The following is a 72089-nucleotide window of genomic DNA, read 5'->3' on the forward strand; positions in this document are numbered from 1 at the left end:
AATTGTAAGTCTGTCACAACTTTGGGAGGCTTCCGCTAGGCATCCAACATTCCCCAACATGCTAGGAAATCCCAAGATCATATCAGAAAGTATCACCCCTTTCGACGTGATCATATCATCAACCCTGGGGGTTAGTTGGCATCCTCCACAAGTTGGTTGTTCCCAACGAGGGCGTGTACGGCAGAGTCTTCACCACTTATAACAGCCAATCAAAATCTTCATGGAAATACTAGTACTATAACCCATATTGGCTGAGTTTAGATCATAACAATGGAATAACGAAAACTATATTTTCTGATAATTATGCTTTTACATAAATACTTCATAATAGTAGCATATCCACTTCATTCTTAAATATTATATTTGTGATATATGTAATAGCATCAATATGCTAAAATTATCATATATATATATATATATAAGATTAAACAACTCATGAACATATATCTTTTCTTAAATCATGCTTATATGTAATATCTCTAATTAAAAAGTTTTAATGCATAATAAATTTTCTAAACAGTCCTTAAACTTATCAAACGCATAAGTAACACATCCCTTACCTGAAAACAGAAGACGCTAGAGATTTGTATAAGAGGAACTCAAGTTTCCACGTTCTCGTTTTAGTCACCTAAATGAAAGACCAAAACTTATTACTAACAAGTAATAACTCTTCCTAAATATATAAACTTATACATCAATCACAACCTAACTCTCAAACTCAATAAAATCTTAATTCCCATCTTAAAAGGTTCCCCAAATACAAAATACATTCATCAAACACATTATGTACGAAAATATAGAGAAATCAAGGCATAAAAAATTTATCTATGATCTAGACATACCAAAAGATGAGCATACTAATTTATAGCTCAAAACATTCACCCTAACTTTAGAATTAAATCCTCAAAGTCAGGTATATCATATACTGTTCACTGCTCATTTTAGCAGCATATGCCTCATTTATAAAATACAAATGGGCTATACAAACACAACCAATTTTCATGAAACTTTACAGAGCCACTCCTCTGGGTGTCTAGTAAATTTCAGATCAATTTCAGAGTCAAAGCCTAAAACCATGATTTATTAAAAATAATACAAGACAACATGCTCAAAGCTGTCCTAACAGAATTTCAATTAAATTACAAACTGCACTATTATTTTTGTAATGATCCAATTACAGTGAGACCAATTCAATAACAACGACAAGTGTCTTAGCCTTCATAGGAACTATCCCTAGTATCCAAATTCTCAGAATATAATTTATTGCGTAATTTATTATGTTTGAACACAGAATTTGTCACAGTGACAGTTTTGCAACATTTTCATGTAAATTCAAAAACAAATATCAAATGATGGTATTTCCATATGAAATTTAATACACACATGCTAGACATATTATATAATAATCTCCAACAAACCTTTTACCCATAGCTATCCTAGAAAAATACAGGATTTATAATGACGAAACAAGTTAACCAATGAGTGCAACTCTTAACAAGTTCATGGAGTGCCTATTAACTGACTCTCAACAACTTCAATTATTGAATCAACTACACATTTAGCACCTCAATTAGCAATTCATAAATTTATCTAGCTATTTTACTCATTTTAGCACTTACCCATAATAGATTTTATCTTAGTCTATCATCTAGGAGCACATGCAAGCATAAACAATGACTCAATTCATATTCGGGCAATCAACAGTCTCTAGAATCCAACACACCTATATACAAATTCATAAAATCATCACTTAATTTTAAATGGACAATAGGCTTAAAAGAGTTAGATTTTCCCTTTACCCTAGACACAGGTTCATGGAGTGATAGAGCTAGAATCACTCTAGCTATAAGTTGAGCTTGAGAAGAATTGAGAGAAACTTCCTTGTTGCTGCTGGACTCAAAGATGTGAGAGGGAGAGGAGAGATGAGAGTTTTTCTTTCTTTTGATGTTGGACCCATGGGTATGAGAGGGAGAGAGTTTCTTGATTGTTCTAGTTTCTTTGAGAGAGTGGAAAGAATAATGAGGTGAACTTGTTTGTTGCATGGCCGGCTAGGTGTTGGTCTTTGGAGTTTAAGAGGATAACATGTGTCAACATGCATGACACTTTGGCTTTACATGTGTTGAATTTCACTTGGTTGCATGTGTAAGTGGAATTACAACTATATCCTTCCTTTGACTACCTACTTATAACCTTAACCATGCTATAACATGTTATGCATCATACCTAATTAAAACACCAACTATGTATCTAATAACTTAAACCACTTAATATAGTTTTGTAAATACTTAGTATATATTCATAATACAATTAGCCGTTCAATTATTCATAATCTTTACAATTCTTATTCAATGGCATTATATAATAATATGCTTATTAAATACTCTTATATTAATTTTAGAAAGTAAGTGACTCAAAATAATAATTAACCACTCGAACACATAGGTTAACTATAATGTTGGGTCGGGATGTTACAATTCTAAAATTGATTTCACATCAAAACATCTTTTGAAAACAATCAAATACTAAAATCAAATGTCAAACAAGCATATTCTTTACAAGCAAGATTACATAAAATAAATAAAAATAAAAAATAAAAAAACAATTAAGAACATGTTCATCATCAAGCATACAAAATAGCAACTAATTTACATATTTCATGCTTGAATTTTAAATAAAACAAATAAAGACATGTTATATATCAATCTATAAATTGAATAAAAAACCCAAAATGTATCCATATCATACAACATGATCAAAATTATAATTATGCTAAAAATTTACTATGGAAAATTTAAACTTCAAGAAAAAAACTTTTCTATAGATCTATAACTCAAACATTTTATTTAAGTATGATATAGAAGTAGGCTTTGTGCCAATTGTTGGAAAACGGGTTTGTATTACATACAAAACCAAAAAATAGAAGACAATATGATCTACTTCTAATATGCAGGATAATCATTTGAACTTTGAATCTCAGATAACAGTTTGAACAACATACCTTGCTGCATTGAAATTCAAAACAAAATTGAGATTCATGAGAATACCTTAGATCTTCATTTCATTCCCACAGGAACCCTAGAGTGTGGGCTCTTTGTCAAAAAACTTGAAGGAGAACAATACTTCTTCTTGGTTTAGTAAAACAATTGTTTTTCTTTTCTGTTAGTTGTTTGAGAAAAAAATTTCACTTTTTTAGAAAAACATACATAAGTTCAAAAAATGATGATAAGGATAATTCTGAAAGATTTAAACTTGTTCACATGAGGCGAAGCTAATAGCCTAAGGAACCTAACGACCTTGCTTGTGCATTCATAAATGACAGCACCATAAAGCTGACGGTTCCAACTCAAAACCGATGGGTGCGCTTCGATATCAACGACGCTTGAATGAGGCAACCAGATTGCATAGACGGGAGGAGAAGCTGACAGAAGGAAGCTGAAGGGGTTAAGTCAACCTTTGATGGGTCTGATGTGGCCTTGCTTGGCCTCCACGCATGAATGTATAAGGAAACATCTTGCACCCCATGCATAACCCAAATTAAGGGGACCCCTACAAGGAAAGAATCCTGCAAGATACGCGCATTAATGAAGATCTTCTCTACAAGGAAAAGCCCTCAATGCCAATGAACGTATGTCAACCCTATCTACTATAAAAACCCCAAAAACTCTCACAAACTAATGTACGCATAATTTATCTCAACTTTGGCACTCTAGAGTTGTGAAAGTTCTCTAACTTGACATTCGAAGGGTATTTGGCTACTACCACATCGGTACTCTCCACAAGTTATTTTTTGTTTTTGTTTTGCAAGTGTTATCTCGAGCGCGTGAGGATTGTGTGACTTACTAACGATTTTTGACATCATCAATGACTTAGTGGCTTTTTCCTTTAAAAAATTTTTTTTTTTTTTTTCCAAAAAATGACTTAGCAGTTATTTCTTTTTTGGCTTGAGATGGGACCAATGATATAATAAACTCTAGTTCCAATGGGCTTTGAGCCTCTTGTCAACTCTTGATAGGCCCAAAAGTACCATCAATTATATTTAGCGCCACTATGGAAATTTAATTACATTTTAGGTTTTATTAATTAAATCAAATCTCAAGACTCTATTATAAAAACAGTCAACCCCTCCATAAAAATATCCACAATGATTGTAAATTGCTATTTTATTTATAGAAGTCTCCACTTTTATGATCAAGATAAAACATCTTAGTCGATACGTACGTTATAGGCTTCACATATAAAAATGTCAATTTTATCATTGACTACGGACTAGGATTTTGAGTTTACAAAGAATTTGTAATTTAGATATTCGATAAGTAAATCGCATACAATGCATTTTATGGACTATAATATATTAATGTACAATTAATTAATTCATGCACAAATAGTCACATAAAATCCGATCCAAAGAAAAAAGACACATAAAATTAAACAATTTAATTAATCATATTATTATGTCAAAGAAATTAGATATTAGGGTACAAATTAGATGAAGTTTATGATCCACCACATTACATACGCATAAACTATATAGAAGATCCAGTCAAGATTCAGGGATTTTATTCTGACGCCACAGAATTGTCTGCCAAAGAATGCAAAGAGGACCAAAACAAAACAAAGCCCGGTACTAATAATACAGTAACGCAAAACCAACCCAGATTCGCATATGACTGCCAATGAATAATAATAGGAGACCCACAATTGGACTAGAGCCATCTTGAACAGCGCACTAATGTACCCGCTTGGAAGGAGGAGAAAAGTGATTATGGCTGAGAGCGTAAATGTGATATAATTTATCGTTGCAACGTTCTCAAAATTGCCATAAGTTTGTTGGGCAATGGCTGTCCCTGCGTAGTGTTCAATACGTCCTCTAATATTTTCATTACTAATTTTGTCGACTGGTGCTTTGGCATTACTGCTAGTGCTAGTTTCTCCAAAATACTTGGTATCTTGCCAAAGTCCCCCAGGAGGGCTGAGTACTACTTGATAGGTGATTGTTATAAGCAGTGCAGCAACCACTAAAAGCGCATTGCGGTCGTCGTTTGATATTCTCGCCCGTTCAACAATAGTTTTTCTGAATATTCGTAATCTCTCAAAAACAAAGTCAATTACTCTGAATATTTGTGATCTCTTAAAACTTGAGACAGGTTTTCTGAATATTCCTGATCTCTCATAAAAAAAGACTATGAGTCTCCTTATGTAGCAATATTCATAACAAGTAATAACTTTAGGAAGACATAAACAAGATAAAGCTTCAGCATAGCTTAGCATATTCCTGATCTCGATGTTTACTTGTTCTTGTTCTTGCAACATGCCATTTGCTATATGACCCTCTAAAACCCCACAATTTAGTAACTCCCTCACGCACTGCATATTGTAGTGATACAAACGCATTAGAATTTTTTTTTCTTCGTTAAAGTAAAAAAAAAAAAAAAAAAAAATGAAAGAAAAGAAAAGAATGATCATGATGTATTATTACTTGCACGATAGACATTCACAACACAAATGTGTTTCTCTAAGTGTAAAATAGAAAAATTATTTAGTTTTACAGATTCACAACATCATGATGTATTTAGTTTTACACCTCAGTCCTATAGCAACTGTGTAATTATACACCATTACTGTAGCTTTCTATTTGATTGTTTTAAACTTTTTTCTCTCTCCGCTCTTACCTGGTCAGACTCTCTCTCTCACGTCTCACCTTCTCTCTCTCATGTCTTAGCTACTCTTGATCTCTTCAATGTTCAGATTTTCAGATTAAGAAGAAGGAAACATCCACCCACCACCACACCCAACCACCATACCACAACCCATTACAACATCAACATAATCCAAACACAATCAACCCAAAATCAATGAAAATCAAACCAAAATCAACTCAAACTTATCACAAACCCAACTCAAAATCAAACAAAAACAATCAACTCAAAATAATACACAACATACCAACATGGGTTGGCTCAAGTGGTAAGCAGCTTGTGTCGCTTAAGCAAGGTCTCGGGTTCGAGACTTGTGTATGCAGAATGCCCTGTTGGGAGACTCACCCACCACAGCCAGGTGTGCGACCCGGGTCGACCAACGGATTAGTCAGGGCGAAGCCCCGGATACCGTGGCAGGCAACCAAAAAAAAAAAATAATACACAACATAAACCCATTCGAAAATACTCAAATCAGAGGAGCGAAACAAGAACTTGACAGCTACGGTAAAAAAAAAAAAATGAAGAGAAAAGACCATGACGAGAGGAAAGAGAGAGAAGAAGATGTGATTTTGTTAAAAAGGAAAAAAAATAAAAAAAAATAAAAATAGATAGATGGAGCCGTCAGGTGTGTGGTGAGGGTTTTTTTTTTTTTTTTTTGAGAAACGTGTGGTGAGGGTTAAAAGTGAGTGGAAAAAAAGCATCCTAATAATATCTCTACAATATAGTTTATTTACAAAAGAACCAAATTGATTTTTTTTTTTTTTTTTTCAAACAGAGCTGATAATTTTATTTAGAATTCTATTAAAAATCTATATTAAATTCATTAATTTAGATTAGTATTTTTTTAATTAAAATTTTATATCATTCACCATCGATTCGACGATGGTTCCTGGAGCCATTATTCTGACAGTTCGATCACCGATGATGGTAGTACGATGATCGGAGACACTAATCTGCTAGTAGTCACCAAAGTCACTATTCCAGCGGCCTGGCTACCGGTGCTAGTGGCACGATGGGTGGAGACATCGATCCAGCGGCGATCATCAGAGCCACTATTCTGACTGCTCAGCCATCGGACCTCTAGTATAAGCGGCTCTACTAACTAAGCTATCGGTTTTGGTAGTTTACTTGAATTATAAGTTAAAATTAAAAAAAATATGTCCATTAGAGAAAATGATAAAAAATTAATAAAAATAAAATTTTATTGAAATATTTTTTAAAATAAATTAACTGATGCAAATGTTTTAAAAAAGTGACGGTGTAAATAGAAAAAATAAGTTATGCTAAAATAGACAAAAAATTTATATTAATTAATGTGAATGTTCTTAGTACGTAAATAATTGAGGAAAGGAGAGAGCTTGCCTCAGTTTGGTTTTTGGATACTGCCATATGCAACACAGTGTTGTCTTCCTCATCTTGCCGATTCAGTATCTCCCTGGCATTTTCAGACTTATTTTCTCGGAGCCATCCTACCAAGAGTTTAAAAGCACCCAAGTTGTTGTTTTCCAGGGCAATATGCAGAGCAGTTTGGTTTTGAATCGTTACATCTTCAATAGAATTGGGACAGTCTGATAGAAATTTGAACAATAGATCAAGTTGCTGCTCTGTTGCTGCTTCAGCAGCAACATCATGCAAAGGAGTTCTACCCTCCTTTCCTTTTACACGGACAAGGTCTCCATCTACCTGTAGAAGCCGACGCACCATCTGGGTATGCCTTCCTTGTACAGCAAGGTGAATGGGGCTATACCCATTTAGATCTGGCTTCCTGGCAAATGAGGGCTTTAATCTCATCATCTCCATAGCAAATTGGATGTGTTTTGGGCCCCAGCAGATGCAGCTACGTGTAAAGGAGTATCAACAAATGGTAGCTCATCGATGTCCTCCAAAAGTTTTACATCCTCCTGAATTAAACCGTAAAAGGCTTCAATATTTCCCTGTTGGGCAACCTCCTTCAACTTAACAATTCTCTCGCCCATTATGGAGAAGGCTGACATAGTAAGGCAGGTTTTTCCGTGCAATATATGATCTAAAATAGTGGAAATTAATGGTTATAGGCTGATAGCAGCTTGCTGGAGTGAAGAAAATGGAGTAGAGAGACCACCAGCATTGGTTTCTTATTTCCCATCGATGGTCCCGCATAAATATGAGGGTCATCACCGATAGGGAGATATGAGGGTCCGACTTATCTTGAAATATAGAAACAGCCAATTAGCAATCAAGACCCGTGCGTATTCACTAATTTTAACCATGTTATTTTTTTATAGGTAAAAAATTTTGTTGATAAAAGACTGCTCATGCTGTCTTGCATGAAATATCCTAAAGAATTACATAAAATAAAATAAAAATTATATAAAGTTATAAACCGAAAATTTTAACAATGATAATATAGACTTAAACAAAAACAAAAACAATATGGAAATAAATATCTCATATTTCTTGAATAATTCGAACTTCCAAAAGCAATGAATGTGAATAATGGTGCGCAACAATATACTCAGTGTCTATTGCTGCTGCTGCTGCTGATCAGGATGCCGCTGTTCCTGTGACCCAAGTGTGCACTGTGCAGATACCTCTACATTGGTGACGTGGCAATGAGGGATCATACATTGTTGCTTTTCAGGCTCTGCTTCAACACTACTGTCACGGAACTTTTTGGGGTACTTACAGCTCAGCCATTGATGAAGCTTCAACCTCAGACATTGAGATCGCACCACTATTTGTTCTTATTCTTCTTTTCAGTCTCGCTCGCCCTCTCTCTCTTTGCGTTTTTGCCGACTGCTATTTCTGTATTTTTTTTTTTTCTTTCTCTGCGTTTTTTTCGTTTGTTGTTTCTGCAGTTTTTCCCTTTTGCGTTTTTCCTTTGAACGAACTCTAAGACTCTTTTGGACTCTTTGAAGGTGATTGACAACTTGCATTCTGTCACCTACTAAATGCAAGCTGTCAACCACTCTTCTTTTAAGTTTTATTGGGTTTAATCAATTTTTTAATGGTTTGGCTGGCCACTCTTCAAGCTTTGTTTATTTTTTATTTTTAAAATTTAACTACATACATGCTGTCAAGTGTCAACGACTCTTTTCAAAATTTTATAGGACTTTATTCTTTATTTAATCAATTTTTTAATGCCTTATTCGGCCACTCATTTAGCTTTTGTTTATTTTTTATTTTAAAAATTTTCATAAATAGTTAAATATTCAAATGTGCTTTTGCATCAAACAATTTATTGAATAGTCAAATGTGCTTGAGCATAACTTGAGATAATTTAGATATAAGTTCTCATAAAAATATTAAAAGAGTACAATATTGAGTTTTATAAAAAAAATATTTTTATTTTTGCTTAATATTTAATATTTTTTTTTATTTTCCTTATAAAAGTTATGATATAAAAAAATTTGAAAATTAGATTTTTATATTTATTTGGACTATTTTAGTTCATTTTTTTACTTATATTAATTTAAAATATTAATTTATATTTTAATAAATTATTAAAATAATTATGACATCACCACGGTTCGACCTTAAAAACTTTAAATCTCTCTCTTTTATGGTTCATTGAACGGTCCGGGTTTGAAAAACTTGAGTGCTCGGACAAGACCACTTCAAATTCAACTTTTAGGCATTATAATGATGTTTGTNTTATGTACCTTTATGGCTATGTTCTCTCAATCTAATCATCCAATTGTTCTCAAATTTCACCAACACCAATATGTCACCATACTCTTCAATCCCAATGATCAAGATCTAAATATGAATTTCACAAAGTTTAGTGGTCTCGAGACCATGTATTAAGTTTGACCAAGTTTGACCAACTTTAACTAAATTTTGACCGAACATTTCTCTAAATCCAGCCGTTTGATTGTGACCATAATTTACTAGAATTACCATTTCATTACATTCTTCGAATCCAACGGTTAGATTTCAAATCTAAGGTTATAAGATGGACATATATTATGTACCTTTATGGCTATGTTCTCTCAATCTAATCATCCAATTGTTCTCAAATTTCACCAACACCAATATGTTATCATACCCTTCAATCCCAATGATTAAGATTCGAATATAAATTTCACAAAGTCTAGTGGTCTCAGGACCATCTATTAAGTTTGACCAGATTTGACCAACTTTGACTAAACTTTGACCGCACCTTTCTCTAAATCCAACAATTTGATTGTGACCATAATTTACTGGAATTATCCTTTCATTACACTTTTCGAATCCAACGGTTAGATTTGAAATCTAAGGATGGCGTGTGATGAACATATGTTATGTACCTTTATGACTATGTTCTCTCAATCTAATTATCAAATTGTTCTCAAATTTCACCAACACCAATATGTCACTATACTCTTCAATCCCAATGATCAAGATTCGAATATGAATTGCACAAAATCTAGTGGTCTCGGGACCATCTATTAAGTTTGACCGGGTTTGACTAACTTTAACTAAACTTTGACCGTGCATTTTTCTAAATCCAGCCGTTTGATTGTGGCCATAATTTACTATAATTATCTTTTCATTACACTCTTTAAATCCAACGGTTAGATTTCAAATCTAAGGATGGCGCATGATGGATGTTTGTTGTGTACCTTTTTGGCAATGTTCTCTCAATCTGATCATCCAATTGTTCTCAAATTTCACCAACATTTTTACAGTAAATTCTAAGTGTTAGGTTATTACTGGTTGTTATTGTTATGGTAAAAAAATAATGTTAGTGTTAGGTTCAAATTTGAACCAATAACAACTAACCACTTATAATTTGTTGTGAAAATGTCGTGAATGTAACACTTCTCATAAAAAAATGTGTGTTTTTTTTTTATTGTCTTTGAAAACTTGAAATACACACTAGGTTTAGAATAAATTAATTTAGTTTCTATACATGGCACTTCTTATAAAAAAAAATGGTGTGTTTTTATTGTCTTTGAAAACTTGAAATACATTATAGATTTAGAATAAATTAATTCAGTTTCCATATAAATCAAATATGATGGGCAACAGTATAGTGGTTAGTTCTTTGTTGTACCGTATTTGAATTTTTTTTTTTTTTAAAGAAATAAAAAGAAAAGATGTGAAGTTTGTATTTATCTAGAAACGATGTGAAATTTGTATTTTTCTTAGATGTATACACACAAAACAATAAAGCAACTTATCAAAAAAAAAAAAAAAACAATAAAGCAAAATATAAAATTATTTTATTCAAAATAAATTAATAAGAGAATGAAGTTGGAACTTGCAAAAGTAAAGTAAGGTGAAGCACGTAAAAAGCACAAAAACAATGTCACGTTGGATAAGAAAGTCTATAAGTAAACAGTACTAAGACAATACAACATTAAAAAGAAATGATAAATGAACCCACAAATTATGTAAAAAATTATTACTAATTTTAATTTAAATTACTATAAAAAAATAATTTTTTACCCATCAACATTTATTAATAATAATTTATTACTTAAAATTTATTATAAAAATATTATAATAATAATTTTCACTATAAATTTTTATTTTTTATATTATTTGCCTTGATAAAACCCAAAAAAAATGAGGGCCTACTTTTACTGTTTTTTCACAGCTCCCAACCCAGCTTTTTAAGTTCTCCACTCAGAGCATTCCCATCAGTGTTTGTATAATTGTGTATAAATGTGCAAAATAGAAAAAGTCATCACTTTTACACAATCTGAGCAAAAAAACCACCCACATCAGTGGGTGTATACTTGTTTATATTTATCAGTTGCTACAGTATCCGTGTAAATATACACGGGTACTGTAGCATGTTTATATCATTTTTAATTATTTTTTTCTCTCTCATCCTCTTAGCTCCCTCTCTCTCTCTCTCTCTCTCTCGGCGTCCTGTTGAAAATGGTCTTGAGCCTATTCCCGGAGAGTTTCTGCAAGGCTTTCTTGGCTCCGGCGACCTCCATCTCCGCCAGCCTCTGCAAGTGGTTTTGAGCCCCAGCGGCCACCAGTCTTTTCCTACACCCCTGGCTTCCTCCACCGAGCACTGCCGCCACCACCATCACCGGAAACTTTTTACAAACCAGCTCATTCTTAGGGTCCAACATCTGCATAAGCCTCATGACACTCTTCTCGTCCCTCGCCAACTCTTTCCTATTCGATCTGACAGTCAAAAGCGACACCAACGCCTCCGCCGCTGATCTCTAACGTGGACGCACACTGAAAACGCAGAAGCCAAACGCCCCCCTTGTGTTAAATCAAAAAATCTGAGGTCCCTTGCTATCAAAAGTCCACCTTGGTTAGTGGCTTAGTGCATTCAATGGGTTTGAGACGTCCTATCATAGTTTATAGTTGCTATAGGCTATATAGGCTATATTATATAGAGTCCACCTTGGTCATTGCAACCAATCTGACATTTTATATAAAAGATAAAAATAATGGCTATATAAGCTACAATAGTAGCTATAGGCTTTAACAAAAAATAAATAAATAAGTAAATAAATGGGAGCTATAGGCTAGTATAATACTATTGGGAAGCATTAATAGTTTATATTCTTAAGGAATTTTTTAAGTTCTCACGTCTCATCTTTGCTCTCAAAGTCTGTAAATCTCAAGATTCAAGCATTATAGTTTATATTCTCTACCTATCTTCTTCTTCATTTTGCTGCTCAAGTCTGTAAAACTCTTCTCTTTTTATCTTCTTTTTATTTTTACCAATTAGAGCCATGCAAATAGCAAGAGCAAGAGGCGGATTTGCACAAAATTGGGGCGGATTTGCACATAATCTATCTTATCTTCCTCCTCAATGCATCCCAGATGGGTGCTGTCTTTTTTATTTTTATTTATTTATTTGTTTTTTGCTTTTGACTGCAGTTTAGAAATACTTGAGAGACAGGATTGTTTGTATTTGGAGGGAAAATGGGTTAGGGATGGGCCAAAAATTATATTTGGAGGGAAAATGGGTATCAAAATTATTTTTTTGTATGTGCTTCTGTCGTTTTTTTTTTTTTTTTTTTCCCGGTTTTCACTGCAGTGTAGAGATGTTTGAGAGAAAGGATTATTTGTATTTGGAGGGAAAATCGGTCAGGATTGTTCGTATTTGGAGGGAAAATGGGTCAGGGAAAATGGGAATAAAAAAAAAACACCTAACATAACCGATTTTGAAGTCCCATGATGAGCATGATCCCCGTGTCTTTCTCAGTCATTACTTCAGGTATTTTCTTTTTTCTTTACTTCTGGATTTTTTTCTTAGTGTTTGTCATTAAATTAATAAATGTCTTTAATAAATAATCTATTAATTAAAACCCAAACTTTTATTATTAAAGAATGAAAAAAAATTGTTGGATGTACTGAACAGTTTGTTTTTTCTTGTAAAAGTCATTCAATTTCTTTGTTATAAGAGAAAAAATGGTAATCTATTTCTTGTAAAAGTCATTCAATTTTTTTGTTATAAGAGAAAAAATGGTAATCTAAGGTCTTCCTTGCAGTCGGCTTTGGAACTTTGTACCCCTTCTTTGCAGTCGGCATTTTAACCTCCAGGTTTGGCAATTTAACTTCAAAATCTCTATTTCTTATCTTTCTTGCTTTAGTTTGCGTTCTTTTATTTTTGGTTGTTAGTGCTAGATTCTTATATTATTCTTGGTTGTTAATATATTTCATAAGTTCTGGCTTCATTGACTGATGATATTGCTTACTTATCAAAAAAAAATTGACTGATGATACTGCTTCAAAAATTTTAGCAAGCCGCTTGAAATTCAACTTCAATTTTCCCTACCAATTAATTTAATTTAAAAGTTAGGGATTCATCCTTGACTGTAAAAGTAATAATAAGATACTCAAAAAGAAAAAAAGAAAAAAATATTGTCTTTTTGACCTAGTGACTGTTGCAAGTTTTAAATTATTGAGGAACCATTTTCTTTCTAAAAGATTTTATTTTTATTCTTATTTTTAAATTTACGTTCATAAAGTTCCCAGCACATTCATTAACACCCTGTTATATTCATGTCTCTTAATTGACATTAATTGACTGTAGTTTTGTTTTGCTAATCACCCTATAATACTAATATACATGTCTCTTATCATTGTTATTTGGCCATGTTACATGTTGGAGATGTATATAGCAATCGTACTCAAAGAAAGAACCAGAGACTGTGTTGTTTGGATGTCCATGTTGTGAACACCATTACACACACACACAAACACACATATATTTATTTAAAGCCTATATTTTATTTACATAGAATTTGCACTCTATATTCAGCAGTGTCTTTGCTTTGGAACCTTAACAAGCATATTATTTCTGAAACATTCATTTTATTCTTAGTATTGTTTAGATGTGCAAGCGAAGGGTATCAAAATATTAAAAGTATTATTCTATTTAAAGCCTATTTTTTATTTACATAGAATTCGCACTCTGGATTTAGCAGTGTCTTTGCTTTGGAACCTTAACAAGCATGTAATTTCTGAAATATTCGTTTTATTCTTAATATTGTTTAGATGTGCAAGCGAAGTCCAAAAAATATTAAAAGTATTATTCTTAATATTGTTAATATTGTTTCTTAACGGTATTAATTAAGAGTATTCTTAATATTGTTTGGATGTGGCTGAATAGCTATTTCTCTTGTCCAACAAATTGCAAAATGCAGCTTGCAGACTTTTCATTGTGGAATTTTTCCTCTTAACTATACTAACAATATGAAGCAAATAATTGAACCCCATGCAGGAGACTCTTGTTTCCCTCATCCCATTTGTCAACTGTTTGATTGGCATACAGTGTACTATGTTCCTAGATTTGGATGCTTGTCAATCATGTAGCTAAAAACAGTTCTAAACTTGTTTTCAAATTTCAAGATTTAGGGCCAAAGTCTTTTAGTGTATTGTTCCAAACTTTCATAGAAATAATGAATTGATTAGAATGTCTCTGGTTTTTTTTCCCCATTTTTTCTATATCTTTATTTATTTATTTAATTAACAATCTGTTTGTGTATCCATTTAAATTCTTTTGCTTTAAGTTCACTATGAATGATTTGTTTTTTAGATAAGCGATATTTCGTTTGTGTTAATGGTTTTTCATTTGCTTTAAATTGTTTTACTTTATTTTCTTTACAATGATTATTTTTCTGTGTCAATTATATTATTTATTATCTTCCTCTCTCTCTGGTAATATAAATTAGTTTTTGGCCCCCCTAAGAAGAATGTCTCCACCTGATGGACCACCACATGAGATGGTTGTCCCTACTGCATCTGGTGAGTGAAAGTTTAATCTTTCATGTGGTTGTCTTTGTTATTATAGAATTTGAATAAGTTACGTTGCCAAAATGTTACTAACTATGCTATCTTATTTTTCCTAATAGTTAATATTCCCAACAAACGGAAAAGAGGTAGAAATCTATGCACCAAGTTTAAAAAACTGAGGGAAAATGGACTCGTTCCGATAACCATCCCTCCAGGGGCCCAAGGACCTGTGGGCAAAAATGCTAGTGTGTTTACAAGAAGGGTGGGCTTCATCGTTCGAGAACATGCGAATCTTAGCTATCAATCTTGGTCTAAGGCTCCACAAGAACACCGACAAATGTTGAAGAATCGTTTGGTGGTAAGTTGTTACTACAAAGGCTATGGTATTTAAAATTTGTGTAAAAAAATGAATGATAATTTTTTTTTAATTATTATGTTTAAGGGTGATTTCACGTTGGACCCAAATCGCGTTGAGGATAAGAAGTGTATGGAGATTTCATTGTCAAGTAGCTATAATAATGTTCGGAGTAACTATTACAAGGAGTACTTGACATTTAGTAAGGAGGAAGTGAGGGCCAATGTTCCACCAGATTTGACACAGGACAAATGGGATGCTTTATGTGATCTATATGAAACAACCACATGGAAGGTAAATCTTGTTCATACTAAAATGTTAATAATTTTCAACACAAGTATATTTTTAGAGGAGATTGAGAATGAGAAACTTAAGTTAGAACATGTTTAGCTTTCAGAGGAGAATAGTGGGTTATGTGTGTAGAATCAAAAATTGGCTAAAGAGGCTTTTTAAGCAAAAGAACTAGCTTCTACTGCTATTGTGGAGCTGAACAATTTGGTTGGTGAAATGTCAAAGCCCTCCAACATTTCGGTTTCGGGTCTCTTGGTCTTTAAAGGCTGTGAGTAGTCTCCTTTTTTTTTTTTTTCCTCATTTTATGTTTACTTTTATAATTCAATGTTATTGTAAATTATTCCGTATAAATCTAAAATTTTAAAGGTGTCATCAGATGCCATTTCCTTGTAAAACCATGAAGAAGCTTGACATATTCTTGTTTATTAGGATGCTTGTCTTTTAGTTCTATCTTGCCCCTAATTTTCTTACACTTACAAATTAAACATTGCATCCAAATTTCTATTTCTCATTTTTTATTTGCAAAAGTGAACAAAATTTGCAATCATGCAAACTTATATAGGTATACTCGAACGTTAACTAATGTCATAATTGAAATCCAAGAAAGAAAAAATCATGCTATCAAGCATTGTTGTTTGCAGTTGGGATTGTTATCTAGGGTTTAACAAGGCCCTCAAGAGGGGCTTACATGTTCCTTGGTCTAAAGTGTGTGTGTACAAGTTGTGCCAGCAGAAATATTGTTAAGTCTTCTTGGATTTCAACAAAATGAATGTCAGAAAGTCCTACAATCAAGGTGGTGATAAACCCTCATAGAAAAAAATCCCCAAAACCATTGTTACATAATTCAAGTCTAAATAAAAAATAAAATAAAAAACCATAACCCAATTACTTATGGTATGATATTTTGAGTAAAATAAACTTCATGCTTTAGGTAGCATTGATCACCATTTCTTTGATTTGCTCTCTTAAATTTTCAATTACAACCTCTTGAGAGTGATGAAACTAGTATAGAGGTCAAAGATCAAACAAGGATATTCTAGAATTGGAGTCTAGTTTCGATGTGGGACCTAATTGGCACCATTTAGAAGCTTTTTTTTTCGTCATTGTTGAGTCTTAGCAAGATGCATAATTTGGCAAATTCAAGATTTACTAAAATGAGAATTAATTGGCTGTACCAAGCTCATGAGTCTTCTTTTTAATTTTCAAGTCATTTTTCCTTTAATAGTTCTTCCATTTCTTAAGGCCTTAGATAACCAACCAAATTCATATAGAGATTCAGAGTTTAAGAAAACTCTAGCAGCTTTTCTTATAGCTTTGTGGGTGTGATTGCAGATTGAGAGTTTAAGAAAACAGATGAACGTTTTTGACATCTTTTAATGAAAAATTAAATGCAAAAGGAATGATGGAAAAGATTCTTTGTGATAATTGAACTATCATAACATTTTAAATTGTTACTTTTCTTTCATCTTCAATTTAATTTAATGACTTTATTGCCTCCAAACCATTTGCTGAAGTGTTAACTTCTGTTGGGTCTTGTTTTGAAGGTTATGTTGAAAGTACCAATGGTGGTTCGTCTTGAAGGCACAAACGTGATCAGAAAAGAGCACAATCTCGCTCTTTTGTTCAACTTGTAAGTCCAAGGCGTTTACCGGACATTATGTGAAAGAAAGAAAGTTTTTATTTTTATTTTTTATAGAAGAAGAAACTAAACTCAAAGTCTGACACTTTAACTTTAGGGAGTGTCAAAGTTCACATCTTTCCTGGTTGTGTTAAATTGAGGTACTTTTGATGATCTCTCTTCATTTTACCTTCTGGGCATTCCTTAATTTTGGCAAACAAGTTGTGGGTATCTTTGAAAATCAGCAATTGTTTCATGGTTCAGTTGTGGGTTTCTGTGTCTTAGAGTTTCATGGGTTTTGAATGGTTTTTGGAGTTTTTGTGTGTTTTGGGTGTAATTGATTGGTGAATTGTAGAAAGGGTCTTTATTTAATTTGAGTTATGGAGTACTTTTTAAAAGGAAACTAGTTTGGAAATATTGAGAAAATTGGATATGGAATTTTAGCGGCTACTTTTCTTTTCTTTTTCTTCTTTGTCTTGTTCCTTGTTGGCTCTTGTTTTGTGTTTTGTTCATTGCAACAAGTTTCAGCTTGGTTGCATATCTTCATGAGGAATTCGTTATCATTTGATTAGTATTTGAGTGAATAGATTGGAGCTTTTATTATGTATATGATATTGAACTTGGGTATTATTTTCCTTATTAGTAGTTATTGATTGAGCAATTGTTATGCTTATATGAGTATTTGTGATTGAAACTTTTTTATGTGCATAGGATTGTGTTTTGTTGTTTCCCAACAGGTACCCATGTAAAATCTAGAATGTAAATTTTAGAGAAAAATTAAAAAAAGATGTAAAATATTATTAGCGACGACAATGTCATCGCTAATATTTTATCATATCATTAGTGACGACAAATAATATCATCGCTAATATGCAATTTTTAGTAATGACTGTTTGTGGTCACTTATATATCATTATCTGTGACGACAGCAAGCATCATCGCTAGTAATGACATATTAGTGACAACAAAAATGTCGTCGTTAATAATAATCTACTAGCGATAACAAAAAAATTCATCACTACTAATGAGCTAGTAGCGATGACATTTCGTCTTGGGGTCTCGAGTTATTTATGACGAGAATTGTCACTATTAGCGACGATTTTGTCATTGTTAATAGTATTGTATTTGCGACGACATTAAATCGTCACTAAAAAACTTTTTTGTTACCAAGTTCGTTTAACGAAAGTTAGCGACGACATTTTTCGTCGCAAATATAATTAGCGACGATATTTAAAGCATTAGTGACGACTATATGCCATCGCTAAAGACCAAATTTCTTGTAGTGTCATCGCTAGTAATGACATATTAGTGACAACAAAAATGTCGTCGTTAATAATAATCTACTAGCGATAACAAAAAAATTCATCACTACTAATGAGCTAGTAGCGATGACATTTCGTCTTGGGGTCTCGAGTTATTTATGACGAGAATTGTCACTATTAGCGACGATTTTGTCATTGTTAATAGTATTGTATTTGCGACGACATTAAATCGTCACTAAAAAACTTTTTTGTTACCAAGTTCGTTTAACGAAAGTTAGCGACGACATTTTTCGTCGCAAATATAATTAGCGACGATATTTAAAGCATTAGTGACGACTATATGCCATCGCTAAAGACCAAATTTCTTGTAGTGTTCACTTGATCCAAATTTAATAACTTGATTTAACATATAAACATAAACACAATTGTGCAATTTCAAATTAAACTCCATTCTCATATAAAAACTAAAGCACCAGCCTAATATTTAAGTATTCAAATAGTTCCAAGTTTTCAAAATGGCTAATTAAAAGAAAAAGAAAAATTAAAAACCACTGTGCTCCATCAATTATCCTCAAGTAACAGATTTATGGAGAGGTGCCACTTCCCAACAAGAAGGCCATCCCCATGACAAAAGCTAGTATCATAGAAAAAAAGATGATGCATCCTTTCTTCATGTACTTCCTCGTAGAGAACACCCCATCCCTCCAATATTTTCCTTTCTCATAAAGCACATACATCCACTTTAACAAGTGCATATCCACCCAATTTGCTCCAAGTTTCATTGTAGATATTATACCATTGGGTGCATCAAGGACAACCTATAAACCACATAAAATTGGGTAAGACTTAAGTGAGGAGCTACCTAAATTTTATTAATTATGTGGATCAAAAAGTCAAGGCCCAAAGGTAAAAAAAATTGAAATTAAGAGTAGTATAGATAGACTAAACACCAATAATACATGCTTTTTGATAGAGATATCCAACACAATTTAAGGATGATTTTTTCATGGACCAATCTATTTACAATTTTAGTATCATCATCAAATTCAACAGCAAATGAATAAATTTATGAATGATGAATGATTAACAAACTAACCTAGTTGGTAAAGTTAGGAAGAACAATCAGATTGAGCTAGCTTAAATGGGGCCACGTTTTTTAGTACTTGTGCTAGCCAACTTTCAACTTGATTAACTTGTGCCTTCAAGAGTTGTACATTAGTTTCACTCTCCTTGCGGTGTTCCTCAAATTCTTTCAATTTCCTTAGGAGGTTAGCATTATTCTCCTTGCCTCTTTCCTCATATTCTTTCAATTGCCTCAAAAGGTTTGCATCATTCTCCTTACGTTTTTCCTCAGATTCTTTCAATTGCATTTGGAGGTCACAAATAGTAGATGAAGAGGAACCCTATAACTCTGTAAGACTAATACCATCACCATAACCACGAACACGACCATGATGTTCAAGTCCAAATACCTCTACAAACATTTCATCACCAGACATTTGCAAAGACCCTTCAGCCACTTCAGTAGTAAGTCTCTTAAATTTCATCTGCATTAAAAGAGCATTATAATTTTATACTACATTTGCTAAAAGCACATAAAAAAAAAAAAATACATTTTCTAGCAGCATATAAAAATAAATCTTAATAACAAGTTATACAAGCATTTTTAGGAATTTCCATACCAATGCTTCCTATGTAGTTTCATTTGCAACTTGCCCATTAGATCTCATATGTGTGATCTCAAATAATTGAAGTTAGCTAGGATCTTCTCCAGTTTTCTCCCTCTATCATTAAACAATACAAAGCATAGACATTCCATAAAATGTCTATCATTTATACAACACAAAGTATAGACATTCCATAAAATGTCAAGCACCATAAATAATTATGCAACAATATTTTATCTTAAAAAAATTAAGTTTCAAAGATTGAGAAAATGATATATACAAACCTCTTCTTCACTTCATTGTTGGAAGCTTTTTGATCCAGTAATGTGAATGATTAAGTTTTTGGAACGACCATACTTGTTTTTATCACACATTGTCTACATTCAAAAACATACATTGGATTAAAAAATATTTTTAATTCTCTATAAAATTTCACAAGATAATAATTTCCATATGTAGTAATACCTTCCAGTCCTTATTGCTCCATAAATTCACAAGATAGTTCCAATCATCATCCGCCATGTTAGGTGGCAAAATTTCTAGTGCCTCCTCAGGATCCTTCTCATATGGCTTAAACCATTTTTCTTCAAGGAGCTTCGGTAATTTTTGTATGACCTATTCATTTGCTGCCAAACAAGATTCTCTTGACCCTCAACAATGAAGTGTTCCTAAAAAATGAAAACTAATAAGGATTACATTTGTGCATTATAAAGAAAACTTTTATTTCAAAACACTTTTATATAATGCACCAATATATAATCAAATAGCCTTCTTTTGTTTTGATAAGGCACCTCTCTCCAATCTTTGACATGTAAAGGTACTATACTAATCCATCTAACAAGGGCAATACACTCCGATTTGAATACTATAGAGTATTTCCCTATTGGTCTTCCCTTTTTCCATATGATTGGGAACCTATCCATTGTAAAACGTTTTGCAAGTTTTAGATTCCGTGTAGCCCCTCGCTCTTTCTTATTTCCTATGTAGTCAAAAAAATTGATAGACACATGTCAACCATAGATGGTTGCAAATATTAGAATGGTAATTTGATAGACATGTCAAAAAATGTAGTGTTTTAGTTACCAACTCATGAGCCACCACTTTCACTTGTTCTGGACTCTTCTCTTGCAATAGCTCCATTATTTCTAGCACTTCCAGCTAACTCTTCTCTTGCAATAGCTCTATAGTCTCTAACACTTCTAGTCGACTCTTCTCTTGCTATAGCTCCATTGTTTCTAGCACTTCTAGTAGACTCTTCTCTTGCCATAACTCCATAGTTTCTAGCACTTCTAGCCAACTCTTTTCTTGCAATAGTTCCATAGTTTCTAGCACTTCTAGCTGATTCTTCTCTTGCAAAAGCATCATTGTTTCCAACACTTCTAACCATAGGTAGAATACCTTCAAATTGTCTTAAACAAGGTTATAAAGAGTAGGGGAAAAAAAAATCTCTTTCTCATAATATGTGGCTTGCAATACATGAAAAACAAGAATTCTTAATTAAAATATTAAAGGCAAGCAAGAATGACAATTCTATTCAACTTAAAAATTACTTGGGAAGGAATAATGAAGACCTGTAAGTCACTTTTCCCAAAAAGAGCAGAGGAGGATAAATAGATGCCTGAGGGAGAGATGAAGCATAATGAATATACTATAAACTCATACATATACAAAATATAGAGATGAAGCATAGCATTGCAACAACACTCATTAGGGTTCCAAAGTTAAACATTGGTTACTCACATCAAGTGCAACAATGGCAAGAAAAGCATCAGGATAATTACTAGAACCTTGCAGAGATAAAGATATCGTATTTCCACATATCTGTCAAAAATCTGAACCATGAAACCTTTAGAGCTTCTTTAAACAAAATTGGACTGACATCATTTAAAAAGTCATCTGTTGCATACCTTGGTAGAGCTAATATCAGGTAGAAATCAAGATCTGCAAGAAGGTAGGGTGATGCCTCCACAACAAATAGCAATTATTATGTACAACAACACAACAATCAAGCCTGTCAACAGTGCCCTGTCATTCATTAAAAAAAAAAGTTTAGATGCATGAGAATTAAAATGCCTAAAGGCTATTAGCAGATAGAAACTTTTAACATGTTCGTATACTTCCAATTATTACTAATTGTGTTGTCTAAATACTGCATAACACTAATAATTAATAGTATATAATCAAATTCTTCATTCTGTAAAGTAACCCTTATGTGATAAATAATTATACAGTTAATGAAGGTTGGCCAAGGAGATCTAGCTCAAATGGCATTTCATCCCCCCATGAGGAAAGAAGTGGCAAGTGAGGTTTTAGATTCAAGATCTACGATGTACATGTTTAACTCACCAATCGAAAAAGATGAAACTCATGATTAAACAGAATTAGAAAACCTTTTCTAGATGACAGTAGACTAAACAATTAATCAGGTGGTTCTTACACAAAATATATCATTTTGTGTCATGTAGAACTCTTAGGCATAAGTTAATTAGAAAGAGCCAGTATATAATTTATTAAGTTTATGACATACAATCCAATATTCTTGGCAATATAATGATGCAGGGAGCAAAACCAAAAATGTTTCAAATTTTCTTTGAGATACCAAATTTTATTTTTGAATTTTGAATTTGGCTTTTATGTGATTAAAGAATTTATGAAATGTAATTGCAGTTAAATTTCATCCATGAAGCCAAAGAAGGCTCCAGGAATAGTTTGAGAGTACAATTTGAATAAGAATTTTATGATTAGAGAATGTTTCCTCTTGTTTGGTGGTGATGCGAAGCAACCTTAAGTCGCGATGCCTAAGGTTTTTAGACAGATTCTAGATGGTGAACCTTAGGATTTGTCCTATTCTATCCCCTTTCTTTTCCCCCTTTATCTTAGTGTTCCTACCCTTGTCCTGCATGGCTGCATCATATAAAACTAGGAGCGTTCATCAATCAGTGTATTTGGTTTGCAAGAAATCATGCTGTATACGTAGGAAATTTGACCTTCAGTCATTTTGTTAATGTGGCAGGTCAATGTCGCTAGTGGGTAAAGGGGGGAAAAAAAAGCTGCTTTTGTAAATGCCAAAGTGAACAAATGAGATTTGACCACCAATGGTTTTCTAAAAGATTGGCTGCAAGCTTAGGCAATGGGCATCTTTTGGTAGCCAATCTAAATAGGTAGAAGGGTGGACAACGAGGGGCTAGCCGGATGAGGAAAGAGGATGGGAAGTAGTAAACGGATAGAGGGGGAAGGGAAGGCAGTCAGTGTGCTTCAGTATTCAAATCTCATGAAGCTCAACTGCTCAAAGTCATAGGCCATCACATTTTCTTCCAAAACCTCTTCTTATAAATTTTCAAATTTCTTTTGTCTTTAGCAAAAATATACATTTGGTCCATCAAATTTGGGCAAAGTTCTATTTTAGTCAAGAAATTTATTATTATTATATTTTTAGTTCTAAAAAAATTAAAGTATCCAATTTACTCCTATTGTCTATGTGCTATAATAATTCCTGCTTACATGGCTAATGGAGGGCATGGGTGGCTTTTTTATTTATTTATGTGAGGTTGATTGATGAGGGCCTGACTACATGTGGTGCAAAGATCATTACATTAGAAATCCCAACCCTAATAGCTCAAAATCAAAACCTCAAAGTAAAAAAATCCCTAAAACGACCAACAGCTCAAAATTCCCCCAAATTCTCACATTCCTCTCCCTCAAGCATCTATTTTCCCTCCTCCTGCAACAGTGCTTTATGAGCGATGTGTCATAAATATCTCACAGTCAAAGCATTAAGCCAATACCCATTGGTGAATTTCATTTGAAAATGTGTCGAATTCAAAAGTTCACCTATTTTCTAGGAAGCACATAGCCCTGTTTCAGCTCTAGTGACCATACAGAATTACTACAAATGCAAAATTTACATAAAACACTCATGAAAAACACATTAAACTCTGAATTCCAAAAGACCATTGAACATATCCATTGTCCACAAGTTAGTTCCTGAAAATACCATCTACTTACAACTTAAATCTAAACTATTAAAGCTATAAACTAGTTATCCTCCACAAATCTCTTATTCTTTGTTTTCCTTTAAATTTATTTTTTACTCTTTCGATAATTTCCACAAGCACTTGGCACACATACTCTATGTCTAGACTTGCACAGACCAAGTTATTTTTTACTCTAAATCAAAGTTGCCTAATGCCTAACAATAGTCCTCTTATGAGTAGTCTGCAATTAAAGGAGATATTTGAAGCCAAAATAGACAAATTGAAAAACAAACCTAAATTATATAGTAAGAGTAATTATATTAATAAACAATAATTCTAGATTTGCAATTTAATTATACAAGTTATATACAAAAAATCCAAAATAAAAAACAAAACGTTGCTATCTATGGAAAAACAAAGAAATACAAAATTGAAAGTTATGTTTTCAAGGAGAATGTGAAATTGGATTCATCAATGTATAGAAGATACCTAATCAGAGGTTTGGATAGGTAAAAGTGTGAATATATACAAGATTTGGATGCGATTGTACCAACTCGGTGAATCTGAAGCAAAGAAAAATCAACCAAAGTCAAAAACTCTATTTGGTTGCCGAGAAAATAACAAAAAAAACACAAGGAAGGAAGAGAAAGAGAGAGAGAGAGAGAGAGAAAGAACATGTGAGGAGTTGAGAACCTGTGTTTAGGCCAAGAGAGATGTGAGCTATGAAAGAGAGCGGCGGGAGCGAGAGCGAGAGAGAGCCTACCTTAACGTTTTAAACTCTGAGTTTAAAATGAGCTTTTATACAATATAATAAAGTGTTATTGATCTCCAACATTTTACAACCATTGATACAAAATTTAATTTATTTTATCCACAGTTGATGAAACTGTTGATAAAACTATTATCTTTTTAATATTTTTTGACTCCCTTTTACTACAGTGCCTAAAGAAAAAAAACTAAAACCAAATACTTTTTAATACTTTTTTCAATAGTTATAATAACTGCAGAAATAAGTTTACGAATTTCCTTGTTTTTACTCTATAGTTGTACTTAACTGTAGAAAATTAAGCTTTTATCTACATTTTTTAGTGACCGTGGATATAAATATGTTGAAAAAACTCAAATGTCCCTCTAGTAACACCGATGTGGTGCCAACCAATAAACCAGCAATGGTAAAGTCAGAAACTTGAGAGAGAATGATAGCATGATAATAATATTATCAGTCATGCTAAAGGGTGTCCTTAGAGTATTCGTTAACAATCCATTTAAAGAAATTTTTGACACCACTTTTATGGAAAATGAAAAAAGCTGTCAAAATATTAAATTACACTTTTTTTTCTTTTCCCATAAAAAATTTCTTTAAATGGATTGTTAACCGATTCCCTAAAGGCATTCGTTAGCATTTCCCTAATATTATAGCTAAATATGTATATACCTCTCTTATTTTGGAGTGGTTTATATAACTTATCCCTTTGTAGCAATTGAGAGTCTTTAATGGCTCCATTCCTACCCCTAGAAACATGTTGTTCATCTTAATGAAGTTCATGATAGGGCCGGTAATGGTCTTGTCTTTGTTTTGTGCATCAAATGTTTATTTAATGTATTTATATCGTCCAATCCTGATTGAACAACCTCTATTTATGTACTCATCATTTGCCCCATATTCCTTGGTCGTCACTATTTATTTTGACGACTATAGGAATATGAGAGGTCATCTTGCTTTACGAGTTAGTTGAGACCCTTGAGATTTCATTCTATTCGCATTTAATGGGACATGACATTGCAGATCAAGTCGTGGCCACATGTCGCGCATTCATTGGTTGGACATGGGTACACTTTTTGCGTGCCCTTTCATTTCCCACGTTTTGGTTTTTAGGAGTGCCCTAAAACTTTTTCCCCCCTCTCTTCCTTCTTCTCCCCAACTTCTTTTGCAATATCTCTTCCTTCAAGGTTAAGCTTTAGAACCTTTTCTTTAGGTATGGTTTTTCTCTTACCACTCTCATTTTTTATGCATTGATGGTTGATTACGCTGAGACTAGGCATCTTTACCTTACATTTCTTCCTTTTTAGCTCATCTTGGAGCTTCTCATGAGTCTTCAAGTGGCCATCGTCCAAGGGATAGGCTTTTTGTGTCTCGAGATAGTGCTCTTAGGCCGGTTTTAACTAGGTTATTTCCTTTGTTGCACCAGTCTTTGAATTGTTATCATTTGTTGCGTGAGATGTCTGTTGAAGGGAGAGTGGGTTCTGAGGTTAGGTTGATTGAATTGGATACTAGGTTATAGTCTAGTGATCAACCTGTCGCAATGGAGGTAGATACTGTTGCCTCTAAACCTTTTCCTTCTTCAAAACCTATGATTCTTCAAGCTCTTAAGGAGTCTTGTACCATGAAAGAGGAGCATGTCGGATTAGGAACAAGTTTCAATTTCCTAAGCATACTAGAATTTGTCTTCTGTGTTCAAATGAGAAAGCTTGTGGAGAAGTTTGGTTCTATGAAGCTAACTTCTTGAGTGGCCTCAGGTTTCCTGTCCATTCATTTATCATGGAGGTTCTTCATCATCTAAACATAGCTCCTACACAGCTCATGCCTAACTCGTGGAGAACCGTCATTAATACAAGGAGATTTGGTTGTCCGTCCATAAGGGAGATATGATTAGTATAGACGAATTCCTATATATGTATTTTCTAAAGGAGTCAAAGCAGTTTAGGTATTATGAGTTCGTGCCTTGGAATAGAAAGTCTAGAGTTGTGGTCGACTTTCCTTCTTCCTTTCGTAATTGTAAATTCAAATATTTCTTCATTTCCAGTAGTGGTTAGGAAAATCCTTCCAATGAATTTTAGGGTGAATTTCCCATGTTGCTGCATAGGTGGGAGACTCCCATACTTGGTGTGTTGTACCTTTCTCTTATTTTGGAGTGATTTATATAACCTCTCCCTTTATAGCTATTCGGTGTCTTTAATGGCTCTATTCTTGCCTCTAGAGACGTATTGGTTGACATTATCTACAATTAGACTTTTGTTATTTATTAATTTTGATATTTAATTTGTAATTTTTGGAATTTTAGGTTTAGGGTGTTTATTTCTTTGTTTTTATGTGCATTTAATGCTTTTTAGGTGAAATTTGGTTCCTAATATGGTTAGGTATTAATTAGGATTTATTTTAGAATATATATATATATATATATTGTTAGTTGAGTTTAATGGAGTCCTTAAATAGGCCTCCAAGTTTGTAAACATTTTTCAGCATTATTGATATTAATAAAAATTTAGATTTTTATTTATTGTTTCTCTAGTGGATTCCAAAACTTTTTCTCCCTATAGATTCAAGGAACTCTCGTAGATTCGAGGTTATTTTTAGAAGCAAACATGTTATGTTACTTGTATTCTAGAAGTAGTCGTGTTCTGTTTCTTGTCGCTTCCGCATCCCTCATTAGTTGGTATCAGAGCCTTGTCTTTACCCTGGTCTGATGGCTACTAAATGTGATGGTAGCATTTTTAGTAACTGAAAGGTTAAAGCAGAAGTTCTTAGGAAGGAATTCCTTCAACTTCAACATGATATCCTACAAGTATTATGTGAATTACAGCCAATAGTTCCTCTTGTCAGGAAATCCTCCTAGAGGAACACCAATAGACACACTCCTAAATATAAGAAAACTCAATTCTTTGATGGAGGAGATGCGTAAGTTAGATTTTATTGATTGGCTTCTTGATTTGGAAGAGTAAGGCTTGCATTGAATAAATTGAATGGTGAAGCAGAGGATCGGTGGGAAGACATACAAATTGATAGAAAGTGTCAAGGTAAGTATCCAATTCGCTCTTGGCAAAGAATGAAAAAGGTGTTTGTTGATTTATGTTTTTGTCATGATTATTATGATATGAGAGATGCTGCGTCTATAACAATTTTACAACATTTTTACAACAAATCACAGGTGGTTAGTTGTTACTGGTTTAAATTTGAAACTAACACTAAGATTATTTTTTTGCCCCAACAATAACAACCAATAACAACCTGCCACTTATGATTTGTTGTAGAAATATTGTAGAAATGTTGTAAACATATCATTTCTCTTATGATATACTAGATTATACAAGTGTTAAATATATATATATATATTCATATGATTCAAAAAAAAAAAAGCTTAAGGGTCAACAATATGAAGTTAATTTCTAATGAAAATATTGAAGAAAATCAAGTCTTATTATCACAAGTTGAAAATGTTTGTGAAGGTAAATTGCATGAAAATAATTTTGAAGCCAATGAGGAAAAGATAGATGTTCTTAATACAGTTAGTGAAAATTGTAGTGAAGTAGATGATTGTGAGGTAGAAATTGTAGAGAACATTGTCCAAGATATATTGATGAACCCAAATCACGTTATCATTGCAAGTTCGATGCTTGTGTTATTTCTGTGGTAGGCGATACACCAAAGTTTATTGATTTTGTTGGGGTTGAAAGATTTGCATCAATTATGAATTCTCATTTGGTGAATATTGTCAATTGCATGAAGGCTAAAGAAAGAGAATCTCCAGTTAATTTGCTTCCCCAGTTAATTGATGAGTTACAAGTTTGGAAAGAAGACTAAGGGACTCAAGTATTCCAAGTATTTGTTTGCTTGGTATGGAAGATTTCAAATCTTAATTATCAACTCGAGAACGAGTTTCTCTTCAAGTGAAGGGGTCTAGATGTAGGACAAAATTTACAATTAGACATTATTATTTATTAATTTTGGTATTTAATTTGTAATTTTTGGAATTTTAGGTTTAGGGTTATTATTGCTTTGTTTTCAGATGCTTTTAATACTTTTTAGGTCAAATTTGGTTCCTATTATAGTTAGGTATTAATTATGATTTGTTTTAAAGTATATTTCTTTGTTAGTCAAGTTTAATAGAGCCCTTAAATAGGCCTTTAATCTGCAAACGTTTTTCAATATTATTGATATTAATAAAAATTCAGACTTTTGTCTATTGTTTCTCTGGTAGATTCCAGAACCATCTCTCCTTGTGAATTTGAGGTTATTTTTACAAGTAAGTGTGTTTTGTTTCTTGTTTTCTAGAAGTAAACATGTTCTACTTCTTGTGGCTTTTGCATCCCGTATTAGATCAGAAATGGTCTTGTCTCCGTTTGTTTCCGTTATGGCTGTGCATTATATGCTTGTTTAATGTATTTATATCGTCCATTCCTGATTGGACGACCTTTATTTATGTACTTATCAATAATTATACAATATCAATCTTATGTACCAATATAACCATCCGTCAATGCATGTATGAATTTGCTTACAAACGGAAATATAATGCTCCATCTGATATGACATCAAAGTTTAAATACAATAATTGTGGCACTAATTTTTACGAACTTGTAGACAATCTATTTTGCATTATTAAATCTGACAACCAGAGCAAAAGACCAAGTTGGACCATCGACCATAAAATAATTAAATCACCAATGTAATCAAGATGCCCTTTATTGTACCGCATTACATACTTAGACTTTAGCACTGATAACAAACGTAGACACACTCACAAACAAAATTATTTAGTAGAAATAGTGCAGCAAAAATTATCGTATGCATCAGCATTTATTTTGGCAATGAGACTCACATGCTGCTGTGACAGTCATGCCGCATACGAGCGATACAGGAGATACTTTCTCCTTCAGCTTTACTTTGGTAGTATGAGTATTATTGTGGCAGCAATTTGAGTTGAAACTACTTTGATTGTTGTGGCAGCATCTAAACCTGATAGACATCTCCATGATCTCGGAACAGTCAGGGCATTTTCTACAATCTGGGATCAATAATCCATCGATTTTTGGGATGTCAAAGTCACGGCAAGGCAAACCATCCTTACGAAGTTGTTCGTTATAGTATTTCTCGAGACATACTTCAAAAGAAAATGCACTTTCGTTCAAACACTGCTTCCATTCATCAAAGTTCTTCAAGACTGTCAGAACTGTTGTACCATAACCACTGAACACCAATCTAGCCCCTTTGCACAGCACAACCCATCCTTTCTCATTCTTGTAAGAAAGCAACTTTTGGATTTCCTTTGTCACTGTGTCCACTTCGGTAACCATGTGAGACTTGTATAGGAAAAAGTTGTCAATGAGCTTCCAGAAACGCCGTTGGATGCCACTGTCCTTTCCCACATTGAACAATGAAATTCTTGCACCCTTTACATCATCATTAGCCAAGCCTGTTGCTTCCTTGCAAAATTCTTTGATCCATGTGGAATCCTTGCCTCCATAAAAGAAAATGTGCTTCTCCTCTTTGATCTGATTGAACGACTTTTATTTAAACCGGGAACAATAAAATTTGCTTCAAACTACTTGCATGAATACATATATGTGTAATTGATCAAGAGACTTGTAGTTCAACTTATATTAATATTTTTGTATTTCTAATGGAAATATTCTAGGTTTAAATTCCTAGTTCATTCCCAATAATGACTATTGAATTATTAAAAAATATTTATGATTATAGATTCTCTTACTCTCGTTAATGTACATTGAACATACATATAAATGTGGACATTAATAAAATTATGGACATTATGTATATAAATTATATACAAAAGTGAAATTGAATAAATAAATAAATATATATGTGTGTGTGTGAGAGAGGGAGAGAGCGCACGAGAGAGAGAGAGAGAGAAAGAACTTTACCCAAGTTGATATGTCAGTACTGAATTCAATCATTAAGGATCCAAACCAATCTTCCCTTTTGCGCAGTTCTTCATCTCTCCGATGAGTGAAAGGGAAGGCGCTTGGTCCCCATATCTTAATCATGTGGACTGCATTATAGTGTTCCACGGTCCCTTGTGAGTTCAATGCCACGATGATAGGCTCATTCTTGTAGTGCCACTGCTCCTTAACGTACTTGATAGCTGACATTGACGAAAAGTTTTGCACTACGAACCACGACATCTTAGACCGCAGCAACTCAAACTTCTTTTGCATCTCAATGGTCCACTGCTCCACAATTGGGATCCAAACAATCTTATACTCGTTGTTGCTTGTAACTTTTTCATAAATGGGGTTGAGAATCGAGACATATTCTGTGATGTTGTCCATGTCCAAGCCCGAAAAGAACAACAACACCTTCTTCGTTTTCACCGCTTCGAGGATCTGTTTGAGAAATACAATTATAAAAATTAAGCTATGTTAGCACAAACTTGTAGCCTCTTAATTTTGTATATTATTATTTCTTTGTCTGTTTACTCTTTTATTGCATATAAATTAGATCAAATGCATGAATAGAGATAATTAGTTGAACCAGCACAGACAGTCATGATGAAAACATTACGGACATGCTTGGAAAATAGAAGTATATATAGAACCATAACATGTTTCTTACCAAATAAAATATATATATATATATATATATAACCGTAACATAACTGAAAAGTTTTGCACTACGAACCACGACATCTTAGACCGCAGCAACTCAAACTTCTTTTGCATCTCAATGGTCCACTGCTCCACAATTGGGATCCAAACAATCTTATACTCGTTGTTGCTTGTAACTTTTTCATAAATGGGGTTGAGAATCGAGACATATTCTGTGATGTTGTCCATGTCCAAGCCCGAAAAGAACAACAACACCTTCTTCGTTTTCACCGCTTCGAGGATCTGTTTGAGAAATACAATTATAAAAATTAAGCTATGTTAGCACAAACTTGTAGCCTCTTAATTTTGTATATTATTATTTCTTTGTCTGTTTACTCTTTTATTGCATATAAATTAGATCAAATGCATGAATAGAGATAATTAGTTGAACCAGCACAGACAGTCATGATGAAAACATTACGGACATGCTTGGAAAATAGAAGTATATATAGAACCATAACATGTTTCTTACCAAATAAAATATATATATATATATATATATAACCGTAACATAACAAATTGTCACGGGCTTGATTAACAACAACCTTGAATGCACATTTATATATATGGGCTAGACAATAAATGTTTGCTCCTAACGTTTAGATAGGCTATTTTTTGTGTAGGCACAATACAATTTTGGCTTTGGCACGGCCTTGATTAACAACAACCATGAATGCACTTTTTTAGGTCAAATAACAAATCTCATCCGATTGGCACAATTAACTTGATATACGTATTAAGAATATAGAGAATACGTAATCCAACAATAATTTTTTGAAATTTTAATCTAATAAAAACTTAATAGGTTATATAACATTGCTTATAGAGTTACATTCAATATAATCAACTAAATGTAACTTTAAACAATTCTATACTACTCAATATTTTTTTAATTGAATATTAATTTTGATAAACCTATTGTTGGATTCTTCTTATACCTTACATGCATACAAAATTTCAAATGTTTAGCATTGAAAAATTTTCAAATTTCTTGCATTGTAAAATTATTCATAAAATATGAGTTTTTGAATCGAATAATAAATAACATTTGATTAATATAAAATTTGGTGTACGTGTCATTAACATAAATATCATGTAATCCAACAATAGTAATTTCAAAATTGGAGTTCAATAAAAAGTATAAGATGGTTTGATATTGCTTAAAGTTTGTATCTAAAAGGAAAATTTTGCTTAAAACTACACAAAGTATAACTAAATTTTTGACCCTATATATACATTGTGTGTGTTGTTTAAAAAATGTGATTAAAATTAGGCCTCCTGCACGCTACTCTTTTTAGATGTATTTGGAGTTCTGTAATCAAGCCTGAGTAGGGTAGGGGCTAGACTTAAATTAGTATCCATTGTTATGGCCCTAGACTAGATTCGCCCCCTTAAGGATATTCAATTATAGGAATTTACATATTAATTTCAAGCCAACTTGATAGTATCTATTAATTCGATGATCAAGATTTCTTTTCTATATTATAGTATAAATGGTACCACATCATTTAAAATTTTTAAATAATATAACATCATTTCTCTTTCCCTCCCTCCCCCCGCCCCCCTNATTAAATTCGCTATTTTCAAACAGTTTTAAGTCTTTTCAGACAAGTGATAAATTATTATTAGAGCAGCAAGTGGTGAACCCTCCTATTGTATCAAACCTTAATTATAAGGACTTACTCATCTTTAATGAGACAACACATCCGAGTCGTGCAAACTACAACAGTTATGATAGCCCAAAAAACGTATACTGAGATATTGTCCGTGGCTATTGAGAGTGCTGGTACATCCTTTGGATTATACTTAACAGATCGTTCCTCCAACGTAACAATGCAATCAATGACATTCAATGTGTCCTTGATCAGTTTGTTAACTTCAACAATCGCACTCTCATGGTTATGATCAATGCTTGGCCGCGTTAGGAGAGCAGGTATCCCCTTCAAGATCCCCATTGACTTGGTGAGTTGGTCTGATGAGTGAAACTGATCTAGGTGTCTACAGAAGTCTCCATAGTCCAAAGTAAAAGCCGCAAGTGTCAACACTGCCTTCACATGCCATGAGTAATCTTTGAGTTTTTCTAGTATTGACTTTGTTGTTTTGTAAGCAGTTTCCTCACTCGGATCCTTGCATACCATCTGACATTACATATATTCCATTATGAAAAACGCTTATGGAAATTGTGTACGTAGCTACATGATCACATTCATATCGGCACTTTACTATTGTGCGTAATTAAAGTAGAATAGAATTGCTATTCTTTGTAATTGGAAAAATAATAAGAGTACTACTAATTTTGTTATAAAAGGCTTAAAAAGTGACCTCGACGTATGTGATATTTTTGTCAAATCTATTGCATGAAAAATAAAATCTTAATTTCTTTTTTAATACCCTAACATTGCTCTTATAATGATATTATTTATATTATAAAATAATTTCAGTGGTTAAAGCGAAGAGTTTAAACTATAAACTTTTAGCATAGATTCGCTTGTAACGGTAAAACAAGCAAATGATTGCCATTCATACCTTTAATAGTGTTTGGCTGGCAATTATCTTTTCTAAAAGTGTAGTCTTCGATTGAAAATGATTGCCATTCATACCTTTCAAAAGAGGTTTTGGCGCCATAAGGAAGAACATACAACCAAGCGCATCTTAGAGAGCAAAGAGAATTTAAAGAAAACATTCCCTCCAGCTTAGAAGTATGAAATTTCTTCTAGTAGGATTAGTTTAAGAGCAATCTTCTGACAGCAAATTTAATGATCTTCAACCGTTGTATTTAAGTAATTTTCAATTAGTTCCAAGTATTTTTTTTATTAAATTTGTGCTTTTTAATTTAGTTGTAACAGTTTTCAATCCAAATTACTTTATGCATGTTATTACTTTCATGTTTATTGGAATCTTTTGATCACTAAAAATTCCTTTTAATTGAGGCATGCATTTTACCAAACTCACACAAAGTTAGATGCTTTCAAAAATAAATGCATCATATAATTTATTTATTTCTAACAGATACCTCGTAAGAAAGTTCCTTGAGTGTACATAATGGTGGAATGAAGCTTGTTGCGATGACTCTTTCACCCTTGATCTCCATGTGTGGTTGTTTAGTACCCTAGAGTATGACCAAAATAATCATTAGTGAGATAATTTAAACAATATATGAGGAGAGAGAAGTTTTTATTTAAAAAATCATTGTATATTTCTTGAGTTTAACAATATGATTGGATGAAAGGGAAATAGAGAGAACAGGTTGAGGGGATGGGGTAGAAGGGGTTTAATTAACCTTATTTTGTTATTTTTGTTTTTTCAGTGAATGAATGCAAGGTTTGAGGCATTTGGAAGGGTAAGATACCCATCAAAACCAATCATTTCTAATTCCCTCAACTTGGGGATATTCTATTGGAGGCCAGGGGTTCCACTCATTCTAAAAAGTAAAAAGTAATAAATAAATATAATTCAAATTTATTCTTATGATATCAACTTATATATATTTTCTTTAAGTTGAACAAAAAAGCTGTATATCGTCAGTTATATAATGCCTTAACATTTCCTCCCATTTATATTATAATTTTTAAACTGTTCAAACAACAGGGAGGGATATTATGCTTGTTATTTAATTTTTCTTTTTCTTTTTTTTTTTTACCATTTTTAAAGCCAAAATGAGTGCTTGAAAAACACATATGGTTGAAGATATTGAAAAACACTAAGTGTTAAATTTTTATGCTCATCTCTTCGATTTCAAAAGGACAAGGTCAAGAAGGTTATTTATTAAAGGAAGAGTTACCTCAATAGTGTACCCCAACCTTCGGACAAGAAGTAGAAGATAACATTTATACCAATAATAATAACAATAATAATAATAAATTAAAGAAGAAGAATAAGTAGTAGTAAAGAAAATTCTTATTAAAGAGCGTGTGCAGGGTAGTAACATAAATATATACCCGAAAAACATTGTCAGCAGCAATGGTAGCAGGTTTGAGAATGTTTGTGACGATAGCAAAAAGCGAGGCAACATCGAACTTTTCGGCAGTATGAATTCCGGGAACGCTAATTTCTTTCTTGATCTCATCGTCGGTCATTTGAAACGGCTTCTTGTTGCAGGCCATGGCTACACTGGGTATTACAAAACAAAGTTAGAAATTCAGGCCAGAAGAGAAGGGATAAGTTGGGTTGTTTGTGGTAATGGTGTGGTAGAATTAGATTGGCTTATTGCCCTATTTATAGGATTCTAGCTTTGGGGGGGCTAAAGCATGAACTGATAAACCCTAAATTGTTTTATGTTAAAAGCTGATTATTGTATTTCTTTTATTATTTAATATACTAACTTTAACTTTTGCTTTCTTGGCACCAAGATACGTGTGGGAGTATTATATGTGAATGATGTTGGATGACCCTGGTGGATAAAGCATTGGAGTGACAGCCATTACTTCGAAGGGTGGTCTTAGGAGTAGAGAAAAAGCATTGGAGTGTTTGCAGAAGTAATGTCTCCAAGGCTTTGATCTCTCTGGCGGTCATATTTAACTAGTTTTTCAAAATTAAGCTAATTTTAGAATGAATTTTCACAACTTTCTAGTCGTAAAATACATTTAAAATAAAATAAAAATTCTAGTTTTTGTTTGGACAGAAATCCTTTTGACTAGAATGTGTTTTCCTAATCTACATTTCTGGAGCAACAAAAATGTGACTCCTCAATTTTCACTAGAGTAATTGGGATGCAATGATTTGTTACTCATGTGAGAATGTGTCTTATGAAGAGATATTTCTTTTACAATATATAAAATCCATATATATGGTACTCGCACATATATAATTCTACACTTCTTTTTTTATCAACAACTCTACACTTCTTCAAACTAAAAGCAATTCTTTTTTTCTTTCTTTTTTTTTTTTTTTTGAGAAATAACTAAAAGCAATTCCATTTAACATAATTACTTTTTAATAAATGTTTCAGCTTAATACTAATTAAACTCAAGTTTTCAAGAAAATGCCTTCTGCCATAATAGAATGCATTCCACTAGTAATCGCTCCAAACTAGAAAATAAATTACAGGATACAAAACGGACACATTCTAAAGAAGGAATCTTTAAGTTTCATTCTTGCTGCTTCTATATATTAACTTACTACAACATTGAGACAACTGTAAATACCATAATATGTTTTAAATTTATTTAGTTTGATAACACTGTAAAATGTACGACACTATGACTACTTTTTCATATATTATTTTGGTAAATTGAAATTAGAACTTTTTATTAAAGTGAAAACTGTCTTCTGTTTTAAGCAAATTGACTATTAACAAAATCTCTTTGAAGTTCAATCTTCTTCTTTACTTTTTTTCTCTCTTTCTTCTTCTTGTTTTATTGAGTTTTTCTCTTTTGCTTTTGTACAATATTCGATTTAACAGATTTTATTTTTTATGTTCAAGGGTTCATTATGTCTGTCATTTTCCTTCAACAATCCTATTCTAGGGGTCCATTGTACTGACAGACCTATTAAAAAACTCATTATTATATCTTTGATAGAAACATGGTAATAATTCGATAAAAAGGGAAGGAAAAGAGATACACTAAAAGTATTTATCCTGCCTCTATTCTTTTCCCGTTAATCTCCTTAGTTGTAATGAGAAAACTTTAAAATAACTTATTATTCTATCTTTGATAGACTCAAAAATATTAATTCATCAAAAAGAAAAGAAAAAGAAAAAATAGACTCAGTTTTTGTTTGGAAAAGATTATTTTTACTAACTTATTTTACTATTCAACTTATTTTTGCTATTATTTATAAGTTTCACTGTACTTTATAATACTATTCATAAGTCTTACTGTACTATTTCAATTAACTTTTATCTTTATCTATAATACTTTCAATAAAAAGTTTCAGTTTCACTAAAATAAACGGATCTAAACGAAGCCTCAATGTATTTATGTTGCCTCTATCATTTTTCTTAGAAGTATTTACAGGTCGGTCGACTTGGGTTTGGAGTGAACTCGTGACTAGACCGCCATTTGCATTTGGATTTATGAGCAGGTTCGGTCGGATTGGCAGTTGGCCAACACACTCAAATTCAAACCTGCAACCAAACATAAAGTGTCCCACACCAGTAAACGGCAAAGACCAAATTGTGACATCAGCATCGCCACACCCACAACACAATGATCCAAACCCACTTCCACCAACATACTCAAAAAATACCCATGGCCAACTATTATACCAAAACCACCAATAAATTACAGAAAAAGTGAAAACAAAATGAGAGGGGAGAGCAAGAGATAATGGGGAAGGATGAACAGATAAGGTTGGAAGTAATAGGGTAGTACATGTCTAATAATGGCAAAGTGAGAATTTTTTAGTCCAATCATGTAAAGAAGCGTGAAAGATATATATATATATATATATATAACAAAAATCAAAGGAAATTAGTTATAGTCGGTCGGTTTGGTTGCAATGGATTTCCTTAATATACAACCGACATCTGAACCAATTGTTATCGGGTTTAAACAATTACACTCGCAATCGACCAAAATTACATTTGAAGCCGACCAAATCTTATCGGTTCAGTTTGAGCGGGTCGGTTTTATTTGGGATCGGGTTAGCTTGGACACCCCTACATTTTCTTATTCTTTTTCCTTTTATTCTCTCAAGCTGTTGGCAACAAGACTTAGCCTATGTTTAGTAGTTTTTTTTTTTTTTTTTTCCCTCAATTTTTTATTTTCAATGACAATTTTCTGTTTTTATTAACCGAAAACTTGTTTGGTAAGCTGAAACCTTTGGAAAATTGAAAATATTTTTCCTTTCCAATTTATAAAGAAAAATGAAAACGACCCTTTGTCTCTTTTCATTTAGCACGTTTTTTAGGCTTATAAAAACACAGACAAAATGGTGTACTTTTGCCACTTTAACGAACCAGAATTCTGGTTCGAACCAATGCAACAACATATTTTGATTTTTAACCGTTCTCTCTTCCTAATTTCAGATTAATATTTATCTGTTAGCAGATCGGCACTATGTTTCAGTCTTTGGCAAGCCCCCTTCTTCTTCTTCTTCGTTTCATCTCCTACACCTCCATTTCGCCTTCTACTACTCTAGTTCAATTTGTTTTCTTTGCATTGTTTCATGTTCCTCTTTGGTTTTATGAGCCCACTTAACTAAGCATACTGGAAATGACAAAAACAATAGTTGGAAAGCTCTAGGCCGTTTTTGGTATGACAACTTAAACACATATTTTTAGTTTTTAAACAACATTATATATATTTTTACGCACTTTTTTACTTACACGTAATTCTACACATATTTTCAAACAACAAAACACATGTTTTTAAGTGCATATATCAAACACCCCTAGACTATGTTGCTTTCAACTGAGCCCCCTCTAACAACATGATGTATCATATCTTTATTTATTTATTTATCTTTAATTTTGCTTTTTCCCCCCATTGTCTGAATTACATATTATTGTTTTATATTCTAAAAGAAAACGTGAATGTACTTATTATTATAATTATTGGGTAAATATTTGGATTTAAGATTTATATATTAGTTGAAATATGAAATTATAATATTAAGGTTTCTAATAAATTATATGGCCTTTGACCAATAATATATAAAAATAAATAAAAATAAATAATAATTATATGTAAATAAATAGTGGTAACTTGAAATAGAATAGTATTGAAATATTTCATTCCAAAAGACAAACCAAAATAGACACTAAAACAATATGTATAACTTTGGTAATGAGAGCATGTTGCACAATTCATAACTTCATTTGGATGGCAACAAGAAATGATCATTTGTTTACTCAATTCAATGTTGATGACCTTATTATTGATGGTGAAGGTAGGAATAATTCAGGTGAGCCATCACACACTATTGACTTAATTGATTAAGCTGCTAAAGCTATGGAAACTTAAAGGGATTAGATTCCATAATTAATGTTGAATAATAATAATAAGCAACATTGATACGTTTGAAGTTCGTGAACCATTGGCATCCGGCAAAGGTGGTGGTGGGGCAGTGGGAATGTGATAGTTTTATTATTTTTAGATAATTAAAATAATAAAAAGCATAAATTTAGCATTTAATTAAATAAATAAACATGTGACATGTTTTTATTTAATGGATAGGTGACATGTTCGTGAACCATTGGCATCCTGCAAATGTGGTGATGGGGTAGTGGGAATATGATGGTTTTTTTCTTTAGGTAATTTAAATAATAAAAGACATGAATTTAACATTTAATTAAATAAATGAATATATGACATATTTTTATTTGTGTAATATAGAGTGGAATAGGGGAAATAGGACGAAAAGATTTAGACTCGGATTCAATGTAAATTAGGATTATTCCAAATACGAGGAAAAAAAAAAGCATCATTATATAGCTAATAGTTGTCATTTACTCAAAAACAAAAACTGAAGAAAAAAATAAAACTCCTTACAGCATCATCGTTGCTTAGGTCACCACCCCGATTCATTGTGTGAGCCTCACGTTGTCCACTCAGCTCTAGTCGTCGATAGAAAACCCACAACAAAGGTGTCTGGCAACTCTAGCCTCCGCTCAGCTCTAGTGGTATCTCTTTTTCTTCCTCCTCTATCCCCATTCATTTTTGTTTTAGCCTGGGAAGTTCTATCAAGGCAGGAAAACTTCTCTCAACAAAATCAAAGGTTTCAAACTGTACAAAGACCACGGTTTATGTCTATGCCTCCCCCAAAAGCTGCTTCATGGTCATCACAAAGTAATTTTGCTAATAGAGATATAATTAAAAAGAAGCTATATGCCACAGAATTGGGAATGGTTGGAATACTAGGATCCTTGAAGATCCGTGGATTCCCACTGAACCAAATTTTATTCCAAAGTTGAAGCATGAGGCAACTTGTGAAGTTCATCTAGTGGCCAACCTGATTAACCAAGACACCAGACAGTAGGATAGGGGTAAGCTAACTGAATTATTTGAACCTGAGACAATCGATAGAATCATAAATATTCATTTGGACTCAATAATCTTCCCAAGATCAGGTCATTTGGTGTTTATCCCCATCAAGTGAATTTGCTGTTAAATCAGCATACAATGCAATCAGATGCTCCAATCTCCCTAGCCATCCTATCTTCAGCACTAATAATTGGAAATCTCTGTGGAAGATGAAAATCCAAGCTCACCTCAAGAACCTCGTCCGAAAGTTAGCGTAGGAAATTATCTCCTCCAGAACGATTCTTAATAATAGATTTCCTCTCCTATCTCTTTTTGCTTCCCTCGTAACAATTCTCCTGAAACTTTAGAGCACCTATGTCTTTAATGGGATTGGGTGAAGCAACTATGGCCGTTAGCCACATGGCCTTTAAATTTCAGCAACATGGTGAACCTCTCTATCCATGAATGGTCAAGCTCAATCTTAAACCTAAAGCGGTTTGTGTGATCATATTTGGATGGAAAAAAAACAAAGCTAGAGTTGATGGCATTAAAAGTTCCCCAACTGATTTATCTAGGCATATTTTCAAACTATATATGGAGCACAAGGAGAAAGGTTGGAAACCCCCTCCAAAGAATTGGGTCAAGCTCAACTTCGATGCAGCAATTAGAGTGGATAAAACCATAATTGCACTAATAGCTAGAAATGAGAAAAGGAAATCATTATTAGTCCGAGCTGACCAATTCAAGCCTAGTAATCCTCTGATGGAAGAAGCAAAGGCGGCCTCTTTTTTTTTTTTTTTTTTTTTTTGTGGTGATGCCTTATTTGTAGTTAAGAAATATGTTAAGGAAGGATTCAACAATATTGTTATTGAAGGCGATGCTTGGAATTTTATTGATTGGTGAGAAGCCCTTATGCGATCCTCCACTGAATTATTAAAGCCATTTCCAAAGACATTTATATCTTTGTAAATCTTTTGTAAATTGTTCTATCTCTTTTGCGTATAAAGATGATAATGCTCTGCTCCTCTTTGTATGATTAGACTGGGCCAGTGCTCATCTCTAGCTATCATAGGCAATAGATCTAGATTTTTTATTATTATTAAAATCGGCAAGTGGGTTACAACTAGTTTGCACTGACTATTTTTTTTCTCCCCTGGGAGAAGCAGTGACATCTTTTTTGGTTAGGTTTAATACATATTGAAAATTTCTTTCTTTGAAATTCTAAAGTAAGTTCATTACCTTCACCAAAAAAAAAAAAAAATGTTATATTTTATTTATATTCCAAATTTGATCATATTGATTGGCTTATATTATTATATTATATGATACAAGCATATGGAATTATTATAGAGAGCTATTCAATTCTACAATTTTTTGAAAATTCTAGAATTTTTTAGAAAATTGTAGAATTTTCAAAAAATTCTACAAGTTTCTTAAGACTACATAACTAGATTATAAAATTTAATTTAGAATTTATAGTTGGTGTAATTTACAGAAAAATCATCCACAGATTCATATTCATATATGAAGAGAAAACGTTTTCAAGATTTAGAGGTCATCGCTCATTCTAGATTTCAAATGCTGAAATTTTAGATGTTGAAACCCTAGAAAGACCTGAAGTTGTGAACATAAAGAAATAATATATCTTGTTTTCTTAGAATGTGATCTTGGATTACAACTAATATCCACATTAATTGACTTGATGAACATTTCAAACTTGAGCCATATCAAAATAGAAGTAAGGATTAAAAACAATCCGATTCTAAAAATCAATTATTAATCATTTCAGTAGCATAAAAGAAGGTAAGGTAGAACTTTGTTGAGTTAAAGTTAATTTATGAAATGAAAGATTGTTCACCTTTTTTTAGTCATGATTTTTTTTTTTTCAACTTAATAATTTTATTATATATAGTTTGTCTCCTTTAGGAAAAAAATTCCTAACTCTGTCATTGCACATATAAGAACTAAAATACAAATAAAAGAGTGGTCTCACTTGAAGACTTGGAAAAATGGTTAACAATCTATTTTAGTAAAATTTTGACATTATTTTTATGAGAAATGAAAAAAGTTGTCAAAATATTTTTTTTTTCTTTTCTCATAATTTTTTTAAATGGATTATTAGTAATTACCTTAAAAGCATCCGTTAGTGTGTATATATATATATATATATTTTTTTTTTAAGAACTTGTTTATGTTAAAAGGTGATTGTGTGTAATTTTTTTACTATTTAATAGAATATACTTCGCTAACTTTAAATTTTGCATTCATTACTCCAAGATACACGTGAGAGTATTAGATTATATGTGAGTGAATATATATGAGAATGATGGTAGATGTCCCTAGAGGATAAAGCATTGGAGTGACAGCTATGCCTTTGAAAGGTGATCTTCGGAGTAGAGAAAAAGTGTTGGAATGTTTGGAGAAGCCTGTCTCAAAATGCCCATACACAATCGTAGTGGGATAGTTTTCATCTCTCTGACCGGCAAACACCCAAAAGAGTTAGTTTTTCACAACTAAACTAACTTCTCAATACACTCAAAGGGTCTGTTGAAACCGAAGCTTAGGGTATGTTTGGTAGTAGCTTTTAACAACAGTTTTTAATATTTAAACTTTAAATAATAATAATACTTTTGACATATATTTTTATAACACTTAAACATATATTTTTACAACATTAAAAACTGAATAACAATACTTAAATACTACTACCAAATAAGCCCTTACTTGTTAGAAATAAAGCAACCCACGAACGAGTTTAGCAAAAAATAAAGCAACCCACATGGTAGTAAATGACCCAACTGGTAGTCTGCCCTACTTAGGCTTTAAAAAAATGCGAGATGTTTCGGAGGAGGGGGGCAATTGATCAAATTCAGCTGAATTTGAACAATTTAGCTTACTTTGTAATATATTCGAAGGGGGAGACATTTGGGGCAGGGGAGCCCTGAACCCGGGCCCCAACGTGATTGAGCGTATATTTTAATATGGATTTTTTGTTTTTTAGCAAACTTTAATATGGATTTATGTATTAGGTCTCTCTATTTCACAAGCAGGACAGATTATGGCATATAGTATAAGTTTGGTATCCTATAGTTTTTTCGTAGCTTATTTGCTACATACGAGATAAAAGATATAATTAACTTAGTTCAAAACATCTAGGGTCCTCATCAAAAAAAAAAAAAAAAAATTTAAAAAAAACATTTAGGATCTACTTGGTAATGTTATTTTAGTAACATTGTTTAAATATTGTGAAAATATGTGTAGATGAAAAACTATTGTGAAAATACATGTTGTATTATTTAAATAACGAAAACTGTTGTTTAAACAATACTAACAAACATGCCCCTAGTTTTCTTAAATTTTAAAAAAGAAAAGTTGAGACAAAATACAAAATTTTTTTTGCCAATTGGACATGTAATATATGAAACTTTTTGTTATATCTGAAGGAAAGCAAAGAAATGAAACAGAGGAAATGACAGCATTTTATAAGAACAAGACAAAAAATGCAAATGACCTCGTTTGCTTAAGTGAGAAGAGATAAATTGCGAGAAATGACACCGTCTCATTTAAGTGATAGACACGTTCAACACGTGCGAGAATTGGAGTCTGTTAACAAGAAATCTGGTTTCACAAATTGGCAGTTCTTGTGTACTGTTACACATTATTAGTATTTAGTTTTCCCACCCTTTTCTCCGTTCTTTGTAATTGCTCTGTTTTGTAGTACAGATAGTAGAGCTTGTAATTATTTCATTCACCCTCTCTCATTCTTTCTTTGGGTAATAAGAAATTTTAGTTTATTTTTAGAGAGCTCAACAAAAACTTTATACTTTTTGTTCAATACCCTTTTTTTTTTTTGGTATATCATTGTTGCTTTTGAAATATTGAGAATCTTTTGTTTTGACTATTGCAGTATTGCTATTTTTTTCTCTGACGGTTGTCCAGATATTTTTCTTTTGTGAAATAATCTAAACAGATTTTCATCGTTCAATGGTTTAGTTAATTTTTTTTTTTTTCTTTCTAGCAATTCAATTGTTGTAACAATGGAGAGGAGGATTCAAATCCGGATTCTCTAATAAAGGAAACCAAGTTATATTACTTACAAGACTTTTATTGTTTTAATTTATTTTTAAAAGCACTCAATTAAAGTACTAAAATTATATGGATAAATATCATTAAAGGTCTTTCTATCTCCAATGTTTTTAAGGTAAGATTCCCACACTGGATGTAAGAGCCCAATTCTCCGTAATACAAAACCTGGCCTTAAAGACCCACAAAAAAATATATATGGCTGCATGTATTGGGCCCAATAAGCTCCAAGTTTACTCATCTCACAAATCAGGCGTAGAGCCCATGGCACTCCGCATAAAATCTTAAGAGCCCCATTCCCATAAAATGGGCCACCCAAAGAATTAAATGGGCTATCAAAATATAAGGCCCAAGTTCTGTCTCAAGCACAAAAAGGTGAACCCAAGGAAACTATAGAGCCGACTGAGTAAAATAAAAGGGGAAGAAAAATGGAGCAAAAAGAGGAATGGAGTGACCAACTCTGGACCTGTTGGATGCAAACTAAGAAAATCAATCCAGAAAATTCAAAAACCCATTCTTATAATTTCTAATCCGACTATCTTATGACTGGTCGTGGGAAAAGATCCAACACCTATATTTTCTCCACTCGACAACATATTGGGAAATCAGAAAGGAACATCATTTGCATAGGTTTTGACCAAAGCTCGGAAAAGCTATGGTCAAACTCCAAAAGGACTTGAAACTTGCCATTTCTCTCATCTTCTCTAGTAGCTACGTTAGTAGCATACGATTTGTTTGTTTTGGCAGACAATATTTTCTGCATTTTCTAGTGTATGATACTATGATATATTAGAAAAATCTAGTTAACAAGAAACTTCTGGTCTAGTTAACAAAACATACTGGAATTTGGCAAAACATAACTTTTCTCCCCAAAAACTGAAGCTGCCGGAGTAAAAACATTTTTCGTGTATATATATATATATATATATATGTAAACCTTATATAATTCGCTTCCATAACATCATAACACACATAAACCAAATATCTTTAACAGGCACTGTATGCAGATCATTACTAATATATATATTAACATAAAATGGATATTCTTCGAAAATTTTGTTGTGGGTTGAGTTTGCACTTTCAGTGACCATGAAACCATATTTCCCAATTGTTGGGCTTTGTGGAGCATAATTTATTTTTGGCCCATTTTGTAGCCCATTGTAATCCTGTGTTCAGGATATAAAAGCTATTTTTTGTGATTAGGGTTTTGGCTTTTGTGTTGTGTTTTTAGAGAGAGAGAAAAATACTGTAGCCACACTTTGTATTTTTTCCTGATAATAGTGAAATCCCTACAACTCTGTGGACGTAGGCAAATTGCCGAACCACGTAAATATTGTCTTGTGCGTGTGATTGTTTTCTTTGATGTGTGTTTTTTTTTTTTTTTTTGTTTCTCACAGGTTAGAATTTCGGTTTAAATTCCTAACAACTGGTATCAGAGCCTAGGGTTAGGTTTGAGTGGGAGCAATGGCAGAGGAAGCAGGAAAGGCATCTAGAATAGAAAAGTTTGATGGCACAGACTTCGCGTATTGGAGGATGCAGATTGAAGATTATCTCTATGGGAGGAAATTGCACCTGCCTCTTTTGGGGACAAAACCTGAGGCGATGAAAGCTGATGAATGGGCTCTTCTTGACAGACAGGTACTGGGAGTTATCAGGTTAACTCTGTCTAGGTCTGTTGCACACAATGTTGTAAAAGAGAAGACCACAGCAGATCTGATGAAGGCTTTGTCTGGTATGTATGAAAAGCCATCAGCAAACAACAAGGTGCATTTGATGAAGAAACTATTCAATTTGAAGATGGCAGAGAATGCATCAGTAGCACAACATCTGAATGAATTTAACACTATCACAAATCAATTGTCATCTGTAGAAATTGATTTTGATGATGAGATTCGTGCCCTGATCGTCTTGGCTTCTTTACCAAACAGTTGGGAGGCAATGAGGATGGCAGTAAGTAATTCTACAGGAAAAGAAAAGCTCAAGTACAATGATATTCGAGATTTGATTCTGGCTGAGGAGATTCGCAGAAGAGATGTAGGTGAAACCTCAGAATTTGGTTCTGCCCTAAACCTTGAGACAAGAGGCAGAGGTAATAACAGAAATTCAAATCGGGGCAGATCAAAATCTAGAAATACTAATCGGAACAAAAGTAAATCCAGGTCAGGCCAACAAGTACAATGCTAGAATTGTGGGAAAACAGGTCACTTTAGGAGCCAATGTAAAAATCCTAAGAAGAAGAATGAAGATGATTCTGCTAATACTGTAACAGAAGAGGTACATGATGCATTACTTCTTGCAGTAGATAGTCCACTTGATGATTGAGTTTTGGACTCAGGAGCTTCGTTTCATACCACTCCACACCGAGAAATCATACAGAATTATGTTGTAGGTGATTTTGGTAAGGTGTATTTGGCTGATGGTTCAGCCTTGGATGTTGTAGGTATGTGAGACGTCCGGATATTGTTGCCCAATGGATCTGTTTGGTTATTGGAGAAGGTTCGACATATTCCTGACCTGAGGAGGAATCTGATTTCTGTTGGACAACTTGATGATGAAGGGCATGCAATACTATTTGTTGGTGGTACTTGGAAGGTTACAAAGGGAGCTAGAGTATTGGCTCGTGGAAAGAAGACTGGCACTCTCTATATGACCTCAAGTCCAAGAGACACAATTGCAGTTGCTGAAGCAAGTACTGATACAAGCCTATGGCACCGCAGACTTGGTCACATGAGTGAGAAAGGGATAAAGATGCTGCTGTCAAAAGGAAAACTACTAGAATTGAAGTCCATTGATTTTGACATGTGTGAAAGTTGTATCTTAGGAAAGCAGAAAAAGGTGAGTTTCTTGAAAACTGGCAGAACACCAAAGGCTGAAAAATTGGAGTTAGTACACACTGATTTGTGGGGGCCTTCTCCGGTTGCATCCCTTGGAGGTTCAAGGTACTACATCACTTTCATTGATGACTCAAGCAGAAAGGTATAGGTTTATTTTCTGAAAAATAAATCTGATGTATTTGAAACTTTTAAGAAGTGGAAGGCCATGGTTGAGACAGAAACAGGTTTAAAACTAAAATGTTTGAGGTCTGATAATGGAGGAGAGTTCATAGATGGAGGGTTCAGTGAGTATTGTGCTGCACAGGGAATTAGGATAGAAAAGACCATTCTTGGGACACCACAACAGAATGGCGTGGCTGAGCGCATGAACAGAACTCTCAATGAGTGTGCTAGGAGTATAAGGTTGCATGTTGGACTACCAAAAACTTTTTGGGCAGATGCTGTTAGCACTACAGCTTACCTGATAAACCGAGGGCCATCAGTTCCCATAGAGTTCAGACTTCTTGAGGAGGTTTGGAGCGGTAAAGAGGTAAAGTTTTCAAATTTAAAAGTTTTTAGTTGTGTTTCTTATGTTCATATTGATTTTGATGCTCGTAGTAAACTTGATGCAAAGTCTAAAATATGTTTTTTCATTGGCTATGGTGATGAGAAATTTTGCTATAGGTTTTGGGATGAACAAAACAGAAAAATCATCAGAAGTAGAAATGTGATATTTAATGAACAGGTTATGTACAAGGACAGGTCAACTGTAGTGTCAGATGTTACAGAGATAGATCAAAAGAAATCTGAGTTTGTCAACTTAGATGGATTGACTGAAAGTATTGTCCAGAAAAGGGGTGAAGAAGATAAGGAGAATGTAGATTCACAGGTAGATCAGAGTACACTTGTAGCTGAAGTCCGTAGATCTTTCAGAAACATTAGACCTCCACAGCGTTATTCACCCGCTTTAAATTATCTTCTATTGACTGATGGTGGTGAGCCAGAGTGTTATGATGAAGCCTTGCAAGATGAGAATTCAAGCAAGTGGGAGTTAGCCATAAAGGATGAGATGGATTCCTTGTTGGGGAATCAGACATGGGAACCGACTAAATTGCCAGTAGGAAAGAAGGCTTTGCACAACAAGTGGGTATATAGACTAAAAAATGAGCATGATGGTAGTAAACATTACAAGGCCAAATTAGTTGTTAAAAGGTTCCAGCAGAAGGAAGGCATTGACTACACAGAGATATTTTCTCCAGTTGTGAAGATGTCAACAATTAGACTGGTGCTGGAATGGTGGCTGCAGAAAACTTACATCTTGAGCAGTTAGATGTGAAGACGGCATTCCTTCATGGTGACTTGGAGGAAGACCTTTACATGATTCAGCAAGAAAGGTTCATTGTTCAAGGACAAAAGAATCTAGTTTGCAAACTGAGAAAGAGCTTGTATGGTCTAAAACAAGCTCCTAGACAATGGTACAAGAAATTTGACAGTTTTATGCATAGAATTGGGTTCAAGAGATGTGAAGCTGATCACTGTTGCTATGTTAAGTTTTTTGACAGTTCTTACATCATATTACTATTGTATGTGGATGATATGCTTATTGCAGGGTCTTGCATTGAAGAGATTAATAATCTGAAGAAGAAATTGTCAAAATAGTTTGCAATGAAGGATTTGGGAGCTGCAAAGCAAATCCTTGGTATGAGAATCATTAGAGACAAAGCTAATTGTACATTGAAGCTTTCACAGTCAGAGTATGTGAAGAAAGTTCTCAGCAGGTTCAACATGAATGAAGCTAAACCAGTGAGCACACCCTTGGGTAGTCATTTCAAATTAAGCAAAGAACAGTCACCGAAGACAGAAGAAGAAAGGGACCATATGAGCAAGGTGCCCTATGCCTCAGCTATTGACAGCTTGATGTATGCTATGGTGTGTACAAGGCCAGACATTGCACATGCAATGGGAGTTGTGAGTAGATTCATGAGTATGCTTGGAAAGCAGCATTGGGAGGCAGTCAAGTGGATTCTGAGATATCTGAAGGGTTCATCAGATACATATCTTTGCTTCACAGGTGCAAGTTTGAAACTGCAGGGTTATGTAAATGCTGATTTTGCTGGCGATATTAATAGTAGAAAGAGTATTACTAGATTTGTATTTACTCTGGGTGGTACAACTATATCTTGGGCTTCAAATCTACAAAAGATTGTTACTTTGTCTACTACTGAAGCTGAGTATGTTGCAGCAACTGAAGCTGGAAAGGAGATGATTTGGCTACATGGTTTCTTAGATGAATTGGGTAAGAAGCAGGAGATGGACATTCTACACATTGACAGTCAGAGTGTAATTTTTCTTGCCAAAAATTTGGCTTTTCATTCAAAGTCGAAACATATACAGACAAAATACCACTTTATCCGGTACCTTGTTGAAGATAAGTTGGTAATACTTGAGAAGATATGTGGATCTAAGAACCCAGCAGACATGTTGACTAAGGGTGTGACTATTGAGAAGTTGAAGCTGTGTGTAGCTTCAATTGGTCTTCTAGCTTGAGGACAAGAGGATGAGTTGCAGGAATGAGGGATTGCTTTTGGAGGATAGCAGTTGATGTTGGTGATTGAACTAGTCTCCAAGTGGGAGATTTGTTGGGCTTTGTGGAGCGTAGTTTATTTTTGGCCCGTTTTGTAGCCCATTGTAATCCTGTGCGCAGGATATAAAAGCTGTTTTTTGTGATTAGGGTTTTGGCTTTTGTGTTGTTATGTTTTTAGAGAGAGAGAAAAACACTGTAGCCGCACTTTGTATTTTTCCCTCATAATAGTGAAATCCCTGCAACTTTGTGGACGTAGGTAAATTGCCGAATCACGTAAATACTGTCTTGTGCATGTGATTGTTTTCTTTGACGTGTGTTTTTTGTATTTTTTTGTTTCTCACAGGTTGGACTTTCGGTTTAAATTCCTAACACCAATTTCATTGTTTTGTAATTTGTAGGCCGATTGGCGACAAAATACGTAAAGTAAGACCAAACGGACCTATAAAAGAAAATTTCAATGTCAAAACTTTCTAGGACAGGAAAAAGTTTATCCTCAAAATGATATAAAGTTTTTTTATTTTTTATTTTTTATTTTTTAATACGCTATGCAATGATTAAAGAAATTATCCATATATAATTTTAGTCACAAGAAATATTTTTTGAGAAAGTAGTCACAAGAAATTTTTAATGAGTTATGTGACTTGTTCAAATAATCTATACTATATATTAGCCTTTGAGCATGCGCTCTCGTGCGTATTCAGAGACTCTTCTATTTTTTGGTAAATATTAATAATTTACATCTATTATAAATTAAGATTACTACATTTTCTAATCACAAAAATACCTAGGCGTGTGATGACTGTTATGCATTTGTACCATATATTAAAATTATTAACCATTCTCCACGCATAATCAGATCCCTAGGTTTTTTTGTGATTGAAAAATGTAGTAATCCCAAATTATGATAGATGCAAATTATTAACTTTTTCTTCAAAAAAAATAAAAGAGCATCTGAGCACGCGCATGAGCAAAATAGCCAAAATAGGAGGGCTACCAAAATAACTAAAATATGGAGTATAGCATAGGTAGGACCAAGTTTAGAAATTACAAATAAGAAGGCCATGGTATTTGTAGATAAGCAAAACAAAGCTATGAAGGAGGATATCCTTTTTTGGAAGGAAACGAAAGAGGAACTTCAAATTACATTGTTTGCTTTGATGACAAGAAGAGGGGGATACATTTTTCAAATGTCAGAATTACCGCAACAATGAGAATAGACAAGAGAGTATGTTAGGTTCTAAGACTCTAGGAATTAATGTATTAGAACTTCACTTTGTATTGGTTGGCAAACCATGATCAAAATATAAAGTCTATGTTTAGGCTTGCTCAAAGTTTGGATTGATGTAAAGTTGGAATCGAGTAATTGCAGGAATTACTTTTCAAAATCTACAAGGCTCGATCGATCAAAAGTCATGCATCAATAATTTTCTGCAGAATTCTCAAACCAACCCAAGCCTATATGACATGTTGGGTTAAGTGTTTCACTCCAACTATAAAAGGAAAAACCCTAACTACGTTTTAAAAGTCTTTGTTGAGTTGTGTGTTGAACCTTTTGTGAGATCTGAGAGATGTTTACCTTCATACACACACATAGAGTTATCAAAATCAAGATTCACGTCAAAAACTTGATGATTGCTTGAGTTGTAGAATAAAGAATTTTCAAGAAGATCTGAAACCTTTGAGTAGAGTCTCAAAGTCACAAGTAGGAGAACTTGTGGTTACTGCAAATTAAGGAAAGAAGTAGTCCGTAGACTCAGAGCTGTCACGTGGTCATGGTAGTATGTTTTCTACATGAGGTAGCAATAAGATATTAATGGTCTAAGTCATATTGTACAAACTTCAATTCTTTCATAGTGGATTTGTTTTTACCTTGAGGATAGCTAGGTTAAATTCTCCCCAGGTTTTCTTACTTGTTAGGTTTTCCTGAGTCATCAGATTTGTGTGTTCTTTATTTTCCACATTATATATGTTTTACACATATTGGTTTAACCTAGATCTAATTAACAAACTTGTTAATCAACTTGGCTTAATATTAGGTTAAACATATTGTGTTAAGGGATCTAAAAACTAACAGAGTAGGTGTAGCAAATGGAATGGCTTTCAGCTTAAAGTTTGAATTGTTTCGGTTGGGAATGAAGAGGGGAGGTGTTTTAGAAAATTATTAGGTGGTCAGATACTACAACATGTAACCCTTTTTTTAATTAGAATGATAAATCTCACCAATTAAATTATGTGATTGGAAGAAGTATCGCATCCCTATACTTTTGAAGTACTGAATAATTATTCAACAAGTTATTGTCATGTATTAACAATAAGAATATTAATATAAATTTTTTCCACAATATGTGTATTGATACGAGGTTCAGATTGACCCACAAATGGTGATGTGGTCTTGCTTGCATTTCATACGCATATGTAAGATGCCTACTGGCTTGACGTCCTTCCGCATGACGGCTTAGATCGGCAAGGCTGAGAGAGAGAGAGAGATAAACTAAAATATTGGTAAAAATTTATTTGATGTTGCTACATTACTGTAACTTCTGAAAATTTTGTTGAGCGGCTGGCGAGTTTGTTGGAGACCCAAAAATGGTTTCACTAACCAAAATTTATAAAAAAAGGATTTTGTTGAGCTCATCGTGGGTGCTCTATTTCTTGACTTTACTATCCTCAATATCGCTTAGCGAGATTGTAGGAAATCTTGTAATGCTAATTTCTGTTCTTACCAAGTTCAAAGCTTAGCGATCCCATTTTTGGAACTGCAGCATTAGAATATGGTATCTTGTTTCCATGTGTTCGAGTACTTGATCTTTTGTTATTTTCACACTCAATACCTCAGATCAAAACTTGTCTTATACAGTTATACACTTGCCAGCTACATTTAGTTTGCAGTTTGCACTGATCTAATGTCGTTTGATCCAGATTTGAACAAAATAATATCAAACTTTCCTTTGTGAGGGTGGGGCCGGGATGAGTGTTACAAAACTATGGGTAGAACTTACCCTTAAAAACCGGTTAAGCTTATAAATAAATGGTTAAGTTTATATTTAATTCATGTGGGACACTAGCATCATAACATACCACCATGCTCTGTAGCTAATGTCCATGACAGCTCACTCTAGCGACATTAACCCAATGGTAGCCCTTTCTCTTTTGGTGGCTTCACTCACCTATCGGTTATTTTAATCTGACCTTTAGGTCGCCCCTTCCAGGATTTAACAACAAAGCCACAACTCATTTGATTCCATACTCAATGAGTTATGTCTGATTACTTAACATGGTGGTTGGCTTTGATACCAAATGTTATAAACCCATAGGTAGAACTCACCCTTGAAAACCGGCTTGTAAAGGAAGGGTGTCCAAGAGTTTATAAATACATGATTAAGTTTATACTTAATCCATGTGGAATACAAGGATCATAACAATGAGGCTAAATCATATGTGCAACATGCCTTCTTTGTGCCGAGGGGAAAACCCGTATGTGGCATGAGCATGACAAGTTGAGGTGAGGGAGGGTGTAGGCATTTTGCCATCAGCAATAAGATGACTTCAATAGTAATGAATTGGAGATAAGAAAAAATTAGGACCAATGGTAAAATATTAAATATTAAATGATAAATATAAATATAATTAATTTAAAAGAGTAAAACTTAGTTACAGTTTCAAAGATTTAGTACCAATAAATTTAATAATGTTGTTACATTGGCTAATAAAACTTATAGTCATACAGTATAATTTAACCAAAAAACCAATAGTACAATACCTACAAATTTATATCAAAATTTTTTCTATAATTTAAATATATATTAAATAAAAATAAATACATACACACTTGGGTGTACGGCAAAGTAAGGTAGGGTGTGGTGAGACATTTTTGTCACCCCTAATAAATAATCAAATTAAAGGAAAATTTCATTTTGTTTAGGAAGACAAAAGACAGGAGGATCCTTTTTCTTTTGGGGAATTCTTGAAATTCCTCAATTTAATGGTCAATTGAAGTGAAAGAACCAGTTCAATTTGGTTTTTAAAGTTCAACACGTTTTGGCGATGATGGTTTTTCAAACATCCCAAGTGGATTGGATTAATCCTATTTTTATTTAATAAAAAATTAAGACACCAAAACGACATATGTATAGGAGGAGAATTTTGCATTTGAATATGAGCAGTTTGTAATTGTTTAGTCACTTAAATAGAGAAACAGTAGTGTGAACATGGACAACTGTGGAGTAATAGATATAATGTCATTTGGTGGCAAATTGCAATCAGATTTGCACTTTGCAATCAAGTTGTCCCACATGACAAACCATGATAGAAAGTTAGCAACTGAAATAGCATGTTGCCTGGTATGTTTGGGTCATATTTTGTCAATGTAAGAAAAAAATAATAATAATAATAAAATGAACCCATGGGCCATGACTCGTCATTCTCTATAAATTTTAAATATTTCAATGGAAGATTTGCAACTAAAAGTCTAAAATAGCAAGTTGCCTGTTATATGTTTGTTCTATATTGTTTCAAAGTAAAATTTAAAATCCATGACACCGCATGCATGCACTAAAAGTTTTGAACATGTCAAATGGTAGCTAGATTCCCAGTTTCAATGTCAACCCTTCTTAACTTGACCCTAAACTCAAGGGTTTATATATAATATATGTCAGTCAACTTAAAGTTAATAATGGTAGATACTAGGTGTTTTTAATTTGAAGATGTTATATCATTGAATTTAATTGTGTAATTACTAATTACGTACAGTTGGCTTGCATTGTACACAACAAATCCGTTACAAGTTGACATTAATTATTTTCTACATTTACTTAATAAGTATATGATAAGTTGTCATTAGAATAAGTAAGACATATGAGAATTACTTATGATAGCCCGAAAAATTGAGTATAGTTAGTACAGGCAATGCAATTTAAAATTTGCTTTTTCTAGACCTTGAAGAAATTTAAAATAATTTATTATGTAGAAAAGGATGCCATTGTTGTGATTGACTGATTATGACATTTTGAACCACCAAACTCAACACAAGAAAAATTAAGGTTGGGTGGACATTTGTTGTGGGTTTTCCCTCTTTATTAACTTAAATTAAAAATCTTGTTAGATTATTAGGAGTAAGGAAAACAACACTATTCATGAAAGTAATATGAAAAATGTGTTGATCTAGAGTTATTCAACAACTATTTGTCTAGCCAACAGTATTTATCTGATATGGTTTATATTATGTTTTGTTTAATTGGAGTTTACATGTTTTTAGAGAGTGGGTAAGTTCTTTGTTTTAATAAGAAAAATATTTATACGTATATGGGTATTTCATAATATGGATTCTTGAAGTAGTATATCATTATCAGGTCTTGATACCAAACTGGTGGACCAATCAAAAGTCCCTCTAGAAAATGAAACTATTGGGGTTCAAGTAAAGAGTAGTGCATTTCTCAACCAAAAAAAAAGAAATGAAATGAACAAAGGCACCTGTACAATAAACTATAAGTTCATTAAATATTAATAAAATTATTAATTATTATTGTTTAGTTGTTTCATAAATTTGTTTGTCTTTTATAAACTATAATTTGTTGTATTGTTGTTTCATTAATTATTGTTTAGCCTAACATAATTTAATTTGTTTGTCTTTTATAATGTATTAGTTAATTAAATTATTAATTATTGATATTTAGTTGCTTCATTAATTTTTTCTCACGTCTTTCTCTCATTATTTTTTTTAGCCTAACATGTCTTTCTCTCATTGGTAGAAAATCTACCACCTATCTTCAATTTTTTTTTTTTCATCTCATTAGTTCCTAGGCAGGTTGTATACAGCTGGCTTGCACTTTAGTATGAGACTTGCACGCAAAAAAAAAACATCAACTCAAACTAAAAATTAAAAAATCCGGATCTCTCTCTTCTTGTCTTTAGTTTCCACTTTTCACTTTTCACTTCTCACTTTTCAAGCTCTCTCTGGTCTCCAGTCTCAAGACTCTTCTCCAGCAGCCCCTATCATCACCATGTCTCTACCTCACTCTCTTTCCACCATGTCTCTACCTCTATTGGCTTACTGACGGAGTACCAATGCCTTATGGCAACACAACGAAGCTGAGCTTTTTTTTTGGGCTTGTTCAGTTACTATTTTTTCTTTTTTCTTTTTTTCAAATTCTTTGTTACAATTTTTTTTGTTTTAGATTTTAGTTCAAAATTTGTTTGGCATAAAAATTTTGAGGGTGGTCCTATTTTTTTTTTTCAAGGATAAACAAATAAAAAAATTTAAATTATTATATATAAATTTTTTTTTTCAAGTCAGGGTATTCCTAGGAACACCCTGGACTCTAAGTGGCGTCGCCACTAATAATGTTACAACCTGCGATTGACAGTAGAAAGTTATAAATTAATATTTATATAATAATATAAAGAGAGTAAATTACAATAAACTTATCTCTGATTTAGCCCGTTTGTACTGAAAGCTCGAAAATGTGTTAAAACACAAGAGCTGTTTAGACCCCCAATTAAAATTACGGCTCGGTTGATTTTACTCTAACTTATCTAAGTGTGGAAACAAGAGTAAATGAAGCACAAACAACCGATACTACTCTAGTGCATAAACATGAACAACCAATAATAAAAGTAAAGCACAAGAGTAAGAAAAGAGAATGCAAATACAAGATAACACGCCAATTTGTTATCAAAGAGGAAACCGAAGAACTCGGTAAAAACCTCTCCGCCGCCCTCCAAGCGGTAATCGATCCACTAGACAATCAGTTGAGATACATGAGTTAGCAAGAGATCCTCTAAGCCTAATCTTCCCGATGTACCTAAGCCCTCCAAGCTCCTACTCCAATAAGGCTTCTCGGAACCGTGTCTTGTCTAACTTTCTAGATCCTGCAATATGCCCGATTGCATCCACCAAGCCTCACTAGCTTCTTTTGGCTAATCCCCAAAGCTTCCTAACCTCCAAAACACTCTCTACACTCTGAATAGGTGTGCTTTGTATTTGGTACAAATCTCCTCTCAAGTATGACAATGGAAGAGGGAAGGAGAGAGGCTACAATGATTTATCACTAAGGATGAGTAGCTCTCTCTCTAAAAGATGGGTGTGTGTTGTTGAAAACCTATCTAGGGTTTTTCTCTCTGAATGGCCTCTTTTACATTTCTGGGTAATAAAGGTATATATAGTATGGGTGAAGGGTAAGAAAGTCACATATTAAAATCCTCCAAGCGTAATGTTTCGCGACTATCTCGCAGGAAGGCCTTACTTGCAAGACACTCGTGAAAACGACAGCTTGGCACGACTCTTCAGCTTCCAGTCATGTGCTTCTCACATGGCTCTTTCGCGGTTAGCTTCTCGCGAGATCCACTGATTCTTCACTTTAGCTTGAGTCTTCACCAACTTGATACTAAACCCAATATAATAAAATCCCACAAAAATATAAGAACAAAATTAAAGCAAATACAACAATTTTTGTCATGGAATAAAGCCAACATAAAACATAGTTGTAAATCACAACTTTACAATCTCACCCTTTGGCTATTCCGTGACAAAACACCCTATAACAGACTCTAGACTTAAACGTAAGTTTGAGAACAATGGTAAAACTCACTCACACCTAAATCTAGAAGCTGTGATAAACTTGGAACATATATACCTGTAACTTGAAACACTTGTACAAAACACATTAGACCCTCAAGGTAAATCAAGTGATAAAAGGACAAGTATAATGAAACAAGTAAAATGCGATCAAGTAAACATGTTGTGAAACATATGAGCAACTTGATCAAAACCAAAACAGTCATATGGAAATGACCACAATGATCATATAGCAAAGCAAATGATCATCCGAACATGCAACCAATAAAGCACAATAGCATAAGGATGTATGCATGTCCAACACATAAGCACGATGCAATGAGAGCAACAAAGCATATCGAAGCACCATAAAGCAACAAGAAAACAAGCATAAAGTAAATCAAGGTTTTCTCAAAAAATGTCTTCTCCCTCTTAGTATATGCATCTCCCCTATGGCTTTCTCCCCCTACGAATGTGCACATGAGTCATATAGAAATGACGACACTCTCCCCCTTTTTGTCACGAATAGACAAATTAATCAAGAGGAAGGAGGGAAAGAAAAGAAGATATGAACAAGGGTAAAAGATGATGCATGAGGGGTGAAAGATGTATGAGGAAATGAAGCTCAAACGCAAAATAAAACATCTTTAAAAAATGCTACAAAGCATAAAGAACATAACATGCTAAGGATGATGAAACATGATATAAACCTAGGCATGACAAAGACACAAGAACATGTTATATGTGCTAAAAGGTCTAAAAAAACTTAACTAGCATGAGTGAATGCAAGAACATGTCAGGTGTTAGAGTGTGTGTAGCAAATGTGCATCTAGTATGCATGTGAGATGCATGATCAATACATGAATAAGCACTCACGGGGCAAAGTGTATAAAACACACACTAATGATCAAACATGATAAACATGAATAATTATGGTGATCTCCAAAATTTGGTACTCATCGGAGACCAAAACAACGAGAAAATGCCATTTGGGCATTTTATCAAACACTTAGAGTGCACACACTACACAGTATGATGAACAATGCAAGAACATATGAAAATCTTGCCTAAATACATGTTAATTTTGCCACAAGGGAGCCAACAACCAAAACAAATCATCATTTAAAACAAAGCCCAATAAAAAAGATTGACAAAAATAAAATTTTCCAACTTCCATTTGAGAAAATCCCAACTATGAACATAAAACCCCCAAAAACATAATTTAAGGATCAAAATCAATGAAAAGAGTTAAAGATTACTTTAGAGATGTTTATCGAATGTAAAACACTTGAAATTAATTGGGTTTTGATGTTGATGCATTAAAATAGGGGTTGGGAGAGGATGGGAGAAGTTTAAAACAAATGTCCCACGAAATGCCCTTTAAAAAGCTAATCTGGAAATTTTCGCGGGAAGCTTACTGTAAAATTTTTGTGGGTAAGTCTTACTTGGTGAAACAGTCTCGAAACTCTATGTCCAAAGCTGAAAAAACTTTAAAATTGGACAATTTAACTCCCAGTTGAGCTTATACATGAAATAGGTCACAAAAACACCCAGAAAACATGTTTTTCACACAAAAACAACTTGAAAAACTTTGAAAAACATGGGTGATACAAATCACTTCCAAAAGCAAACAAAAAGAACAAAAATCTTTTTGGTTTGATTCACATATGGTTGAGCACACACACATCACATTGGACATATACAATCACACAAATGAAATAGATATTCATTGAACAAAAGTCTTGTGTGTTGTGTGTGAGTATCAAATGTGGAATAATCCTTAGTCTAGAGTAAAGCCTTAATGATCAATTCAATTAAGTCATACACAACTAGTCTAAGTCAAGTGGATTATCTCAATTATAGAAATGACATATATGACCTCCCACAAGAAAATGATTACAAATCTTAGAAGCTTTTCATTTAGCTTCTGCACAAATCATAACATTTGATCTTTTTGACTAATAATCTCATTTTGAGATCGGTGCTTGAAATTTTTGATATTTCAATATTGAGAGTTAGCCTTTGCCTTTTGAGCACCATACATTTCATTAGAAAAGTCACTTTCCCTTTTTCCTAGTCAAATACTAGTATGTGCGACAGGCTTTTGCAGCTCAATATCTCTTTTCATTTGGAGATTTACATTTGGTGAGTTCTATTGCAAAAACATAAAAGAAAAGTGGGAAGATAAATAGGTACAGTCTATGCAAGTATCAAGACTATCAAGACAATTGACCAATCATTCATGACAGTTGAAGATTTATTTACAATAATCACACATAATTTCAAGATTTCTCTCACAAAGATATATGTGCATACATAACAAGCTAAGCTTGTAAATGCACTACGCCATTAGTACGAAGGTACTAGGCCAAACTCACATGAGATTGTGCTCAAACATATACGATCAAACTTTTTGAATTTTTTTACTTTTTATATGGTTTTGGATTTTTACTCACACAAAACTAAAACATAAAAGTAAGATCAAAACAAAAACAATGCATATAAAGAAATGCAAGATGCACAAATGCATGACAACGAAGCATCTAATGCATGAAGGGTCCTACAATGATCGAAAGAATTAGATCAATGACCAAAAGAGCAAAAGCTCAACTATAGGAACCCTTCCTCATCTAAAGGAAGATTGTTTGGAATGAGTGTCTCATGAAAGTGAGAGAGGGTTGGAAGAATGAGAACCAGAGATGCACATAGACAAAGAGTTAAGAGCATTAAATACTTTCTTTAACAACATGCTATTTTCACTCAAATTCGGTTTACCTTTTTTAGCACAACTTCCAAGAAGCTCAAGTTTCTCTTTTCTTTTTATTCTTTTAAAAGCTTGAAACTTAGAGCAATGAGGTCTAAGATGACCAAGGGCACCACAATGGTGACAAACAATGTGTTTAGGTCTACTAGGCCTTTTGGGAAGGATCTAGCAACATGAGTTTGTTCCCTCTTCAACTTATGACATTGAGCTCTTATATGACCAATCACACCAAATGGTGACAAGTTGGAACAAATTTAGATCCATCCAAAGCCTTAGGTTAAACCTAACACAGATGCTTAGGCTTAAGAGCCTTTCTCTCCACTTTTTGGTTTCTTTTAGTGGAGGAATGTACACCGATTTGTCCTTGAGGTAGAACACACAATATAACACAACATCGGGTACCACAACATGATTGTAAAAAATATTTTCATCATTTTTAACAGTAGGTTCAGCAATCAAACACTTGGCATGCATCTTAAGAAATTCATTTTCAGATTTAAGATCAATCAACAAGTTTGTTAGACAAAACAAGTTTAGCATCCAAGTCCATATTCAAACATTCAAACTCTTTCAGCTTTTCAAGAGAATTTTCAGCAAGTTTCTTATATTTTTCACCAATTTATTGGATTCATTGAGCTTAACAATCAAATCATCCTTTTCACAACGAAACTTGCTCAAATTCTCATGAAACTTCTTAAACTTTTTCTTCAAGAGTTTGACATTTGGAATATCAATAACACCATAGATTCAGTAACATGCATCACAATTTTGAGGATTAACACTCATAGAGGCATTTTCACAAACACATGGCATGTTACACTCAACAACATCCATAGAAGCATATAAAACACTATCCATGGCAAAACACACACGGGGTCAAGGATCACACTTAGGTAATGAAATCAATACAAGTGTACCTACTCTGATACCAATTGAAAGCTTGAAAATGTGTTAAAAACACAAGAGCTTGTTTAGACCCCCAATTAAAAATTATGGCTAGATTGCTTTTACTCTAACTTATCTAAGTGCGAAAACAAGAGTAAAAGAAGCGTAATCAACTAATACTATTCTAGTGCATAAATATGATAACAAACAATAAAAGTAAGCACAAGAGTAAGGGAAGAGAGATGCAAACACAAGATAACACGGTGATGTGTTATTGAAGAGGAAACCGAAGAACTTGGCGAAAACCTCTCCGCCAACCTCCAGCGGTAAATCGATATCTTGATAATGGATTCCTTGTATCTCCAAACCACTTATTTAACAATGAATGATTATGACTTCTAAAACATTATGATGGAGTTTTATGTATGTATGTGGGTGTATATGTATGCATAAGTCTATGTTGTGTGTTTATATATTTTTTATAAGGCAGTACTTAAAATTTTAGGTGGATGTTTAACAAATTCGAAGCTGTGGAGGTAGATGGAAAAACAATCAAGATGCAGATCGTGAGTTGAAACTAGTATCTTTATACTTAATATATAGATATAAAATAAGTAATTGGGGTTGGTTTGCATAAATTTTTTGCATTAATATTAAAATTTTGAGGTTATGTGGGTGCATTAATATTTTTGCAAAATTTTACTCTTTTGCTATTTTGGATGGTGGGGTTGGTTTGAGGGTTCATGAGGGTGATTATCACTTTCAACTCTTATTCTAATATAATATGGCGATTTTAAATATTTATAAAATTATATAATTCACTCCACATCTCGGAATAGTGAGTCGTCGTGCAATTGCTCTTTATTTACAGAAAATACCTTAAAATTTACTAATGGTCCGTTTAGTTCGCGTAAAATAATTTTCGAAAAATAGCATATTTTCTGGAAATGCTATTTTCAGGAAAAGAAAATATTTTCAGGTGTTTGGTTGTATTATAAAAATTGTTGTAGAAAATATTTTCATGTGTTTGGTTCTATTCTGAAAATTCTATTTTTCTACAATTTTTTCACATTTTCTCAGCTATTTTCTCAGCATCCAAGCAAATTTTATTATAAAAAATTTCAACATCACAGCCAATTCAACAACAAATTCCGGCAGTAAATTCCAGCAATCAAAATCCACAACCACCAAAACATCACCACCACACCACCACAACTACGACAACAATCAAACTTAAAAAAAAAAAAAACTGAGAGATCGAGGAAGAGAGAGCGATGGGTCTGGGTCGACGACGAGATCTGGGTCGAAGGTCTGGGTCATCGAAGGTCTGGGTCGAAAGCGATGAGTCAAAGGTTGAAGGTCGAAGGCGATGGGTCGAAGGTCTTGGTCGAAGGTCTGGGTCTAGGTCGAAGGCTCTGGGCTCTGGGTTCGTGGGTCGCCGGCTTTGGTTCGAAGATCGGTGGGTCGTGGGTCGACGGCTCTGGGCTCTGGGTTTGTGGGTCGACGGCTCGTGGCGGTGGGTCACCAGCTCTGGGCTCTGGGTTCGTGGGTCGCCGACTTTCTTCTTCCTCTCTCTTCTTCTGCTCTCTCTCTCTCTCTCTCTCTCTCTCTCTCTCTCTCTCTCTTTGTTTTTAGGAAAATGGGATTTGAAGGTAAAATAAAAACGGAAATCAATTTACACCCGGTCACACGATCAACGAAAATGCATTTCCGAAAAATTTATTTTCCATGCGCAACTAAACACCCGAAAATGCGGAAAACTATTTCCTGAAACTATTTTCACCCAAAACAAATGGACCCTAAGTGTTTGCTGGTCGTCTATATCTTTTTGTCGTATAGACTTTTTTAGATGTCTTACTTTCTTGGTGTTGAATGCTATTCTCCTCTTTTCGTTTTGATGACCATCTTGGATGTGGTATTCCTTGGACGACCCTTATAGACAAATCATACTTTTATAATGTAAGGTTGAATTTATTCAATCATTTTGTTGGCTTTATTCCGTGCCAAATTTACTTGTAATTCAGCATTTAGAAATCCTGTATTTAGATGAGAATCATGTAAACGTAGTGTGTGAGAGAGTGTGAAGAAAAGCTCAAAAGTGTGCACTCAAGAAGAGCCTCGTGACTGGCAAGTCGCCAGAATGGCACACGTGTGAAGCATGCAAGGGGAGCTGAAGGGTCACGCCAGCTGTTGCACTGCCGGACAAAACCTCCAACTGGCTTGGCAGTTAACTCGTGACTCATTCCACTCGCGAGCTCAAGTCGCCAGAATGCCCTGTTTAGTTATAACTAAGTCTTCGCATTCCATACACGCCCTACTATAAATACCCTTATACCCATGAAATGTATAGAACTTTCAGAGAGAGTTTTGAGAGAGAAACCCTAGAGAAAAACAAGATTGACTTATCCACAATCTTTATCCTTTGATTCTCCAAATTCTTCTACTCTCACCATCTCCATTGTTACATTCTTAAGAGGTACATTAGCCAAATCCTTATCTCACCATACTCATATTTGTGAGAAGGCTTTTTAGTACTTAGGAAGCAGTTAGGAAGGGATCAATTCATTTTGGTTGATGCAATGGGCTATTGTGGGATCTGGTAAGCTAGAGAAGACAAGGTTCGGCATAACCCTATTGGAGTAAGAAGCTTGGAGGGCTTAGGTGCACTGGGTAGATTAGGCTTGGAGGGTCTTCTACTATTCATGTATCCCAACTTTATTCTCTAGTGGATTATTGACCGCTTGAAGGGCGGCAAAGAGGTTTTTCGCCGAGGACTTTGGTTTCCTCTTCGATAACACATCGCTGTATTGTCTTTGTGTTTGCATCTCTCTTCCCTTAATATTTTCCTTTTAATTGCTGTTGTGGTTGTGATTAATTTCGGTTTAGATTGTTTTACCAACTCTTTTCTAGCTTATTTTCATATTCTGCACATATATTGTTTGATTATAAGCTTGTGTTGGTAATTTGTAAATTAGGGGTCCAAACGTTTATAAGTGTTTTACACACTAATTGAACATTCAATTGGTATCAAAGTGGGTGCACTTGTTGTGGTTTAATTACCTGAGTGTGATCCTTGACCCCGTTTGAGATGGATCGATCTCAATCTCTCAATGCTTCACCATATTTTGATGGAAGTAACTATGCATTTTGGAAAGTTTGCATGAGGGCATTCTTATGTTCAGTTGATGAGATTGTTTAGGATGCAATAGATGTAGGATGGACTAGGTCGGAGGCCGCTAAATCCACATGGGATAAGGCGGCTTTTGCGGCAGCTAATGCAAATAGCAAGGCACTGAATGCTATCTTTAGTGGTGTTTCTCTAAATGAGTTTCACAGGATTTCTCACGTAACAATTGCCAAGGAGGCATGGAAAATATTGGAGACCACCTATGAAGGCACGAAAAAGGTCAAGGACACTAAGTTGCAGATGCTAACCACTCGATTCGAAGAGTTGAAAATGAGTGACGACAAGTCGTTCTACTCATTCTATGGCAAGCTGAATGAGGTGGTTATCAGCAAGTTCAACTTGGGTGAAAAGACAGAGGACTTAAAGATAGTGAGGAAAATCCTTTGATCATTATCAGAGAGATTCCGTGCAAAGGTTACAGTAATTGAAGAGAGCAAGGACCTTGATAATATCAAAGTTCAAGAACTAATTGGCTCACTTTAAACTTATGAGCTCTCATTGCGATCACAAAGGAAGAGCAAATCTCTTGCTCTAAAGACGATCAATGAGAGGGTGGAAGCTCATGACTCATCGGATGAGGATGAGGTTGAGAAAGATGTGGCATATCTTGTGAAGAATTTTCGAAAGTTCTTGATGTTCAAGAAAAATGGAAAATTTGCTGAGAAGGGAAAATTCCCAAGTTTCGAAAAGGAAAAAAAGGAATTCAACAGGAAAGATGGGAAGGAGTCTCAATCCTCTCAAGGAATCACATTATTCGAATGCAATGGACATGAACATCTCAAGAAAGAGTGTCCTAATTATTTGGGAGGGAAGGGCAAGATGTATGTCACTACTCTTAGTGATTTTGACTCCTCTGATTTAGATTCAAATGAAAGCTGTGACGGAGAGGGAAATTTCTCTACATTCATAACCATTTCTCCTGTGGAATCTTTGGATGATTTAAGTGTGTTAGCGGAAGAGTTTGGTGAGCACATTGAATTGGAATCAATGAGAGTAGTAGAAGAATCCGATGATGAGGAAGATGAAAGAACAAAGGGACTGCAAGAGACCTACAATTCCCTCCTTGAGAAGACTGGTGAATATGCAAAAGTGGCTAACACAGCCATTAAGAAAATGAAGAGAGCAGAGCAAGACTACAAGAGTCTTTTAGTCCGATACAAGGAGACTAAGTGTGAAGTCGAGACGCTAAATGGAGAGCTGACTGAAGCCTACTTAAAGATAAAATTTCTTGAGTTTGAGGTGGTTCAAGCTAATGCTAAAGTAGAGCGGGTCTCCTCCAAGAAGCTTGATGAAATGCTTGCTCACCAAAAACCTTTCTCAGATAAAAGTGAATTGGGATACACCGAAGAAAGCAGTTCAGCTACTAATATATCTATGGAAATGAAGTTTGTGAAAGCTAAGGAACCAGTGGTAGAAACTTCAGTTGTTGAGAAAGTGAAGGAGGAAAAGAAGAGGAATGTGACTGACTAATGGTTTTTGACTAAGCCTCCTACCCAATCAGTGGTCAAACCTAAGGGTAAAGGGAAATCTCTCTCAAAGTCACAAAAAGGTCCTAGAACTCGACATCCAGGATACACTAGACCCAATTGTCATAAGCTTCAAGCATTGAAGAATTCAAGTGCTTAAAGGTCGAGAGGATCAAGACATGGCAAAGGGAATTGGACTGCTGAGCAATCAAAAGGTGAAGAAGGTGATCCCAGAATGATGGATGTGATGAAGATGATTGATGCTTTCACCACCTATTTGGCAAGCTTCACCAGAAGGTTTGAAAGTCACAACGATCGTACCCAATTCTTTAGGGATATCACCCCAAACGCAAGTGTCGTGTGGGTGAAGAAGGGTATTCATGCATAAGCATTACAACATGTCCATGCATTAATACTTCCTATGCTTTGTGACTTCGATTGGTTGTGTTCTTTTTGTTATTGTTCCAAAATGTGTTGAAAATTGTGTTTTTTTGCTATTTGCTTTGAATGTTTTTTACATTTTTTTTTATTAATCTTTAATTTCTTTTGTGTTAAAAATCCAAAAACACATAAAAAGTAAAAAATCCAAAAAGTTTTGCCTTGTACCTTTGTACTAATAGATTTGTGCATTTACAAGCGTAGCTTGTTCTTTTTGCACTTTTATCATTGTGGGAAAAATCTTGAAATCTATGTGACTATTGTAAATAAATCTTCAAACTTGCAATGAATGATTAATCAATGGTTTTGTTGATCTTGAAACTTGCATAGACTTGTGCCTATATATCTTCCCACCTTTTTTTTTTTTTTTTTTTTGCTTAAAGAGCTCAACAAATGTAAATCTCATACTTGTGCCTATATATCTTCCCACCTTTTTTTTTTTTTTTTTTTGCTTAAAGAGCTCAACAAATGTAAATCTCAAAATGAAAAGAGATAATGAGCTGCAAAAGCCGTCGCACATACTAATATTTGACTAAGAAAAAGGGAAAGCGATTTTTATGAAAAATGTATGATGCCCAAAAAGCCAAAGGCTTGCTCATCAAATTGAAATATCAAAAATTTCAGGCATCGATCTCAAAATGAGATGTATTAATTCAAAATGATCAAATATTATGATGTACATGGAGCCAAATGAAAAGCTTCAAAATAATGTTATCAAATTTTGTGGGAGGTCATATATGCATATTTCTATAATTGAGATAAGTCACTTTTCCTAGTGCTATTTGTGTATGCCTTGGTTGAATTGATCATTAAAGCTTCACATTAGACTATGGACTATTTCATCTTTGGTACCCACACACATCACAGATGTCTATGTTCAATGAATGCCTTATTTATTTGTGTGATTGTGCTTAATTAAATATGTTGCACATGCTCAATTATATGTTGATCAAACACAAAAATATTTTTGAGTGTTTTAATTGTTTTTGGAAAGTATTTTTATTTTGAAAATTTTCAAAAATTTCAAAAACTGTGCAACTCTATTCTGGGGACTTGCCTCATGGGTCACTCCAATCGCATGCCCCAATCGCAAGCTTACATAAAAGGTTTTCGTGACTTATTGGCTGGTCAAAGTCCTAGTGGCGAAAAGGACTTAGAAAAGTTTCCAAAAATCTAGGTTTTTAGATTTCTCGTGACTCATGTTGGCGATTGGTTTGCGAGTGGAAGTTTCAGTCGCAAGGGTTACTCAGAAAGTTTGGCGACTTCCGTCGCGACTTACTCGCGGGTGGAACTTCCAATTGTGAAAAACACTTAGACAATTTTTTCAAAATTTTGTCTTATGGGTTTTTGGCAACTTGTTCGCGACTCAATCCAGTCGCGAAAATTGCGTGTTTTGCGCTTTAAGGATCTTTTTTAAGATAGTTTCAAAAACTTTTTAGTTTTCCCTTGCACATTGTGACTGTTCATTGTCTCCCTTTCACAAACTCACCGTGTTTCATTCGACAATCCACCATTTTCATCATCATTTCTTCTTCAAACTTCAAGAAAAGGTATGGGTTTTCCATTTTTATAAAAGTATTTCATGTTTATAACCCTTAAATTCTTGGATTTTGAGTTTTTGATGAGTTTTGAAAAACTTAAGCTTTGAATATGGTTTTGGTATTTTTGATTGAGTTTGTTAAATGGATATTGTTGACATTGATAATATGATGATTGATATACATGTTTTCATGTTTGCTTCTCATTTTTTAGTAGTACATCATGATTGTACTGTGCTATGCACATCATGCCCATAGTAAAATGTCTCAAAGACTGTTACTTATGATTTTGTGGATTTCATAGTTTACAGTGTGCTTACCTGTGCCTGCATTTTCATCACATTTACACAACACATGCACCAGTGTTGCTCATGTTTAGATACATGCTTAGTTCATTTACCATGATGGAGTGATATGTCTTTCTAAATAACAATGTGTACTTAGTTTATGGACTAACTAGGATCTAATCAAATTTATGTTTGTGTCTTGTGGCTTTGCACTTGGTTCTCATGCCATTCCATCCGGTCATGGCTCAACTACACATGTGCATACCGATACTGCTTCTCCCATTACTCCTAAGCTACAAACGACTAGCACTCAGCCTGTACAACATAGCTCTCAAGCTGATAGGTTGAGCACTTTGATTGACGGTTTGTATCAGTATATTTCCGAATTTGAAAAGGTTCTCTACACCACCAACAATCAAGTTCAAATGCGTTTCACAGCCATTGAGACACAGTTAGATGCTATTCAACAAAAACTCGAGAATAGCCTTTAGCTATTCGTGCCAAAAAGGGGGAGAGCAAACTTGTTGTATAGTTTGGAGATAGCATACAACAAAGGGGAGAGCAACACAAGAATGGGAAGTGTGTATATTGAAAGGGGGAGTTGTGTGAGCTCAAAAAGGAGAATACTAATCCATACACACATACTTTTGGCCTGTTTTGATTTTAGCTTATTTGTTTATAGTTTTTATAACTCTTGGTATATTTACTCTGTGACTGTTTAAAGCTTTTGGTACTTTGGTTTAAATATTTAAGTTTTTATTCAGTATGCTATTTCTGTATCTTAGCTTTGTAGCTTAGTACTTTCAGTTAATGTTATGCATTTCTTTTAGTACTTCACTCTTGTGCCCTTGTTGGATTTTATATCCTTGATGTAATTACCTTGTGTTGTTGTATCGGTTAAGTGTTGGACATGCAAATGATACTTTGCATTGAGCTTATTAACTTGCATGTCCGGATGTTCATTCCTTGCATGAATGATCATTGTGGTCACTATTTATAGTGATTGTTCGTTTTTGGTCAAGCCATGCTTTATTGTTTCATTCATTTTTACTTGATCACATTGTGCTTGCTCCATATGCATTTCAAGTTTTCTGCTTACAATGATCGTATTGTATTGTTGTTTTCAGGAAATACTTGTCTGTATGGTTCAAGAGCTTCACAGATTCTAGAGTTAGGTGTGAGTGAGTTTTGTTCAACTGTTCCTAACTCACATGTTAAGTTTAGAGTTTGTTTTAGGGTTTTGTCACGAAATAGCCAAAGAAGGAGATTGTAAGGTTAAATTTATTCAATCATTTTGTTGGCTTTATTCCATGCCAAATTTGCTTGTAATTCAGCATTTAGAAACCCTGTATTTAGGTGAAAATCATGTAAGGGTAGTGTGTGAGAAAGTGTGAGAAAAAGCTCAAGAGTGTGTACTCAAGAAGGGCCTCGCGACTGGCTCGCGACTAGCAAGTCGCCAGAATGGCACATGTGTGCAGCTTGCAAGGGGAGCTGAAGGGTCACGCTAGCTGTTGCACTACAGGACAAAACTTCCAACTGGCCAGGAAGTTAGCTCACGACTCAAACTTGCGAATCATTCCAGTTGCGAGCTTGAGTGGCTAGAATGCCCTGTTTGGTTGTAACTGAGTCTTCGCATTCCATACACGCCCTACTATAAATACCCTTATACCCATGAAATGTATAGAACTTCCAGAGAGAATTTTGAGAGAGAAACCCTAGAGAAAAACAAAATTGACTCATCCACAATCTTCATTCTTTGATTCTCCAAATTCCTATACTTTGACCATCTCCATTGTTACATCCTTAAGAGGTACATTAGCCAAATTCTTATCTCACCGTACCCATATCTATGAGAAGGCTTTTTGGTGCTTGGGAAGCAGTTAGGAAGAGATCAATTCATTTTGGTTGATGCAATGGGCTATTGCAAGATCTAGTAAGCTAGAGAAGACAAGATTTAGCGTAACCCTGTTGGAGCAAGAAGCTTGGAGAATTTAGGTGCACTGGATAGATTAGGCTTGTAGGTTTTTCTGCTATTCATGTATACCAACTTTATTCTCTAATGGATTATTGACCGCTTGGAGGGCGGCTGAAAGGTTTTTCGCCGAGAGCTTCGGTTTCTTCTTCGATAACACATCACTATGTTGTCTTTGTATTTGCATCTCTCTTCCTTTAATCTTTGCCTTTTAATTACTGCTGTGGTTTCGATTAATTTCAATTTAGATTATTTTACCAACTCTGTTCTAGCTTATTTTCATATTCTGCACATATATTGTTTAATTATACGCTTGTATTGGTAATTTATAAATTAGAGGTCTAAACATTCATAGGTGTTTTATACACTAATTGAACATTCACATAAATTACCCATTACTTATAATTTGTGAATTTTGGCTTTTTCAAGTGCGCACACACGCACGCACGCGTGCGCGCGCGCACACACACACACATATATATTTGAGATAGTTTCAACTTATAGCGTTAACTCTTAATAATAGCTCTTTCTTATTAGATCAAAGCACCAATCAGTTTTTGGTATAGACGAAGATTGAACCCCAGATTTCTAACTAGAACTCATCTTTTTCGAGTATATATATTATGGTAATTGCTAGGGGCATAAAGTAGAAGTAAATAGGGCATAAAAAATTGTGAAATACTTGGAGATTGTTATTTTAAATGTAATCCAATGACTAAAGTAAACCTTTATAATTTAGTAGGAAATATACTTCAAATGATATCAAAATTTCAAGTATATTCGTTATTCTTTTCTTAATTAAATATGTTAGGGTTCTAGACCCCAGTTTTTGCAGATTTAATAAACTTTTAAGAAAATAATTAATTAGATTAATTATGACCTTGATTAGAATGATGACCTAATAATTATTTGAAACTGTAATTTCAAAGTAAAAAACCTAGGAGGATTTAACTTAAACAATCCTCAAGGAAATATTTCCATTAAATAGAATCAAAGTTTATACAATAGACTCGACTATAAATCTACTGCTACCTCTCATGTAATACATACTGGTGTGACCACACATAGGTCCAAATCGATCCACAGACTCTTCTATCTTGGACTGTTGCACACAAAGTCTCTTGTTTGTGACTTTGAGATCTTCACTCTAAAGTTTTAGATCAACAATTGTGGTTAACTAATTTCACATAAACTTCTCTATTTGTGACTCCAAGAAATCCACTTGAAAGTTTTGACTAGCAACTATTGTAGACTGGATTTCTCTATGGCTTCATACATATTTGCACTATATATGGCAAAAATAACACCGTGTTGATCTTTCTCTATGTTCTCTTGAAATCTCACGGGTTGAATAGATAGAGGCTTAGATTTATTTTGAAAGTCTCTGGTATTGTGAGATTGAGAGTAAATTGGTTATACAAACCCTAGCCGCACAAATGATGATATCTCTCTCTGAAAAGTCTTTATAGGGACATGTAATGTCCATATTTTTAGGTTGGCAACCATGAACAAATTGTAGCCTTATGTCTAGAGTTTAGTTTAGAAATATTCAAAAACAAGACAAATGAAGCTCTACACGACCGAAGACTCAAGAAAGTAGGAAAAGATAAGAGCAGAAACAGTCTCACTTATCTCGATTGATTGAGATGCACATCTCGACCGATCAAGATTTGTGCAGATTTGAATTCTCATTTTATTTATCAAACATTAGATCTAGGATTTGGATGGATCTTAACGATATTTAAATACAAACCGTAGAGCAAGTTTTTATATATTCAAGACGGAGTGTTTTGTACACAGGTCTGGAGTTTTTTAAACACTTTTGAAGCTACAGTTGGAGACCTTGTGTAAACAACATATTTGGCTTTAGAGGAAAGTTTCTATAATCAAATAAACCATAGTTGATGATCTAAACCTTTGTGTGGAGTCTCAAAGTTACAACATGAGTGTTTGTTTTTATATAATCGAGAGGGAGTGTTTTGTATACAGATCTGGAGTTTTCCAAACACTTTTGAAGCTACAGTTGGAGACCTTGTGTAAACAATAGATTTGGTTTTAGAGGAAAGTTGTTGCAATGAAATCAACCACAGTTGAGGGTCTAAACCTTTGAGTAGAGTTACAAAGTTACAAATAGGAGTGTTTGTGTGCAACAATTTCACAATAGAAGAGTTCACAGATTCGGAGTTGC

General features: G+C 33.8%; 4 protein-coding genes and 1 long non-coding RNA gene across 7 annotated transcripts in view; 1 reads left to right on the plus strand and 4 right to left on the minus strand.

The window, feature by feature from the left end:
• Positions 1–2011, minus strand: part of LOC112006123 (uncharacterized) — a 2101-nt gene extending 90 nt beyond the window's left edge. The window contains exons 1-3 of one of the 2 annotated variants that reach the window (XR_010626227.1): positions 1800–2011; positions 561–628; positions 1–235 (exon numbers count right to left, since the gene is read on the minus strand). The exon at positions 1–235 is cut by the window's left edge and continues 90 nt beyond it. This is a non-coding gene — a long non-coding RNA (uncharacterized LOC112006123). Of the gene's footprint in view, positions 629–1799 lie in introns of both variants that reach the window. The other variant, XR_010626226.1, reaches the window with a different exon arrangement.
• Positions 2012–4424: 2413 nt separating this feature from the next.
• On the minus strand, positions 4425–7950 carry LOC112006129 (ankyrin repeat-containing protein BDA1). The gene is made up of 2 exons (XM_024038428.2): positions 7059–7950; positions 4425–5364 (listed from the first exon to the last, which is right to left on the minus strand). The coding sequence occupies exons 1-2, from the start codon at positions 7494–7496 to the stop codon at positions 4483–4485; spliced, it is 1320 nt and encodes a 439-aa protein (XP_023894196.2). The 5' UTR covers positions 7497–7950; the 3' UTR covers positions 4425–4482.
• Positions 7951–12197: 4247 nt separating this feature from the next.
• On the plus strand, positions 12198–17463 carry LOC112007548 (uncharacterized). Of its 2 annotated transcripts, XM_065766534.1 has the most exons (6): positions 12198–12855; positions 13130–13181; positions 14816–14888; positions 14996–15234; positions 15319–15525; positions 17067–17463. In XM_065766534.1, the coding sequence occupies exons 3-6, from the start codon at positions 14837–14839 to the stop codon at positions 17154–17156; spliced, it is 588 nt and encodes a 195-aa protein (XP_065622606.1). In that variant the 5' UTR covers positions 12198–12855; positions 13130–13181; positions 14816–14836; the 3' UTR covers positions 17157–17463. The 2 variants fall into 2 exon arrangements, with proteins under 2 accessions (XP_065622606.1, XP_023895669.1); XM_024039901.2 differs by having other exon boundaries at positions 12198–13181.
• Positions 17464–29385: 11922 nt separating this feature from the next.
• Positions 29386–31160, minus strand: LOC136064609 (protein SIEVE ELEMENT OCCLUSION B-like). Its single transcript, XM_065766538.1, has 2 exons — positions 30704–31160; positions 29386–30313 (listed from the first exon to the last, which is right to left on the minus strand). Exons 1-2 carry the CDS (start codon positions 31109–31111, stop codon positions 29612–29614), a joined length of 1110 nt encoding a protein of 369 aa, XP_065622610.1. The 5' UTR covers positions 31112–31160; the 3' UTR covers positions 29386–29611.
• Positions 31161–33102: 1942 nt separating this feature from the next.
• LOC112023796 (protein SIEVE ELEMENT OCCLUSION B-like) lies at positions 33103–35652 on the minus strand. The gene is made up of 3 exons (XM_065766539.1): positions 35365–35652; positions 34440–34535; positions 33103–33564 (listed from the first exon to the last, which is right to left on the minus strand). Exons 1-3 carry the CDS (start codon positions 35527–35529, stop codon positions 33106–33108), a joined length of 720 nt encoding a protein of 239 aa, XP_065622611.1. The 5' UTR covers positions 35530–35652; the 3' UTR covers positions 33103–33105.
• Between the last annotated feature and the right edge of the window lie 36437 nt (positions 35653–72089).

Source organism: Quercus suber, unplaced genomic scaffold (assembly GCF_002906115.3).
Source record: "Quercus suber isolate HL8 unplaced genomic scaffold, Cork oak 2.0 scaffold_715, whole genome shotgun sequence".
NCBI lineage: Eukaryota > Viridiplantae > Streptophyta > Magnoliopsida > Fagales > Fagaceae > Quercus > Quercus suber.

Excerpts from the sequence above, each read along its gene's own strand:
- LOC112006129 (XM_024038428.2), bottom strand. The coding sequence starts at position 7,496 with ATGGAGATGATGAGATTAAAGCCCTCATTTGCCAGGAAGCCAGATCTA. Across the intron at positions 5,365-7,058 it reads TATCCAAAAACCAAACTGAG|TGCGTGAGGGAGTTACTAAA; the intron begins GCAAGCTCTCTC and ends TACAATATGCAG.
- LOC112023796 (XM_065766539.1), bottom strand. The coding sequence starts at position 35,529 with ATGGCCTGCAACAAGAAGCCGTTTCAAATGACCGACGATGAGATCAAG. Across the intron at positions 34,536-35,364 it reads CTGCTGACAATGTTTTTCGG|GGTACTAAACAACCACACAT; the intron begins GTATATATTTAT and ends GTCATACTCTAG. Across the intron at positions 33,565-34,439 it reads TCAAGGAACTTTCTTACGAG|ATGGTATGCAAGGATCCGAG; the intron begins GTATCTGTTAGA and ends ATGTAATGTCAG.
- LOC136064609 (XM_065766538.1), bottom strand. The coding sequence starts at position 31,111 with ATGGACAACATCACAGAATATGTCTCGATTCTCAACCCCATTTATGAA. Across the intron at positions 30,314-30,703 it reads GTACTGACATATCAACTTGG|ATCAAAGAGGAGAAGCACAT; the intron begins GTAAAGTTCTTT and ends TCGTTCAATCAG.
- LOC112007548 (XM_024039901.2), top strand. The coding sequence starts at position 14,837 with ATGTCTCCACCTGATGGACCACCACATGAGATGGTTGTCCCTACTGCA. Across the intron at positions 15,235-15,318 it reads TGTTGAAGAATCGTTTGGTG|GGTGATTTCACGTTGGACCC; the intron begins GTAAGTTGTTAC and ends ATTATGTTTAAG. Across the intron at positions 15,526-17,066 it reads ATGAAACAACCACATGGAAG|GTTATGTTGAAAGTACCAAT; the intron begins GTAAATCTTGTT and ends CTTGTTTTGAAG.